Genomic DNA, 72,089 nt, shown 5'->3' with positions numbered 1-72,089 from the left:
TTCACCCCTAGTTCACCTCACAATTCACTCGTAGTTCACTTGGGAATCCAACGGTGTTGATCAAACCCTGATCGCAATGCCTCTTTCCAACCATAGATCCCTCCTGATTCATGATGTGTCACTTAGTCAATGAGGGCAGCCAACCAAGGAGTGGGGCATAGTGGTTAGTGGTTGGGACCTGTCCACACTAGAGGCAGAGCAAACCAAGCAGAGGCGGGAGGCTACCCACTAGAGATGTCGGCTGGGTAGAGCAATCCATCAAGTGCTCTCACCAAAACGCAACACATCCCATACGCAATGTACATCAACACAAATCTGAACTACAATTACACAATCTTAACCAAAAAAAAACATAAGTTTCCAATAAATCAATCACAAATATAAATTTGTCAAATCATAATACATAGCATAATCATTGATTTTTAGCGAGTTAAACACCTACTATCATGAATGTCAAATATAAAGTCATCAAATCATCGTCTGATTTGCAAGTACACAATCTTAACTAAAAAATACATAGTTTTCCAATACATGCATCTTAAACATAAAGTATCAAAATCATCAACAGATAGCATAATCATAAATTTTCAACATCTAGCAATCATCTACGAACTTCCAAACCATCTATATCATTCCCTCCCCATACATTCTGGAACAAACATGTAAGATGAATCATGCCGATTACATAAGGTTATCACACTTTGCATGATGCTAAAATAAATGTAGCTACATTAGTCAAAGCATATAAACATCAAGAATGTTTTCAATACCTTCATCTAATGACAGCTTGTTGTGCATTTTGAAGGGTGTAGTGGTGAAAAACATTGTGCATTTTGAAGGGTGTAATGGTGAAAAGGCGCTACTCTAATTCTCAATGCCAACTCATGCCGTTCAGCACTACCTCCACAATTACGTAGAGGCTTTGCCCCATTTGGATGCGGATCACACTGTTCTTGTGGTTCAGCCTCCCCTCTTAATTGCACAAAGTTATGCAAGACACAACAGGCTCCTACGAGAGTTGGAGCAAACGCAAGATTAACATTCACCTCCCGAAGAACTCGCCACCTATTCTTCAAGAGATCGAATGCATTCTCGTCCTTGACTCTTCCTTTTGACAACTGCTTGTCAAAAGCTTGCTTCTCATGTAAATGTCGACCCCCCTTCACTCATCAAAGGGCTTCACAATGAATGTGGTTACTTTATAAGCTAGGTCTGCGAGTAGGAAAGGAATAATTCTCTCACCTTGAATATCTATTGTGGGTGTGGAAAGAACCTCTCCTCACTTCAATGGCTTATAGAGATCTGACGCCTTTAAGTGAGTAGAGCCATGAACACCGCTAGGTGCCTTGCAAACTACACTCCAAAAAAGCTTTTGTGGATCTACAATACCCTATGGCAATATGCTTGGAAACCCATGTCGACACATATATTGTGTTGGGAAATACTATTTGGCTGGCTTTCTTTGCAATTTTATGTGTGTACCATCAAAACAGCCCCTGCAATCTGTGGTAAGCCTGTGAGAGTGATATTCTCATGCATAATCCTCACCAACCTTTCACCAGTGGGAACACTGATTCGATAGCGCTGAAACATTGTTAGATGGCATAAAATACAACAAATAATACTTGTATATTTACGAATTGTGGATTCACCCACACCATATAGTATCGCTATAGTCGACGAGCGACCTTATGCGAGTCTCCATAGTACACACCCTAGAGCTAACTCTGACAATATAAGAGTGGTGATGTCTTTGTCAGAGCACTTATATTGTCCGCTAACTCTGACAATATAAGTGCTCTGACAAAGACATCACCTCCAAAGGACGGAAAGAGTGGCTTAACCACTACCAACAACACATGAAGTGACTTGTATGACATCCTATACACCATCATGTGATACTTATGTTGGTTCTCAAGGCGTGCTTCTGACCATAGACCGTGATGTATTGAACACTAAAAAGTCGTTTACCTTGGAAAGCACCACCATAAGCGTGGAGAGTATCTACATGGGTTGCAAGGCTTGAAGGACTGCTTCGCACAGGAAAAGAAAAGCATACAGGACCATGTAGAAGCTTTGCTTATCATTCAATGCACGGAGCGAGATTACCACCTCCATCGATTCTTCATTTATTCAACATGCTTGTGATGCGGCTGGAATCAACATGAAAGGGTACCAAGCAATCAGTCGGGTTGTAAAAGATGCATTTCTAAGACAAGGAATCACTGGCACTTTATTTTCTACACTCAAGGTGATTCACAATGTCAAGCATATCAATAATGATGATGTGCAGCGAGCTATAGGATAGTTTTATCACATTGAGGACACACTAACATTAGACACAGGGTCAAGTAGAAAGAAAATCAAGACAACAAGTACAGAATTTCAATATGATATTTACAATAACATCTTTGTTCATATTGAGAGACTACAACAAGCTATGGTGAAGTTCTATGGTCTTTCACCAGAAGGTGAGAACTTGCAATTGCTACTATTCATGTTTTTCAGTAGAAAATGAAGACGATTATTTTGTTTTGAATATTGTAAATTACCATTTATTTACAGTTTTGGGGAGCACACTTTCATTTGTGCTCAAGCTAGATGAGTGCCAAATTGTGAAAGGTCAGAAGCTAGAACGTATGAGCATTACGCTCATGAATGAGGCCATGATTTGTGCATGGGAAAAGACTACCAAACCAAGTTTTAGTGTGCAATCTTAGAAAGAGGTCCGGTGGCTTGGTGCATTCGAGGTACTGAAGGAGACACATGAGGTATTGACATGGATGTTTGAAAGGACTCCCTGGATAACAGATGTAATCAAAAAGAAAATTGATGGTCAACTTTTAGATGTAGAAAACATAGGAAAGTTCAAGGTGGATTGGCATCTTGGGGGAGATTTGAAGACAATTAAATGCATGATGGGTTGTGCTCAAGGCGCGACATCAAGATGGCCTTGTCCATATTGCAATGCTCAGATTGATATTCCTAGGCAGAAAAAGACAAATAGAAAAGGTATACAGAAGGTTGGTTCTGTTGGGAAGGATGCCTCAAAAGGTCCCAAGAAAGGGAAGAAGCAACAAGAAGATGCAGTAGATCCAACCGAGTCAACTGATGAGATGAAGATGAGGAACAACCAAATGCAAGATGGGTGGAAGATGTCATGTCTCGTGATATGCTAGGAGAACCAAACAGGAATTCAAATTGGAGCCCCATCATTAATTTTCCACTAAAGAATATTCACTTTTGCACACTTCATGCATTCATGAGAATCTTTGATCGATTGCTTAAGTACCATATCCATTATGCATTCACAATGCCTACACAAGAGAGGAAAGTTGCAGCCTAAATTAGAGCATCTTCTAAATTCTCTGGGCTGCCATGGCAAAAACGTGAAAATTGGAGTGAATAAGTAGGCCTCTGGTATGTCATACGAGGTTGCTCAAAAGGTCTCCATGACTGGATCAAAGGCAAGGAGATTTTTGGAGAAGCCAGCAAACATAGAGAATTCAAAGAAGACTTGGGGACTCTGGAGAGACCTGTGTGCAATCACCACAAATGTAGATTGTCCAATGCCAGCTCTTGTAAATATGCGCAAACAGCTTTGGATAAATTTCAATAACATGGTTCGCATTATGAATCAAAGTAGCACAACTGCCCAAGAACGAGAATCATTCCAACAACATATCATAGAATTCACCAAAAGTGTGCTAGGTGCTTGGGGAGAGAGTAAAGTAACACCCTATATGATAAGTTGTACAGTAAAAAATAAACTGGTGTTTTAAACTTGACTTTTTCTAATTAAATTCTATTGTCATGTGTACAGCACATAGTTTATGCGCATGGTGCGTATTTCATGAACAAGTATGGATCGCTCGACATGTGGAGTACCCAAGGGATGGAGAAATAACATTATAAAGCAAGAGGGGTTTATTTCAAAAATACAAGACATGGAGGTGGAGCTTCTGTAGGAGGAACACGTACAAACTATCTACAAGAGATGTTCGATTGGTTTTATCGCACAACCTTTGGAAGGGTATTGGTGGTTAGGGAGCGGGCCCAACAATCTAAGCTTGCGCAAGAGGCATGCAAGGCTGCAAAAAGTCATGCTCAGCTTGAATGGTTACAGACCAATGCTCCCCATAGGCATGGTGCTTGGCGTGCACCAATGAGGAGACAAGGGAGGCGTTGGGTTGTGCTCGCACCAGCATAAATCTAGATGTAATAAGGCTAAGAAAATAAGTTTAGTCAGGTTTTTTTTTTCCTTAAAAAAACTATTAATAGTTCCTTCTCTCACTTCATTTTCATTTCACTTTTTTAGAGAGCTTGAGCTCAAGATCTACGTAGACACCCACGTAAGGACACTAGCACATCACCACGTTAGCATAGTCATACATGGATATGGCACGCACCAAGAACACCGCACGTGTTACCATGCCTTCACAAAATACAGTGCAAGGCACCCAACAACCACATGGCGACACCAAAGAAGAGAGTGACCTCTTGGATTCTAGGACACGCCCAATGGGATCACCAGAGTCCAACCCTCCTCCCACAGCAACACCAGCGCACACACATGCAAGCCCTTCTAGTGGGAGGAAGCGTGTGAAGAAGACCCCACAATGCAGCCACCCCAGAGATCAAGACAGAGAGACCAATGATGAGCAGTTCGACTGGGTTGGTGAAAACATTCCTACATTGCGCAGCACCATAGGTGGCAAGACCCTACTACCAGGACAGGGTCCCCTACCTACTTGGAAGGAACTTGATACACAGGTACCACAGCAACAGGAGGAGGAGGATTCAGACTATGAGAGAGACCAAGAGGAGGTTCCTGCAAGTGCGCGCAAGCGTAGAAAGGTCAAGCTCTTCAAGCCAAGGAAGTCCCAACCTCGCCAATGCACTAACACAACGCAGAGAGCTCCAAGGAGAAGGATGCGCCAAGGGCATAGGGCTCTGCAAGAAATCAAGTTTTATCAGAGGAACACTGAGTTGCTCATTAAGAAGAGCCCCTTTTGCTCGCACAGTGAAGGAGATTCTCCAACGATATAGAACAAAGTTTCATGTGCAGGGGATTGCCCTTGAAGCATTGCAAGAAGCCTCCGAGGCTTACCTTGTTGGGCTTCTTGAAGACACCAACCTCCTTGCAATACATGCAAAGAGGATTACCATATTTGCCAAGGACATGCAACTAGCTCGGCGCATTCGAGGCGAGCGAGACACGATCTAGAGATCTTAGATGTTAACCTTTTTTTTAAGCAACTCTTTTGTTTCAACCCCCCCTTTGTAACAAGCCTATCTGGCTTTCATTTGTAACCTTTTGATAGTTAAAATTTTAAGTTTCTCTTACAATGTCTCGGTGTCATCATATCTGTTTAACATGGAGTGTCTATCATGTGCTAGTTTGTCACCCAAGGCATCAGAAATACTCTTGGAGGGCTGAGGAAGCTGTCCCAGAACAGTGCGAATTTAGCCTCTGCAATGACGATGTAGGCTCAAAATTTGCACTATTCTGGCACTTCACCCCTAAGAACTCAAGATCATTTCTGATGTATTTATAATGAAGTTGAGCACACTAATTGTGAGAAACAGTAGTTTCTAAGATAAAAACACCTTTAATCATGTGTAAAAATATAGTGTTTATCATCCAATGCATCAAAATTGCTCCTGGAGGACTGGGGAAGCTATGCCAGAACAATGCGAATTTAGGCTCTGCAACGGCGGTGCAAGCTCAAAATTCGCACTGTTCTTCCCCAGCCACTCAGGATCATTTTTGATGCATTTATAATGAAGTTGAGCACACTAATTGTGAGAAATAGCAGTTTATAAGATAAAAACATCTTAAATTATGTGTAAAAATATAGTATTTATCATCTAATGCATCAGAATTGCTCCTGGAGGACTGGGGAAGCTATGCCAGAACAATGCAAATTTAGGCTCTACAGCGGGCGGTGCAGGCTAAAAATTCGCACTGTTTTGGCAATGCTCCCCCAGCCACTTAGGATCATTTTTGATGCATTTATAATGAAGTTGAGCACACTAATTGTGAGAAACATTAGTTTATAAGATAAAAACACCTTTAATCATGTGTAAAAATATAGTGTTTATCATCCAATGCATCAGAATTGCTCCTGGAGGACTGAGGAAGCTGTGCCAGAACACTGCGAATTTAGGCTCTACATCGGCGGTGCCAGGCTCAAAATTCGCACTGTTCTGGCACTGCTACCCCAGCCACTCAGGATCATTTCTGATGCATTTATTATGAAGTTGAGTACATTAATTGTGAGAAATAATAGTTTATAAGATAAAAACAGCTTTAATCATGTGTAAAATTATATTGTTTATCATCCAATGCATCAAAATTGCTCCTGGAGGACTGGGGAAGCTATGCCAGAACAGTGCAAATTTAGGCTCTGCAAAGCGGGGGTGCAGGCTCAAAATTCGCACTGTTCTGGCACTGCTCCCCCAGCCACTCAGGATCATTTCTGATGCATTTGTAATAAAGATGAGTACAGTAATTGTGAGAAACAATAGTTTATATGGCTGCATGTAGACCCAAGCCCCAACCCTGAATCTTGTTGGAGCCCAAATTCCATTCTCATCTCTTGTGTTATGCAGCACAAGCTCTTCCACCTTCTCCCTAGGTCTTCTCACATTACTGGAAGAGGCCATGGTGGTAAGAAAAGAGAAGAAGGGAAAAGAAAAGCTTGTTTTACAACAGAAGAGTGGAGAGGAGAGAAAGTTAAGGGTTTTTAGTGCAGCAATGGAAAGCTTAAAAGAGGGTTAGAGTTTAAGAACAGGCTTCCTGAACCTAGGGTAGACTAAAGAGGGATAGAGTTTTCAGTGCAGCAATGGAAAGCTTAAAAGAGGGTTAGAGTTTGAGAATAGGCTTCCTGAACCTAGGGTAGACTAAAGAGGGATAGAGTTTCTGCAGCAATGGAGAGGGAGGGAGCTTGAGAGAGAGAGAGAGAGAGAGAGAGGGAGGGAGATTGAGAGGGAGGGAGCTTGAGAAGGAGGGAGAGCTTGAGAGGGATGGAGTTTCTGCAGCAATGAAGAGCTTAGAAAAGGAAGAAAGAGGGAGAGGGAGCTTGAGACTGAGGGAGCTTGACAAGGAGGGAGAGCTTGAGAGGTATGGAGTTTCTGCATGCAGCAATGGAGAGCTTAGAAGAAAAAGAAAGAGGTTCAAAATGAGCTTTCCAAACCTAGAGTATGTGTTGAAATTAGGGCATTGTGATGAGCTATGGTAGATCAAACACTAGAATCAACATCATTAACAACGTGATTAGTACATAATTAAGACATAATTAGTGGATAATTAACAAATAGATTAATGTAGGCATGGATACTCAAAAACCAATTCTCATTAGGGCAATGCCTCAATTTATAGAGTTTACATCAAGCATCTAATCCCACTAATTTCTCCTTGATTCACTCCACCTCTTTTCCCTGATTCTCTCCACCTCTTCACTTTTCCCAGAATATCTCCCAGAATATCTCCACACTTCCCATAATATCTCCACACTTCCTAAATCCTCTCATGTTATCCTTTATTCTCTCCCAGTAGATTCTTCTCACCTTTTCACAGGTTCTTTCACATTTACTCATTCTCTTTTACAGCCTCTAACCAAGGGCTTGTTCCCGCACACACCCTATTCACTTGTATTTTCAACACCTCCCCTCAAGTAAATACTCCTAGTACACCTAGACCCTATACCAAGTTTGCCTCCCCTTACTTGATAGTCCGCGAGACTAGTGTCTACACCTCCCCTCAAGTTAACTTAGCACACCTGGACCCTGTACCAAGTTTCTCTCTTAAACCCAGTGCCTCGAGTCCCTAAACTCATAGTCCTTGACACTCTCTCTCTCTATGTGTCCAAGGCTTACTATAGTTGCCCGCGACCTTGACTAAAGTGCTCACACATATATCTACCACGTGGCCTACATCATCGGTGGCTCAGAGGTGGTTTTACTTTGTTGGGGCAGGTTACATTGGGTTGTGGGGTCTCTCTCTCTCTCTCTCTCTCTCTCTCTCTCTCTCTCTCTCTCTCTCACAGAGATTTTCACATGGCTCCTCACTCTTTGAAGCCTCACATCTTCTCTTGTCTTCAGTCTTCTTGTCGTGGCAGCTTCTCTCCACCCGTCCATGTCTTTCTCTTCTTTCAGTCATCTTGTGGCAGCTTCTCTTCTCATGTCCATGTCTTCGTTTAATGCTTCCTTTAGATTTTCTTGGTGTGGATCTTCCTCTTGGAAAGAGATATTCTTCTTCTTTCATGGTGGCTGGGGCCATGAGCTCGTCTGTCAGGTCTTCTTCTTTCACGGTGGCTGGGGCCATGAGCTCGTCTGTCAGGTCTTCTTGCTCCATGTGAGCAACATGTTTAAACATTTTGTTGACAGTTCTTTTGGGATTTTTCTGTTTATCTTGTGTCATTATGCAATGCAAACCCAAATCTATGCGGGAGGTCTTACCTCTTGCCTTATTCTGGACAAGGGCAGTGTCTGATCCCATATTTACACTGATGTAATGTGCCCAATACATAATGCATATGGCATTCATTCTTATGCACATTCCCAAATGCAACTCTGGCTGTGAATAATCTTGAATTTGAGTGAGATTTATAGGCATTAATCAAGGGTTAAATGCAAAATGATGATTATCACAAATTTATTAGCACAATTTTTCCAGAAATTACATTAAATCAAGGGTAACCAATTTGTACGGAATGGTTGGAGTATCAAACCAACTCCGAATTGCAATCTGAAGTTATAGGGATCTGTATTAGATACCTAATGGTTAATTTGAACCCTCAAATGCACTAAAATACAGTGATTAGTACTGATTAATCATTGATTAGCAAATTAATCCACTGTTTTGTGTGCAGAAAATAGAGTATGCGGGGAGTCCAAAATCTGGTGCCTTAGACTTCAAATGAGATCAAATGCTTTCAAAGCCATCAATACCAATGAGTATAGTAGAGGATTAAGCCAAGAAACACAAGGTTTGACCAAATATTGAAAGCTTAATCTCTGTTTTACCAAAGTCACCTGCAGATTTGATGAAGAGCTTGGATCTCACTGTAAACTTGATGAAACTGAATTCTATCTTCACCAGCTTGTAGAGCATGCTTGAAAACACCTTGGGCTAAGAGGAATTAGAGATATTTGAACTGAGCAAGAAGAAATCTCAAATCCCCTTCAGAAAAACGGCGCCTGGTAAATTCGTGATTTTTGCTACATCCGCGCCGACGGTTTGCTGCGTTGAGTTAATGAGCTTCAAGAGCATTGAGATGGCTAGCTATGGTTAGAAGCACTAGTGCTAATTTTAACTGTGCAAGAAGAATGAACTCCTCCATTGCTTGGGGTACAGAGGTGAGTTGGAAACTAACTAAAATTTTGATTAATTTTTAATTATCTATTAATCTTAATTAATTAGATAATGGGCTCATAAACCTGATGGATTCTAGGCATGGCTCTGATACCATGTTGAAATTAGAGCATTGTGATGAGCTATGGTGGATCAAACACTAGAATCAACATCATTAACAAAGTGATTAGTAAATAATTAAGACGGGTAATTAACAAATAGATTAATGTAGGCATGGATACTCATAAACCAGCCAATAGAGCCATGCATGAAGAGAGGAAATGAAGCATGAGGGTCAATATAAAAACTTGCCTCTAGCCATCAAGATGTACAACCCCCTCTTATAGGGAAGTTAGGTTGCCTCACTTGCATCACACCAAAGGTGTCACTCCATTGGTGCCTTACAAGAGTGGGTAGGGAACAGTGGGAAGGAGCTAGGGAAGAGCTTACCTCAACCTCACACCTCAACTCCAATGGTGCTTGTGTTGCAAGGTGGAGTTGATAGATTTTAGCACGTGGTTTCAACTCTACCAAGGGACTCTGATCCCCCAAGTTGGTTGGGTGGTAATTCTCAAGCAGATACTATTTTTAGGATTTATATTTTTTACTTTGTTTGATTATTTGGAGCTTATAATTTGTTTGGATATTTTGGGTTTTGTAATTTGTTTAGATTTTTTAAGATTTTAGATGCTTTTGATGTTTTTTTGTTGTCTTGGTGGGACAGGAGAGAATAATTTGTGTGCAAATAACCTCTTAAAGTGAAGTGGAAATGTTTATCCAATCCAATTTAGGTCTCAAAGTTGCCCATAAGTGAGCATAAATGCTTCAAAATACACACAGGTTGAGTTTGAGACAATTTATCTTTGTTTTTACATATATACATGTAAAGAGGGATCTTTGTTTCTACATATATACATGTAAAGAGGGATCTTGCATGAGTTATGGAGTCCCTAAGTTAGGAATAAGTATGGCCAATTATCCTAGCTTACGTTTCTCCCAACAACTCAAACTATGTGTATAGTCGAAATGTTCCAAAAGTAGCTCCCAAGAGGTCAACCATCCCAGTTGTGTTCTTAAACATGCACATTTAAGCTTGGAGTTTCTAAAAATGGTGTAACCACAAAATGTGATATTTTCTTGTGAATACTTTGTGCAAGAATCTGAGTTTTTTTAAAGACAAACTCCTCCACTTTTTTTGAGAAAAAAGCCCCTCCACCTTTTTGAGAGACTCCCCAACTCCACTTTGAGGGGGTGTCTTCTTAAGTCTCAAAATTTTTCCTCTCCACATCTTCTAGGCTTCTAGAGAGTATTTTCCTACTTCTCCAAGGCTTCTTTCGCTCTGTTGACCCAAGCTAGGGAGATGTAGCTGCTGAACTAGGGTTTGGCACAGCACCACACACACAATAAAGCGCACACACAGAGTGAAGAGATGAGTGATGCAAAAAGATTGCAACTGAATGTGTGGAGCTGGAGAGTCAACTCCATAATATCAAAATACAATAAATGTGGTGGTTTCCTTTCACACCAGATATCCAAGGGAAAAAACCCAAAGGGAGAAAAGTGCCCTTGGTTAGCCCATGTTCACATGTGACACTACTCATAGCATATATGCCAATAAATCCCCCCTATAGTGGCAATGTGAACCTATACAAGGTCGGTAGAAAATCACTCTTTGTAAGAGAGAGCCTAAAACTTTGCAGAAAGATTCAAATTTCTCTCAAGGCAACGCCTTCATGAACATATCTACAACATTGTCCTGTGTAGAGCAATAAGATAACGAGATCTTCCCCGTAGGTATCCTTTCCCTAACATAATGATAATGAATCTCTATGTGCTTAGTACGTGCATGAAACACTGGGTTTCGACCACATGCTGACGCTCACGAAGATCAGCCATACACAATCTACTGTGGCTGTAAAGGTTGCCCTATACTCAGCCTCATAAGTAGATGTGGCTAGAGTGGGTTGTTTTTTGCTCGACCATGATATGCATGAATGCCCCAAAAAGAAACAATTACCACTGGTGGATTGTCATGTATCGTAATCACCTGCCCAGACTGAATCACTATAAGCATGTAACTGCAAGCTGCCCCCCTGGGATATATTAAAGCAAGATCCGGGGAGCCCTAAAGATAGCAGAAGATCCGCTGCACTGCTTGCCAATGCTTTATACATGGGCTGTGCATAAATTTTCTACACTGGGAAACCCCAAATTGAATATTCGAGTGTGTGTTGCATAAGTATATGAGGCAACACACTACTTGGTTGTAACCAACATCATACATGTTCAATTTGAGCCTTGGCTCCATCAGAGTAGATGGGCTTACAATCTTGAAACCCAAATTTGTGCAGCAGCTTTTGAATGTACTTTGTTTGCTATACATAAATCCTAACATCTGTCTGCACAAATTGTATGCACCCAAATAATAATGCAACAATCCCAAATCTGTCATCTCAAATGACGTTTGCAATTTAGCTTTGAATGCTGAAATTTTCTCCACATCATGCCCAGTTAGCAACATGTCATCCACATAAAGAAAGAGCATAATCAAAGTGCCATGATCCTCTTTCACATAGAGGGTGCTCTCTATTGGACAAAGGTGAAAACCTTGGCTGGTCAAATAAGTATGTATTTTCTCATACCAAGCTCGAGGAGCTTGCTTAAGACCATAAAGTGCTTTTTGAGGTCTACACTTTGTAACCTGTTTGATTTTTAGCTTGTGCCATAAAATGTTGAAAATATGCAAATACATCAGATTTTTCTTTCAAGGGATACAGATTTTTCTTTCAAGGGATACACCCAAGCAAATATAGAGCAGTCATCAATAAAAGTTACAAAGAATAAATGCTTTCCAATAGATAGTGTCCACATAGGACCACACTCATCACTATGCACAAGTTGTAATTTTCGGACAGCCCTTGTTATCACCATGCACAAGTTGGACAGCCCTTGTTGATCCCATTTTTTGGGGGAGCACAAGCACGCCAACAGGCTGGTGACAGTCGAGCAAGCAAGGTGATGCGATGGAGCACAAGGACGGCAACAGGTTGGTGACAGCCGAGCAAGCAAATGGTGGGCGTGAAAGGAGACGATGATGGGCAAGAAGACAGCAGGTAGGCACCAAACAGTGACGGCGGTGAACTGAGCGGTGATGGCGAACTACAATGGGGATGGCGAACGAGGGAAGCGATTGTCGGCGACGGCGACACTGGAAGTCCCGAGACGAAGCGACGGATGACAACCTGCCGGATTGGAGGCTAATAGACGGTGGAAGTGCCGGACGGAAGGGAGCCCAAAATGCTCAAAAATCGGGCATAAATTCACCCACTGTGATGCAAGTGCCGCCATGTGGCTAGGCAAAGGGCACTAGTGCTACCGCGAGCGACTGAAGGCAAAAACAGGCAGGAGCGGCTGTTGTGCGCCAGGGAAGGCGGCGGAGGCGCAGGAATCGGCACGGAACCCACATACCGATGTAGCGAATCGACAAGTCCGACAACGTCGGCACCAGACAAAAACAGCGCGTGTGAATGGTCAGAGGAGCCACCTGCGCAAGTGGGCAGCAAGGCTCTGACACCAGTGTTGGAGATGTAGCTGTTAAACTAGGGTTTGGCAGAGCACCCCCCACACACAGAAGAGATGAGTGATGAAAAAAAAACAAACAAGATTGCGTGGAGCTGGAGAGTCAACTCCACAATATCAAAATACAATAAAAGTGGTGGTGTCCTTTCACACCAGATATCCAAGGGGAAAACACCCAAAGGCAGCAAAGTGCCCTTGGTTAGCCCATGTTCACATGTGGCATAACTCATAGCATATATGCCAATTCTCCCCAAGGCTTCTACTCACTTCTCCAAGGTCTTTTGTTTCCCTTTCTTGACCTTTACTTACTACATTAAAAACTACAGTTTTTAGGGCCATGAAAAACTCTTACTGGGTGTACCATGAAAACCTCTGACATGAAACTCTTTCTCACGGACAAGAAATACTTTTAATGGCCATGAAAAACTTATCCTTGCCGTATATGCTGCAAAAATTGTAACCATGAAAAACTTGTACATTGGTCGTAGTAAAGTCTAACATGAAAATCTCTTTTTCACAACAGTGAAAATCTTTGGTTTCTCATGGCATGAAAGACTCTCAATATTGGATAAGGTTATCTATTTATTTTACCCCTTATTCTCGTCCATATAATCCTACAAGATGTGATTGTAAGGAATATTCCTAAAATCACATCGATGAATATTTTATCGACGATGTAATCCTTTCTCACAGAATGAAAACTCTCAATTTTGGATAAGGTTATCGATTTAGTTTATCCCTTATTCTTGCACATGTAATCCTTACAATCACAATGTGATTTTAGAACTATTTTATCGACGTGAAAATTGTCTTTTACAGGCATGAAAAACTAACAATATGAAAAACCAATCGGCATGAAAAATTAAGCAGCTTATAGATTTGATCTTTTTTGGTGTTTTTGATGATTTTCCATGTTCTAAACTTCTAGACTTGAGTTCTCCGAATCATGGGAGATTATGATTCTAAAATCAATGAGGCCCAATTACATCAGTTTTTTATTTTCATCTCTTAACTACTATTAAGCGTGAAAACTAGCGAATTAGTGAAACTAACAAAAATCAAGAGTTTCTTTATCATTTTTTAAGGTTTTTTTTACTTGATTAATAATGCCTTGCTAACCTACCTATCTACTCTATTGTAAGAAAAACAACAACAATCAAACGAAAAAGTAGATCTAAGATGTAGGCTTATCCAAAAGTTTCCAATAGAAATGCAAATTTTCTTAGATTTGCAACTAATTTATGCAAGTATGCATTCTATATGCGTTAAGCTAGTTTCTAGCATGCTCTAATTATAAAGCACGAATAAATAACGAGATTCACAATAGATCCAAGCACAATGAGGTAAAACACACCAAAAAAAATAGTTTTCGTTTCCCTCTTCTTCTTGGTCTCACAAACCCTTTCCAACCGTATGAGGGAAGTGACTGTTATGGCTCATTCCTAGCGTCACCAGAGCTCTACTATTCTAGCAAATGTGGAATAAACAACAGGGGACTTACCTGCGATTGTTCCTTCACCATCCTTCAAGTCCTTCAATGATGGCAATTGTTACATCCATCTAGGGCGTCTAATGGCGATTGTTCCTCCATGCCTCCTCTCAGTCTTCCATCCATGTAAGCTTTCAAGTCCTTCCATGCGCTCTTACTACTTTGAAGCAAGGAGCCAATGGGTGTCTGGACTTGTCAAGAAAGGAAAGCGAAGAGATCAGCAATATCGTTCGAGTGGAAGTCTTAGGCTATGGCCGTGGAAATGACATAGTCAAAGCTTACATCTGATCATAGTTCAGACCCCTCTACTACTACCAACGCTTGCATAGCCTCAAAGAGAATGGGCTCTCTTCTGGGTCTTCTCTCTTCAATATGGTTAGGTTGGTCTCTGGGATAAGAGCCTCTCCCCTACAAATGAATCACGTTCTCCTTCACTTTGTGTTTGCAAAGCTTTCACCAACTCTTGAGCAGCTTCCGGCTTCTCCTCTATGGGATTCGGGTACTATGCTAACTTCTTTAGTAGGTTGTTGGGGTCAATAATAACAACTTCCTATAACTCCATGGTGGGCTTTAGAATCATCTCCTCCTCAGAGGACGATGATGAGAGGCGATATCCTTGACTTGAGCAGCTTCCAGCTTCTCCCCTATGGGATTTGGGTACTATGCTAACTTCTTTAGTAGGCTGTGTGTCATGTGCACAGTGGGTATCTACCGTGTGCTATACGCATGCAAGACTAGTTCGAGGCTTGGGGAAGCTTGGAACTAGGCAGGCTGATTGACGAGCTGAGTTAGGGGCATTATTTGAATGTGCATGTCTCTTACACCTCACCTTACACTCATCAAGTTGAGGCTTGCTAATGACTTTTGCTCCTGGGTTGGGCCTGATGAGGATGCTCGCAAGGGGAACTCCTTATGCATGTGATCTATGCCATAACCCGTGCAAAGACGCGTTAATGGTGGTTGGGTTTGTGTTGCAGTAGCTATTCCTTTCTTAATGGGACACTCAGCCAAACGGTGAGGTTCCTTGTAATAATAGCATTGCAATCGCTACCTAGTCCTAGTGGCTTAGTAGACCGGGTACATGTTGTCTCACCATCCGCCCGGTGATATAAGGCTTAAGATTTGAGCTAGCACGCTCTGAGCTTCTAGGGTCTTGATGTAAACACTTTCTTTCCTTTCACCCTCCTTGTCTCCCTTGGGAATCTCAGTCAAGGTCAATTGGTTCATGGGAGTCACATATGGTTGAGGTGGTAACACTAAGGGTACATGTTATCTTGCCATCCGATGACATGATGGTTTAATATTTGAGCTAGCGGGCTCTGAGCTTCTAGGGTCTTGATGTAAACAATCTCTTTCTCTTCACTCTCCTTGTCTCCTTTGGGAATCTCAATTGGTTCATGGGAGTCACATTTGGTTGAAGTGGTAACACTAGGGTGGCAAGGGCATTTTTAGTACTGCAGTAGAGGTGTATTGGTGATCAAAGTCCTTGTCAATGGTGTTCGTAAAGCTCAAAGGTTGCCCTACAGTAGTAGGTAAGGCAAGTGATTGTTGCCTTACTGGCTGGTTTTTGTAACAATGAGTCGTGGCATGATTCCTGACTCATGTGCACCAAAGACCTCCTTATCTTGGTCTCAAGTTTGGACAATCTTTGCTAGTATGATTAGCGTGGCAAACAGGGCACAAAACACGGAGTACATATGTGGTAGGCCCATGTTATCTCTTCCTATCCCTCCCAATTCTCCATTTTGGGTCATCTGCTCACCAATGGCTTTTTTCTTTTTGTGTTATCTTTATAGAAGGAACAGTGCCGAAGCTAATGGTGTCCCTTCAGCGATCTTGCATGCATGGGTTCCCATGAAGCTGTCATCAAAGTTCAACAGCACTGCTCAAAGGACCTATGTCCTTGGGCATATAGAACTTTGTGCAATTTGACGTCTTGGAGACCTTCCAAGAATATCCCAATCGACATCTCATTAGAGAACTTGCTCAAAGGACCTATGTCCTTGGGCATATGGAACATTGTGCAATTTGACGTCTTGGAGTCCTTCCAAAAATCTCCCAATCGGCGTCTCACTAGAGTACTTGTCTCCATAATTCTGCAACATGAGTGTAGCTATCACATTTGATTAATGTAATTCCAGATTGATTCCTTGTCCAATTGCTTCACGTGATACAGTGATCCATGAGGCTCAAGCGGATTCCTTATTGGGAATACCTGAACATGAAGCACTCTTCAAGGCATTGAAATCCCCCTTGTCTTTGGATTTCAATGAATGAGACCATTGCCCCCGCTTTGCTCTCCATCATGAGACCAAAGGCACTAACCTTCAGACGTGATTGCATGTTTTTCACACATGACCAAACATCTCCAAATGTGAAATGGGATCCCGAGTCCCATTGAATTTGGACATCAATTTGGATATGTTGTCTAGCTTGACCTTATCTCAATGGTGCTACAGGTGTTGTTGCAAGTGCTATCCCCATCGCTAACCCCTTCCTATTTAGATCGCTAATCTAAGCACATCTACAGTCACCAACCTCTCGCAACAAGGCTGGTGCAAGTTGAGGGTAACCGTAGGGATGGGAATATAGATATGGATATGGTGTTAGAGCATATGGTGGAATTGGATAGAGATATCGATATGATGTTGGGGCATTAGACGTACCCATGAATGGTAAGATCATAGTAACCTCCCCTTGAGAAAAATTCTGCTTCAGAGTCTCGTGCTCCAAGCTGTGATGCCAAGTGGAATACTACTGAGCTTCCCACTCCAAAGATGATATGAAGCCCAACACTCTAAGATGTGCTTGTTGCTATCCAAAGTTGAGTCCTCATGAACTTCTTGATCTTGGAATGAACCTCCTAGGAGAAGAGAAGCTTCTCTATGCATTGGTGGACAAATCGTGAGGAGCTTGTCGTCCATACATAGAGAAGCTTCTCTATGCATTGGTTGGACAAATCTCAAGTCCATACATAGAGAAGTTTCTCTGGGGCTGGAGAGTCAGGTGCACGTCTCAAGGAGCTCGTCATCCATACAAGCTTTGGCTGTTAGGTTCCGCTAATCAAAGGCTTCTCCTCTACTAGTGTCCTTGCTGGCACTCGTGTCGTCTACCACAGTGTGACTTCTATAGATCCCTATGGATGGAACTCGGATGGTTGACTCTTCGCTAGAGGGAGCTATTTGACGTCGTTTGAAGCACTCTGCTCTACAGGCAGATAGTATCCTACAAACCTTCTTGATCGTGTGTACATCCCAAATTGAATGCATAGAAACTAGCCCATTCACATTATTCTTGCCATGAGCATTACAGCAACTGCCTCCGATGTCCATTCAAAATACATATACTCCAAGGCACTGCAAGCTGTCTTTGCTGAAAGGAGGGAATTAACTTTTTCATTTTCTTTTTGGGGGCATGAATGTATTTGCAGCTTCTTCTCTATTTACTAATAGTAGGACCTTGTACGCGCAGGCATGGTACTAAATCCAAGCTCCTGAAAGATTTAAAAGAAATGCAAGTTATAAACTTCATGGCAATACATGCTGTTGTAATACATCTAAAAATCATCATGGTCGTTGGACATGACAGATACCAAATTAAGTGTCCAACCAGTCTACCTTGTATCCAAAATCAGTACAGAGTTGACTAGCCTATCAACATTCTAAGTTTTTCTGTACATAATTCATAAGCCAGCCATTACCTCAGACACACCGATTTCCTAGCACAGCTCCTTAGTCCAGTTATCACGAGTGCACTATGCTAATGAGGTGAACTTGCCTGTGAAGGCTACACTAACATTCCAAAACTATTCAAAAGGAGTGCATCTTGTTCAAATTATAATCATTAAAGACATTTCCTGGATTCAGAAGCCTATAAAATGGATAGCAGGAGTTGACAGATGTGAACCATTTATGGCATCATATTATCTGAGTTTAAAAAAGCGCCTGCAGCCAAGGAGTGAGCCTTCTAGAGTCAATGCCCACTTATCTTACAGTTAAAGACAATTGAGAGAGATTTGGCAACAGGTATTGTTAGGTCAAATTGACCAACTGGAGTGCCCTCAAGATCTTAAGCCTTTCTTACAAATTACACTTGGAGGAGGGGCATCCCATACTCCAACCTGTTTTCTGAATGCTTCATTAGCTTCAATACAGTCGGGTAAATTTTGGTTCAAAATATCTCGCCTCACATTCGCATTTTCAGGCCCTGCTACCCTATCAAAAATGTCCCCCCAATTTGGCTCCCAGTCACCAGTAGGATTACATAACTCTGGCCCCTCAATACCACCAGGCCATGCCCAAGACCTCTCCTCAGCCCCTATGATTGACTTAGCTGCGGCTCCAGTACTGACAGGGGTACAAGGCCTGCACTTTGCTCCATTTAAATGTCCCTTACTTGATATTGAGAACACAGGAACTCCCCACCGTCCAGGGGGCCAGCCATATTTCCGATGGCTTAAAATACAAAACGGAAACTCATTTAGCCTATGGGTGACATTTCTGACTTTCAGTTGTTGCTTGAAAGAACTCTCAGAATTGCATCCTCTTGCACCATGTGAATGCAGAACTGGAACGAGTGAGAGCCTAGATAACGCAACCTCACTAGTCTTCCAGTTGCCTATGCCCAGCCTGTCATTTAGCCCTCCAAACTGAGATCCTAAAGGAACAGTGTAAGCTGTATGATCCATCGTGTCCAGTGGTGGAAGATAACCATTCCAGTATCCATCAAGCCGTGTTCTAATTATCCATTCATACTTGAATTTATGCTGCAATTGGTACTGCTTTATCATACCTACGCACCCCTCAACAAGATTGAAATATTGCAAGAGCCCCTGAAATTATTCCTTCATTATCAGTTAATCTCTCTCTCTCTCTCTCTCTCTCTCTCTCTCTCTCTCTCTCTCAGCCCGTTGAAATCATGAAAGGGTAGACCAACAGAGCGCAGCAGCTGCCGCCCGTTGCAGAGCCAAGCGTCACCGCAGCCGCCGTTTAGAGCCAGCGCCTCCCATTGCCGTTCCCTGTTGCCCACCGCAAACTTTTCCGCCTTCCTCCCGCTACTTCGGGCCCGAACTAGTGGAGAGGGTCCGCTACCGTGGGCGGCGCGAGTGCAAAGGGTCCGCCCATTTTTGGCAGCATCGCTCCCAATGAGCTGTCTCAGCCACACCGGCCAGTTTGCCACTTCTGGTGACTGCGTTAGGTCGAGTACTTCATCAGCAGCTATGCGTGTGTCTGCATCATAGTTACCGCGGAACGGGAACGTTCCGGGAACGTCGGATGCTAGAACAGGAGCGGGAACGGGAACGGGAACGTCGCGGAACGCCACATCATATGACATGTCAGCATATGACACAAAAAAATGTAACTTTCTGTATACGGATAGCCAAATATGCTTCATAATATTTGCTCCCCCAAGACATGAACATACATTTCTGCAAGCCAAAAAAAAAAAATCCGGAACGTTTCGGGACGTTCCGGGAACGTGCCTTCGCCCGGAACGGCGTTCCGGCATTCCAGGAAGGCGGAACGACGTTCCGTGGTAACTATGGTCTGCACAAGCCTTCTGAAGCCTAAGGGGCTGCTGCTTAGAAGTCTACGTCATCGCAGACGTGATATCGACAACCATGATACCATCCACACAACTGCCTGAATAGTTCACGCACTATCTAGCTTTCAAGGCAGAGGTGTACGCCTGTTGTCTCGAGACCCTGCAATCTGCTGGTCAGCCTGGGGGTCTTTTTGTCGCCTGCATACAACACATTTGTGACTTTGCGGGGTGCATCAAGAAGAGAAAAGAGGAAGATCAGTACACGTTTTACAGAGAATTTCCGCCTGCTGCTGCAACAACACAGCATTGCCAGTTCCAGTTCCATTTCTCAGTTTTGGCCTGTTTCCAGTTCCAGTTCTCAGTTTTGGCCTGTTTTCCCACCCACCCTTGCTCAAGCCCCCAAGGCAACAACTAGTAGGGGAAAACATGTCTCAACCCCTAGAGGGGGAACAGGATGGTGAGACGACCTTTCACACCCCCACGAAGGCACCAAATGCCTACCGCAGAAGACTAAGGGAAGGAATCATGTCCCCTGGCTAACGAAGGATTACGAAGATGGCCCGACGAGACTATTGGGTTTAATGCTGTGTATGCACCCAGAGGAGTGCTAGTGATCATCAGTAGATTACTGGGGCACTTTTTACTTCAGTTAGTGGAGGTTTTTTCCCCCAGTTTAGCTTAGTTTCACTTATAAACAGTTTATAAGTGTTTTGGTCCACCCGGCACATTTTATGGCCGGACATGTGAACACATCTTTTAGGTCACTTTATTATGTGGCTATTGTACTTCACATTATCAACTGAATACAAAACAAGAGTCGTGTTCTCTCTCTGCTTCCCCACGTTTGTGTTTGCAGTACCTCCAAACCCTAACCCTAACAGCTGAAAGCCTTCATTTGGTATCAGAGCTACCAGGTTGGCCTGCCCTTGCCCTGCCCGTACTGTTCCTCACCACCATTCGTACTGCGTGCAACTGCCGTTACCCTACAGCTGCTCGTACAAGTTCGCCAATAGCTACAAAGCACCGTACAGGCTACAGTACATGTTCCGTACACTGTACCTGTTCCGTACACTGTGCCTGCAACGTGCCAGTCCATGCCATCACCTGCAAGTGTACCTGTTCATTCCACCATCACCTGCAGCGCAGAAAGCAGTACTGTCCTGCGCAGACAACCGTACAGGCGACCTGTTGTGTACCTGTTCATTCCGTACAGGCGACCTGCTGTGTACTTGTTCAGTACCACGACTGTACCTGCTGCGCAGATCTGAAGTCTACAGTCGACTGCAGTTTCGCTTCTTGCTTCCGTACTGTACCTGCTCGCCCTGCTTACGTACTTGCTTCCGTGCAGTACCACGACTGTAGCTACTGTGTACCTGCACAGTACAATCAACTGTACTTGTTCATTACAGATACCAGAACCTGCTCCGTACAGTTGTGGTAAGCATAACAACTTTTGAATTTTGGGCATTTTTTCTCTGTGAAAATCTTCTGGCAGATACAGGCAGACTTTCTTGCAAAGAAATCTCTACAAGTTTCTTGCAAGGTTTTGGGTGCAGTAACTTTGGGCAATTTTTGGGCATTTTGGCACTGTGTAAGCCATTTTTGCTGCTCTACTCAGTCAGTGGTGCATTGTGTTGCACATTCAGAGGATTGAGAGTGCAGGCATATTTGGGTTAACTGTATTCAGTGGAGTACAGTTGCTTTCAGGGTTCTTGCTATTGGGTTTTTTGATACACAGGTACAACATTGTGCATTGGCATAATGGCAAATCAACAGCAGAGTGATGTATTCACGTATTTGTCTAAGGAAGACAAATTGGACGGCACGAACTACTCCTTGTGGAGTTTTATGCTGAAAAATGTGCTCGTGGCAAAAGGTCTTTGGGATTTTGTTAGTGGTGATGAACCACGTCCAGGTCCATTGGCTCCAGAGACTCCTCCCCAAGGGAGTGCTCGTGGACGAGGACAACAGGTACAGGCTCCAGGTCAGCCATTGCCTGTTCAAAGAACAAATGCTCAGAAGACATGGGATGCCAGAGATGCACAAGCCTTGTCACTCATTGCATTGTCAGTACAGAGGTCTATTATACCTCATATTCGTTCAGCTGGCTCTTCACAGAATGCATGGGTGACTTTGGAGCAGATGTATGCTGCTCGTAATGAGGCTCGGATCTCGTTTTTGAAAAGAGAGCTGGAAAATCAGAAAATGCATGAAGGAGATGATATGTCTAGCCACTTAAACAAGCTGCAGGATTTGAGAGAGCAACTCATCAATGTGGATGAGATTATTCCTGAGACACAGCTTGTGTCCACCATCTTGCACTCTTTGCCAAGATCTTACTTGGCTTTTCATACCTCTTTGAACCTCAGCATGAGGAATGCTGTTGAACCCCTCAAGTATCAGGAACTTGTTGCTCTCTTGCTACAAGAAGAGCAAATGAGGAAGAATATGAATTTGAACACAAGTGCTGAACAAGCATTTACTACAGGTCAAAAGGGGAAAGGCAAATCTCAGCCAAAGAGTTCAAATCAGAATTCAGGTGATGGTGGTTCATCTCAGGATACCAAGAAAGATGATGGACAGCCCAAGAAGAAGGGCAAATGTCATTACTGTAAGAAGCCAGGTCACTACATCACAGAGTGTAGAAAGAGGATTGCCAAAGAGAAGGCAAAAGAATCTGGGATGTCTGTAAATGATGCCTCTAAAGCTCCTCCAGAGACTGCTTCTTTTGTTGAGGACAGGGATTACTGTTTCTATACATGCAGCTATGATGCCTCATGGTCTTCACAGGCACTCAGTATGACAGAGAATGCATGTACTTGGTATTTTGATAGTGGTGCTTCAAAGCATATCACATCTCGCAGGGATTTGTTTTGTCATGTAGGCCCTGCCCCTGTTGGCAAAACTGTGCAGTGTGCCAACAATGCTTCATATCCAGTTCGTGGCATTGGGGAGATTCAGCTCACAGCCATTGATGGCTCTATTCTTCGCCTTACAGATGCCTTATATGTACCAGGGATAAAGAAGAATTTGTTGTCCATTTCTTCTTTAGCACATTGTGGTATGCAAGTCCACTTTGATGATGACAAATGCATGGTCAGAGACAAAGCTAATGCTTTGACCTTGATGCTTACTGGTACATTATGTCATGGATTTTATCAGTTGGATGCATTTCAGGCAATGGATCAGTTTGCTTATAATGCATTCCCTCTTACTCCAGCTATGGTTGATGCGGAGTTATGGCATGCTCGCATGGGGCATGTAAATTTTGGTAGTCTTATGCTTATGCAGCGACATAACATGTTTACAGACCTACCTCTTATGGAGAAGCCTCCAGATCACATTTGTGAAGGATGTATTTTGGAAAAAATGCATCGGTTTTCCTTCCCACGTGATCAGGCTCTACGAGCAACTGCAAAGTTGCAGCTTATACACAGTGATCTTTGTGGTCCCATGCAGACGAAGTCATTAGGACGTTGCTTCTATTTTGCTACATTTATTGATGACTTCTCTCGTATATGCTGGGTCTATCCTTTGACACAGAAATCACAGGTATATGATGCATTTTTGACCTTTGTAGCACTTGCTGAAACAGAGTCAGGATGCAAGGTTAAGACTCTCCGTTCTGACCAAGGGGGGGGGATATATGTCACACATGTTGAATTCCTTTCTTGAGAGTAGAGGTATAAAACATCAGTATACTACTCCTTATACTCCACAGCAGAATGGGGTTGCAGAAAGGAAGAATCGGTCACTCATGGAGATGGCCAGATGTATGCTAAAGGCAAAGAAGCTACCACATATCTTTTGGGTGGAAGCTGTCATGTGTGCTTGTCATATTTTGAATCGATGTCCCACAAAGGCATTGGTTTCCATTACTCCTTTTGAGGCTTGGCATGGCCGCAAGCCTTCGGTATCACATTTTCGTACTTTTGGGTGTCTTGCATATGCACATATACCCAAAGAGTTGAGGAGGAAGTTGGATGATAAAGCCACAAAATGCATTTTTGTTGGGTATAGCCGTGAGAGCAAAGGCTACCGGTTATATGACCCACTATCCAGGAAGATATTCACTAGTCGGGATGTGATTTTTGATGAAAAATCAAAAATATCCATGGCTGGTTATGATGCAAATCAGGCTGAAAATGATGTGTTTGAAGGTCTACTACCTATGGAGTTTCATTCCACAGTTGGTGATCCAACTCATGAGGGTATAGGACAGCCAGCAAATCATGAAGATGGTGCAGAAATTCAGCAACAAATTGAGCCAGAAGCTGAACCAAATATGGGGCAGCAAGCACCACAGGTCAGACACATACCTAGATGGTATTTGAGGACATTACAGGACAGCCATCTAGAGGGTCCTCTTGCTGGTCGTACTCGTAGGGAGACACCGACCAATGAGCATGCACACATCATGGATTTTTAATATGGTTATGGCAGCCAGTTTACAGGATGATGATAAGCCTGATTCATTTGTGGATGCACGAGACAATGTGCATTGGAACAAAGCCATGCAAGATGAGCTTGATTCTATTAAAAGGAATCAAACATGGGATTTGGTTGATCTGCCCAAAGGCAAGAAAGCAATTGGTACTAAGTGGGTCTGCAGATGGATCCATTGACAGGTACAAAGCCCGTCTAGTTGCAAAGGGCTATGCACAGAAGAAGGGCATTGATTATGAGGAGACATTTGCTCCTACATCCCGTATGTCAACACTTAGGTGTGTCATTGCATTGGCTGCACATCGTGGTTGGGTTGTTCACAAGTTGGACATAAAGACTGCTTTCCTACATGGGGACCTCGAGGAAGAAGTTTATGTATATCAGCCCATAGGCTTTGCAGAACATGGTCATGAAGGGAAAGTATGCTTCACAATTCTCCATCCTGACTTGGAGATTACCCTCCCCATCTTGGTGGCCAAAGCTTGCTTTTTAGGCTTCACTTCTCTCCAAAAGAATCAGGCCAAGACTTTCTTCTTCTCAACCCCTCTAATGCTTGAGAAGCTTTCAATTGAATGGTTTTTTCTTGAAATTAAGCTTTCTAAAGATTCATAATGTTTAATTAGATTAATACAAATCTTTATGCTTGATTAAAGTCTTTTTATTAAGTAAATCTGTGAGACCCCCGCCCCTCCGGGATGCCCCTTTGAGGGCACTGGCGGCGGAAGTAGTGTCAGCCTCTCGCGTGGGACATGGATTCTCACTCGGGGCCTTGCCCACAGATGTCCGGACAAGAGACTAGCCCGACGGTTCCTTTGAAACCGAACCCAGAAAAACTTCCCTCACCCAGAAGGCACATGCGATTCCACTAGGAAAATCATCTAACGGGAGAATTAATCTAACGAGTCAAGGTCTTAATTAACCAAACTGATCTGACCAAACTCGTGAGTCACATGGTCAGATCAAGGAAGAGACTTGCACTTGGTCCATAGAATCACCGCTTTTTTCCCTCTTTAGCGAGGCACATCCGTTGATTCCTTCCCACAGAACAAGGGTCTTCTTAGGACTTAATCTAACTAACATAACTTAATCGTATCTATCTATATCGCAGGAATCCCCCCGATCCAGCTTGGGTTAGCCAACCGCCCAACCATTGTATTGGTGGGATTCCTTTATAAAAATTTGTTTATGTTTTTCCCCGGGTACCAAGGAAAAGAGTTCCCAAGCCCCCTAGCCGGCGCTTAAAGCAAAATTCAAGGTAGTCACACCACTTACACACCCAATATGAGATTGCCTTTTTAACAGATTCGGCTGTCTTACACACCCAATATGAGATTGCCTTTTTAACAGATTCGGTTGTCTTTAAAACAATCTTTCAATGAAACAATAGTATTACTGATCATAATCCTCCAAAATATCTAGTTCATTGTTTTACAAAAAATATCATCCAGACTCTCCCTTGAAGACCAAGTAGTCAAGCAATGAGATCCAATATCAAATCCAGTCCACCAAAAATAATTCCTTTCCATTTCATCCATATCTTCCTTGACGTACGCATGGGTGTCCTAGCAACCGCGAGCCTGTGCATCACCTGGTCAGAACCCTCTAGGATCCTACTTAGGTGTCCTAGCACTTCACTCAGGGACTGCTTTGTCGTTCCTCGCCCATCGTACCAAAAGTGCACCATTTTAACCATACCGAGGCTGGTCAAGACCTCGGCACACTTTGCCGTGAGCGATGTCCCTCGACGACTCCCCGCCAGCTGTTGCAATGAATCTCTCCTTAGTCAAATCACAACCAAATGCTTCCTCTAGCATTCTGGCGTAAAACATTCTTTTAAAAAAATAGAGTTTCTATGCAAGTAGAATTCCCGGTTTGGGTTTGATCCCACAAAACTCTTTTTCCCACAATTCAGATTTTCTTAATGAGAATCACTAGTCTAGCATCAGGGTAATCTACCCATCAATTTCACTGAATTTCTAACTTAATTCTTGGTGATTTCGGTTAAAGGAAAACTTCTCTAATTCAGTGGTAGTCTATTCTTTGTATCGAAGATTTGAAATTGGCCACACGAGGTTTTTGCTTGATTCAGATTCGAGAGATGGGTAAGTAATTTACTGGCACCATTCTCATGGTCGTGGTCTAACAAAAAATTATTCGGTTTACTTCTAACTTTAGTTCCTAAGAATTTTCTTCAGATAAGTTAACGGTGGTGACTTCCAACCGTAAGGAAAATTCTAACTTTATGCAATTCATTCCTTCCTAGCCACAATAGAATTAAAGAAATAGTTATATACGAGAATAACGAGATTTTATAAAAATACTCCTTCCAATAATCCAATTTTGAGTATATATCATTTTGTTGATTTATCCACATATAAATATCTTAAATATTCTTTCCATCAATTTGATCTTCAACATTGGTATAACCTAATTTCCTACGTGAAATTATGGTGAAAACTCTTCTTTTGATATCAAAATTAATTTAGATCTTTTTCTACTTAAATACAATGAAAATTCCTCTTTTGAAATAAGTAAAAATAACCATATTTTGAAATATGCCACAAATTTCTCTTTTAACATTTAAATGTTTGAATCGCGAATGTCATGGGAATTCCTCTTTTTACATCTAAATTCTTATGCATAAAAATAAATTTATCAAAAATTCATATTTTCTCTTAATCAAATAATTATGCATAAATACTAAAAAGTATTTTTCATGAATATGATAAAAATCATCCTTGTTGTATAAAATATCTAAACCTAGAATATGATAGGAATTCCTCTTTTTGCTTTATCCAAATTATGCATAAAATTAAGATTTATCTTTTTTCTGAAAAATTTTGCCATAGCTTCACTGCAATTACTGATAATATTCAATTTTCTATTTGAATGAAAACTTGTAATGAAAATATGATAGAAACTCTTCTTTTAGACTTAAAATTAAATTATGTATGGTTTGAAACAAGCTCCACAAGCTTGGTATGCAAAGATAGATGCTTTCCTACTCACTCAAGGATTTGTGAACAGTCCATCAGAAGCCACCTTGTATGTAAAGAAAGAAGAGAAAGATCTGCTGGTCATCAGTCTTTATGTAAATGATCTCTTGCTCATGGAATCAAATGATGACAAAATTGCAGCTTTTAAAGAGATACTGCAAAAACAGACATTTGACATGTCTGATTTGGGGCTCGTACACTACTATTTCGGCATACGGTTTGTGCAAGTTAGCAGAGGCATTGGGTTGTTGCAATCTCGGTGTCACATGCACTCTGCACTCAGTGCATGGTGACAAGATGGCTCATCATCAGAAGTGCAGCAGTTGTACACTTTTAGAACCCAATAGGATGATAACTGTCGTACGCCGTGACCCCATTGTACATCCTCAGTCCAAGATAAGTCAGGCACGAGCTACGTAGGTCATTCCTCAGCCTTAGTGGGTCAGTCAGTCAGTTAAGTCCCTTAACCCACTTGGAGAGAATCATTCATGCATGTAGAGTCAGTAGAAGCCTTAGGGTTTGCATCAGAAAGCACTCTGCATCCTGCATAATATGCATTCATATGCCTGTGCATCATTTAGAACATCCCCGAAGCCTTAGGGAATTTACTGGGATTTATCTGGTATTTTTTTCATATTTATTAGTATTTATTTAGCATTATTTGCATTATTGGGCATTTATAAATATAAAACTTTATTAAATGACCAACCTCCCGTTAGTATAAATAGGCTTGCATAGAGCTTGTTTTCTCATTCAGTCTTCATTGTGCTAAGAGCTCTCCTCCTCAGCCCTAGGAGCATCATTGCCTTCAGCCCTAGACTAATCCAGCCCTTGGAGCTCATAAGCTTGCTTCTCCAACCCCTTGACAACCCCTTGCTTCAGTCAGCCCTAGGCACCTGCTATCAGCATCCAATCAGCCTGCATTCAGCATCACTTTAGGCTTTGATTCAGCATATAGATCAGCCCCAGTTCGACGCCAGGTTTCAGCCAGTGTTTTCTGCATCTGTTCAGCATCAGATCACCTGCGTTTCTGTCCAGCAGCATCAGATCCTCTGCGTTTCTGTCCAGCAGCCTCAGAACACCTGCGTTTTCAGTTCAGCAGCTTCCCTACAGGTCTGCGTTTCTGTCCACAGCAGTTTCCAGCCCTGAATCAACAGTCTACAGCAGTTTCCAGCCCTGAATCTGCAGTTTGCATCAGTATCCAGCCCTCTGTGCATCATCCATGCATGCAGCAGTCATCTGGTGAAGGTAACACAGCATTCATAAGTGTTTTCAGCATTCTAACATAGGGTAGAACAGTCCACCTTCTTCTTCTCTCAGCCTCAGGTGTGCAGCCCTTTCTCATGCCCTTGGGAAGAGTGCATAGGCTCGAGATCAGGTCATCGAGGTGTTTCTACAGCAGTGTACAGATCAGCCACTCTCCGATCCTCCGAGATCTTGCGTTTGGCTTATCTACAGTCCACAGTCATTCTCTCTAAAGAAATAAAGCAAATACTATCTCGTTATCGGGATAGGGGGCCCTTCAGTGGGTAATTCGGGACCCAATCTGGTGTACAGTTCTCATATCTCTCTCTCTCAACTCTTTAAAGTTTGAAGTATTGAAATGGATTGCTAAACTCACGAAACTCAGGATACAGAAGACGGTGTGAGCATTTGTGTGACAGGATCTTTCAATACAAAGACTTCCGCTGCATATCACATTGGTATCAGATTCAGATTGTCCCCACACACCGTATCCTAGCGTGGGGGCAACCTTGGATGGTTAGATTGCGTTTCGGCACGACCACCGACTTCAGCATCATGTCTACAGGAGAGAGTACTCATCAGCCGGAAGATGTCTCCCCCAAAGGAGACCTTGTTCTTCCGCCTAAAGCAGACACCATAGCTCTTCTTAGAGCTCAGAACCAGCTGCTCATGGAGCGTCTCCAACTCTTGGAGGTAGCAGCAGCACGTCCTTCTACACCTCCAGCAGCACCCGACAGTTCATAATCCTTTTTGACATGGGCAGTTCTGAGGACGCCATCTCTCCCCAGTTGGCTACCAACATGAGCTGTACCTTAGTGTCCTATCATTTGGAGGTAGACGGGTTTACACCTGGTCTCCGCACCCACATCTCTCAGAAGGCACAATAGTTTTCTTTTCAAGTTCAAAAGGCCTCATTCCAGCGAGATTTCATTCTCTCCTCTTTTGGGATGTGACATGATCTTAGGAATCCAGTGGTTTCGTCAGTATGAACCTATTCCCAATTGGGGGCAGGACACCTTTATCATCTCTAAAGGTTTTCCTGAGCCTGTCATGATTCGGGGGGATAGGAGCATTCTTGGCGTTCCTATGATTTCTCTTCTCCAGGCCCTACGAGCTATGTGCAAGGGAACAGCAGAAGGAGCATTAATTTATGCTCAGACAGCTTCTATCTCATCAATAACCGCTGTCTCATCATCTTCAGTCTCTCAGTTAGCAGATCTCCTTTCTCATTCAGACATTTTTAAGGATGATCTCCTACCCAGTATCCCACAGTTAGCAGAACCTCCTAGCAAGTTTCCCTCTTGTCTTTCCAAGACTTTCAAGGGCAAGCTAGAACAGCAGTCAGTCCTCAAACATTTGAAACATGTTCCTTATGGACACATTTTCACAGTCACCAAACCACAGACCACCAAGCACTTAAGTGGCTCTCAGTGCCCAGTGGAGTGCTCAGCACACTAGACAGGGTCAGCTCTTCCACCAGGTTGGAGGAATGATCAAGAACATCCCTGGTCAACATAACCTAGTAGCGGATATTCTTAGTAGAAAGACCAGCATCCCGACCAGTCAGGAGTCTACCATTCTCAACATCTCTGGAAAAGACTTAGAAGATCAGTATGTCGATTCCGTAGAGTTTGGTACTCAACCCAGTTTGGCCCTCAATTTTGAGCCTGGCCATCATTCAGTTCAGAGACAAGCATGTAAGTTTAGACGAGATATCCACTTCAAGGAAGGGGATTGGGTCTCTCAGTGCATCATGAAACAAAGATTGAAACAAGTGGGCAAACATTGTCCCAAGCTTTCATTCCATAGTTTTGGCCCTTTTCCAATAGTCAAAAAGTTAAGTGATGTCTCCATGAAGTTAAAATTGCCTACTAGTTGGACGATGCATGATGTTTTCCATGTTTCTTGGCTAAAACCATATATTGGTCCAGAAGTGTTTGATGTTTCATATGAATAGCAGCCAAACGTGGTAGACGAGGCAGAAGTTATTGAGCCTGAGCAGATCCTTCTTCATCGATGGAAGCATGGTTCCGGTCGACGGATTCGTCAGTTCTATACGAAATTCCGAGATCGAGGCACCCACGAAGCCGTATGGCTCGACGAGGAGTTCTTCCAGGAGTACCCCCAGTTATTGGCGGACTACTTGGAAGCCATGAACCTGCCGCCAAGCTAATCAGGAGGGAATGTCACATGCACTCTGCACTCAGTGCATGGTGACAAGATGGCTCATCATAAAAAATGCAGCAGTTGTACAATTTTAGAACCCAATAGGATGATAATTGTCGTACGCCGTGACCCCATTGTACATCCTCAGTCCAGGATAAGTCAAGCACGAGCTACGTAGGTCATTCCTCAGCCTTAATGGGTCAGTCAGTCAGTTAAGTCCCTTAACCCACTTGGAGAGAATCATTCATGCATGTAGAGTCAGTAGAAGCCTTAGGGTTTGCATCAGAAAGCACTCTGCATCTTGCATAATATGCATTCATATGCCTATGCATCATTTAGAACATCCCCGAAGCCTTAGGGAATTTACTGGGATTTATCTGGTATTTTTTCCATATTTATTAGTATTTATTTAGCATTATTTGCATTATTGGGCATTTATAAATATAAAACTTTATTAAATGACCAACCTCCCGTTAGTATAAATAGGCTTGCATAGAGCTTGTTTTCTCATTCAGTCTTCATTGTGCTAAGAGCTCTCCTCCTCAACCCTAGGAGCATCATTGCCTTCAGCCCTAGACTAATCCAGCCCTTGGAGCTCATAAGCTTGCTTCTCCAGCCCCTTGAGAACCCCTTGCTTCAATCAGCCCTAGGCACCTGCTATCAGCATCCAATCAACCTGCATTCAACATCACTTCAAGCCTTGATTCAGCATATAGATCAGCCCCAATTCAACGCCAGGTTTCAACCAGTGTTTTCTGCATCTGTCCAGCATCAGATCACCTACGTTTCTGTCCAGCAGCATCAGATCCTCTGCGTTTCTGTCCAGCAGCCTCAGAACACCTGCGTTTTCAGTTCAGCAGCTTCCCTACAGGTCTGCGTTTCTATCCACAGCAGTTTCCAACCCTGAATCAACAGTCTACAGCAGTTTCCAGCCCTGAATCTGCAGTTTGCATCAGTATCCAGCCTTCTATGCATCATCCATGCATGCAGCAGTCATCTGGTGAAGGTAACACAGCATTCATAAGTGTTTTCAGCATTCTAACATAGTGTAGAACAGTCCACCTTCTTCTTCTCTCAGCCTCAGGTGTGCAGCCCTTTCTCATGCCCTTGGTAAGAGTGCATAGGCTCGAGATCAGGTCATCGAGGTGTTTCTACAGCAGTGTACAGATCAGCCACTCTCCGATCCTCCGAGATCTTGCATTTGGCTTATCTACAGTCCACAGTCATTCTCTCTAAAGAAATAAAGCAAATACTATCTCGTTATCGGGATAGGGGGCCCTTCAGTGGGTAATTCGGGACCCAATCTGGTGTACAGTTCTCATATCTCTCTCTCTCAACTCTTTAAAGTTTGAAGTATTGAAATGGATTGCTAAACTCACGAAACTCAGGATACAGAAGACGGTGTGAGCATTTGTGTGACAGGATCTTCCAATACAAAGACTTCCGCTGCATATCACACTCGGTATGTTGCTAAACTTCTGGAGAAGTTTAAATTTCAGGATTGCAAGCCTATTAGCACTCCTATGGAGCCTGGGATGAAACTGTCACTACAAGATGACAGTATTTCCTTTGATGCCACTACATATGCTCAGGATGTTGGGTGCCTTATTTACTTGTGTACTACACGGCCAGATATTCAGTATGCTGTATCTCAATTGAGCAGATTCATGCACAGCCCGCGGTTGTCACATTGGCAAGCTGTGAAGCGTGTATTCCGATATTTGCAGGGTACCTTGTCTCTTGGATTGCTTTATCCTAAGGGGGGTGACATGCAGTTATACGCTTACAGTGATTCAGATTGGGCTGGTGATTTTGATACCAGACATTCCACTAGTGGAAATTGTTTCTTTCTTGGCTCTTCATGCATTTCTTGGCTAAGCAAGAAACAGACCACAGTGGCCACTTCGTCTTGTGAGGCAGAGTACAGAGCAGTCTACATTACTACTGTTGAGTGTGTTTGGCTGCGTCGTCTCATGACTGATATGGATATATTAGTGGAGGAGCCTACACCTATCTATACTGATAGTCAGAGTGCCATTGCTATGGCCAGGAATCCTGTGTTTCATGCTCGCACGAAACACATTGAGATTCACTATCATTTTGTTCGGGAGAGACTCCAAGCAGGTGATATCACTCTAATCTACTGTCCTACACATCAAAATGTGGCAAACATCTTCACCAAGGCATTACCACGTCCGAAATTCGAAGCATTCCGCACTGCTTTGAATTTGTTTCCTTTTGGTGGATGATGTATAGTGATCACATATCACTGCAGGGGAGTTTGTTGGGTTTTATGCTGTGTATGCACCCAGAGGAGTACTAGTGATCATCAGTAGATTACTGGGGCACTTTTTACTTCAGTTAGTGGAGGTTTTTTCCCCCAGTTTAGCTTAGTTTCACTTATAAACAGTTTATAAGTGTTTTGGTCCACCCGGCACATTTTATGGCCGGACATGTGAACACATCTTTTAGGTCACTTTATTATGTGGCTATTGTACTTCACATTATCAACTGAATACACAACAAGAGTCGTGTTCTCTCTCTATTTCCCCACGTTTGTGTTTGCAGTACCTCCAAACCCTAACCCTAACAGCTGAAAGCCTTCAGAGACGAGGCCCTTTATGAGGAGCTACAGCTTCACATAAGGACAGAGATGAACACCATGCGACAGGAGCTTGAAAAGGAATGGACTGAGCAGATGCATGCCCAAAGGAAAGTGATATACGAAACGCTGAAGGAAGAGATATATGTCCAATTTAAGGGAGAAATGCAAGCCCAAGTACGGGTTGAGATGAAATTAAGCCCAAGCCTTGATGCACACAAAAATGAAAAAAGAGATGCGAAAATGGAAGGATGACATGCTTCGAGAGATTGGCACAACAGTTGCATTGTATGAAGGCACTTTGAAGACATGTATGGCTGACCACGAAAAAGACATCACAGAAATGCAAAACACTTTGGAATCATGTAAGGCAAAAGTGGCTGCATGTGAGAAGGAAATGCAAAGAAACAAATTGAGGAAGTCAACCCATGGATTGAAGTAGTAAAAAAACAGAAGGATACACCAGTCAATAAAGTAGAGGTGTGTAATATGCGGAAGCTTCGGAGAAGAATCGGTAACTTCAATACTCAGAATTCAGCACTCTTTTTGCGACGGAAATTAACGCACAAACTGAAGCAGAAAATAGAGAAAAGAGAGAGAGAGGGAGAGGTGGAGAGGACACAGTATTGGGTCCCCATTACCCTCCGTAGGGCCCCCACCACGGATGGTGTATTTGCTTTATTAGAATGATGAGAAATCTGAAAGAAAATACAGCAATCTTGGACCTTTTCTTGGCTGGAAAATCCCTACCCTTGACCTTCAACCGACTGCACACAGATGAGTCGTGGGCATTTTTCTGCTGGCCGACTGCATTTATGCAGTCGTGGGCATCTTTTATGCTAGCCGACTGCTCTCCCAGGGGCATATATATAGGCCCCTTGCCCCCACCACTTATTCATTCAGTTTTCTCGGGATCTTGTGTATAGAGAAGAGTTTACACACCTATCTCTCTGTGTTTCTTGTGCTGTTTATTTTCTACAGTCTACTTGCTCTTGTCTACCCAAGTTTGGTTATCATTTCCGCTGCATATTCTGACATGGTATCAGAGCCCTAGGCTCGAGATAGATCTTGGGAGTTTTTCTGAGCAAGAGGGGGAGCGTTAGGCTGCTCATTGGTGGACTGTTTTGGACTGTACGGGAAGAGAAGGTGCAAGAGGAAGGCGGGCTAAGGTGCTGGACAGCCACTTGCAGGTTTTCAGATTTTTTTTTCCCACCCACCCACCCTTTCAGGTTACTCTCCGCGATGGCAGATTTACTAGAGATGGCTGAGAAGCACGTGAAGATTCCGACTCTCCCCACGTTCCCAGTGGATCGTCAGTTGGACAAGTCCAATTACGGCATCTGGAAGGTCATGATGGAGTCGGTGCTGGAGTCATATGACCTTGCTAATTTTATCATCATTGGAGTTCTGCGGCCGGAAGCAGAGGAAGGGGAGTTACTGTCGACGAGGAAGGACCGCGAGGCACAGGCACACATGTGGGATCGTGTCAACGCCAGGGTCCGGTCATTTATTTTCCTCAACTGCACACCACAAGTGATCAATCATGTGAAGCACATGATGCTGGCGAGAGGCATATGGGAGCACTTGGCTTCTTTGTATAACAGGGTATCACCCATGAAACGGATCTCCTTGGAAGTGCAGATGCGGGTTATGAACCCTGCAAAGTCTTCGACGATGCGAGAACACATTAACAAGCTGCAGGCCCTTCAGCAAGAAGTCCTACAAGCTGGGAAAGAGATATCATCTGAAGACATGGCCATCACTTTGCTGTCCCACTTGCCTAGTCAGTATTCTGCTTTCTATTCCTCGTTGATTACGAGTGGCAGGCTCAGCACCATTACTTGGGAGGAGCTTGTGCCAATGGTCTTGGACCAAGAGGAACGTTTCACGAACCCTCCTCACAGCGGAGGTTCGGAGGCCTTAACTGGCCAACGGTCGAAAGGCCGGAATAACAACAAGGACAAAGGGAAGGCTTCACCGGAGAAGTCTTCTGAGAAGAAGCCTGATTCAGAACGAAAGAAGCTGAAGGCCAAAAGATCTTGTAATGATTGTGGCGAGAAAGGCCACTACTGGAGGAAGTGCCCTAAGCGGACAGGAAAGAGTGCTGATTCCTCAGCCTCAGCTGCAAAGACTCCGGCATTTGTGCACTTAGAGATGGTGGACTCCGATGCTTCATCATCTTCGAGCGAGGAGACAGTTGGCTTCACCGCGAAGGATATCCGAGAATGGATTCTCGACAGTGGTGCTTCCAGGCACATGACTCCATCCCGTGACTTCTTTTTGGATCTGAAATGACAGTCAAGTCGCATCTTTATTGGCGATAACTCCACTATTCCGATACATAGTGAGGGCCGGATGGAGATTATTCCCGACGGCAAGGGGGGGCAAGCATGCTTCCCGTGTTCTTTATGTCCCTACTCTAGGTTTTCATCTTCTGTCAGTGCATGAGGTATGCAAGACTGGCTTTCGGGTGGAATTTGAGGAGCATTCAATTGCTCTAAGGGACCGTGAGACTGGCCAGGTTGTTTGGGAAGGCGGTGTGGACAATGGTATCTACAAGCTCTCTGCACTCCCCACATTGACAGGTTCTCAGGTCGGAGATTTGTGGCACTTTCGTTTTGGCCACTTAAATGTGGATGCATTAAGGCGAGCTTTCCGGGACCAGATGGTGGTTGGCTTGCCGGATGTTGGTAGTAGGCAAGGACGTTGCAGTTCTTGCATACGTGGTAAGCAGCACAGGGAATCCTTTCCGAAGCAGGCTTCCAGGCGGGCTTCGAAACCATTGGAGTTGATTCACACTAACTTGTGTGGACCTCAGCAGATACCATCTTTGGGAGGATCTCTCTACTTTATGCTGCTTGTTGATTGTACCAGATTCACGTGGGTCTACTTTCTTTCCCAGAAGGACCAAGCTTTCAGGTCAAGACTCTCAGGACTGATAAAGGAGGTGAATTCTCCTTGATTGTATTTCTCAGATTTTGTGCAGACCATGGCGTCAAAAGGGAACTAGCTACTGGATCGCCTTCGGAGAATGGAGTTGTTGAACGCAAGAACAGGACTGTGGTGGAGATGGCGAGGACCATGCTAGAGCATCGTGATCTTCCTCGTCCACTTTGGGGTGAGGCTGTGGCAATGGCTGTCCATACCATTAACCGATCTCCGACGACTTCACTACCCCATATGACTCCATTTGAGGCATACTTTGGCAGGAAACCCGATGTCTCGCACTTCCGTGTCTTTGGGAGTGACGCGTATGTACATATTCCGAAGAAGCAGAGGGGGAAGCTTGACTCCAAGTCCCGCAAGCTAGTATTTGTGGGGTATAACTCTCTTTCCAAGGGATACAGGTTGTATGATCCAGATAGGAACGAGATTGTTGTCAGTCGGGATGTGGTCTTTGACGAGCATGTTCCAGCATCCACTGTCGAGGGGCCGCCACTTCTTGGAGATCCAGAGGAGTCTGATAATGATTCCCAGTCTATCATTCCAGTTGATCCACCTCAGTCATCACAGGAGGTTGAGCCCGCAGCTAGAGTAGAGCCCCCGCGACCACAGGAGGCTCCACGATCTGTTCGAGTACCTAGGTGGTTGTTAGACACCCTTCGGGAGCCAGGTGTCACGGAGCTACCCTCCGAGTGGACCACAGAGGACGACCCTCGAAGATCACATCAAGTCCGAGATAAAAGCAACACAGCGGAGCTTCTTCAAGTGAACTATGCTTTGATGTCTCGTATCATGCGGGATAAAGAGCCCACTTCCATAAAGGGAGCCATTTCACAGGATACTTGGAGGAAAGCCACGCAGGTGGAACTTGATGCCATCGAGAAGAACCACACTTGGGAGTTGGTACCGAGGCCGTCGAAGCGGTCAGTCATTGGTGTCAAATGGGTCTTTAAGACCAAATATGCGTCTGATGGGTCGGTGGACAAACACAAAGCCACGCTTGTGGCTAAAGTTTATGCTCAGCAGCCAGGCATCGACTACGAGGATACCTTTGCACCGACAGCGCGGATGTCCACGATTCGGACCGTTCTTGCCCTTGCTTCTTCTCAGAGGTGGCCCGTGTATCAAATGGATGTAAAATCTGCGTTCCTTAATGGTGACCTGCAGGAGGAGGTGTACGTTGAGTAGCCTCCCGACTTTATTGTTCCAGGATCTGAAGGGATGGTTTACAGGTTACGTAAGGCCTTGTATGGTCTTAAGCAGGCTCCCAGGGCTTGGAATCAGAAGATTGATTCCTTCTTTATTCGGACTGGATTTCAGAGATCGGTTGCAGATCCGAACTTGTATCTCTTTCGGGAACGCGGCATGGTCACGCTTATCATCCTTTATGTGGATGATCTCATTCTCACCGGCGGTCATGTGGAGCACATTGGAGTGACGAAGGCTGCCTTGTCAAAGGAGTTTGAGATGACCGATTTAGGCTTACTCCACTTCTTCTTGGGATTGGAGATCTGGCAGACCCAGAGGGGGTTTTTCGTCTCTCAGCAGCCGTATGTTCATGAGTTGCTTGAGGCCTTTGGGATGGAAAACTGCAAGCCTATTACTTCGCCGATGGACCCGAACACAAAGTTAACCGTTACAGATCCTTGTGAGCCAGTTGATGCCTCGCAGTACCGGAAGTTGGTTGGTTCATTGATCTGGTTGCTGAACACCAGATTGGACTTGAGCTTCTCCGTGGGGCTATTGAGCTCTTTTATGCAGACGCCATTGAAGTCTCATTGGGACGCAGGATTGCGGATCTTGTGGTATCTGCAGAGTACGAAGGATCTGGGACTCTTTTACACAGGAGGGAATGGAGTCAAGCTCCAAGGTTGGAGTGACTCAGATTGGGGAGGAGATCCAGACACGAGGAGATCTACTTCAGGATACAGTTTTACCCTCAGCTCAGAAGCAATTTCTTGGAGCAGCAAGAGGCAGCCAACTATTGCCCTTTCTTCGACAAAGGCAGAGTATCGGGCTGCTTGTGGTGCTGCTTGTGAGGTTGTATGGCTGCGGAGGCTGCTAGGTGAGATTGGGTTTCCACAGAGGGAGCCCACAATCATCCAGTGCGATAACCAGAGTTGTATAGCTATTGCTCAGAATCCGGTTTTCCATGCCCGGACCAAGCATATGGCCTCTATTGTGGGTGTGCCCGCCCTGTATAAGGTGTTTTATCCACACTCCCCGTATAAGGTGTTTTATCATTTTTCCACACTCCCCGTATTTTTTCCTATTTTTTCCCATTTTTTCTAGTGGTGGGGAGGGTTGCCAGAGGGTGGCAGGAGCACTCCAGAGCTGGCCGACTATCCCAACAGCAATCCTATGGCTGGCCGACTGCACACAGGTGATGCGTGGGCTTCAGACTGCTGGCCGACTGCACACAGATGAGTCGTGGGCATTTTTCTGCTAGCCGACTGCATTTATGCAGTCGTGGGCATCTTTTATGCTGGCCGACTACTCTCCCAGGGGCATATATATAGGCCCCTTGCCCCCACCACTTATTCATTCAGTTTTCTCGGGATCTTGTGTATAGAGAAGAGTTTACACACCTATCTCTCTGTGTTTCTTGTGCTCTTTATTTTCTGCAGTCTACTTGCTCTTGTCTACCCAAGTTTGGTTATCATTTCCGCTGCATATTCTAACAGAATTGTCATAGTCTTCGGCCTGAGCCATGCTTGAAACGGTGCAGAAGGATCTATTCTGGAACCATAACTTCTGCTTCATACAAAATGTCTGGTTCCGCTTCGTCTTTGACCTCTGAAGGGGGTGGACCTGCATATGGCTTTAACCAACTAACATGAAATACATCGTGCATAGTCCAACTCAGAGGTAGCTTTAACTGCATAGACACCTCATTAATCTTTTTCCGGATGGGAAAGGTCCGAAGCTCCTGAAAGACAACTTTGGGTATCGCTTGCCCACCTGCTTCAATCTTTGCTTCATAATCCAAAGATAAACCCAATCCCCTTCGGAAAACTTCATATCCCTTCGGTCTTTATTGGCCTGTCGAGTGTAGGCCTCTTGCGCTTTAGCCAATCTGTCTTTTACTGACTCTAAGATCGCCTGGTAAGACTCCGTCGGCCCGATCTCCAATCCACTCTGATGAAGATCTATGCATCTATTCCATCCAGTCCCCATTCCGTTCTTGCCCTGTCCCTGGACACACTCTCTGGTCTTCTTTACTAAGAAATAAATCGCACTCTCACTCCACCCCTTGGAGGATCATCCTCCCTTGGAACCGTTGCCTGAAAGCCTTTCTTGGTGTGCCCCAAGTGGCACCCAACTCACACGACTTCCATCATCCCCTTGGATTTTGTGGAACACCACCAACCAACCTCCTGGGAATTCTTCCATGTCTTGTGTTCCTTGCCTTGAGCCTCGTACTTGTAGACTTTCATGTGCCTTGGATCTGTGCACCTTCATCTGGGACTAAATCAATGTTTAGCCTTGCCGAGTCTGATGCTTTGATACCAATGTTACATGCGGAAGCTTTGGGAGTCTTCTTTCAACCCTAAACACCATCTGGGAACATGCTAATGCAAAACGCATGTAGAAGAGAAAGAAGAGAGAGATAGCTGAGTATTCAGTATATTCATATGGTACAAAGAGGTACATCAATCTTTGCAACCATAGGCTGCCTCGTTGAAAAGATATAAACCCTAGTCTATATTCCTAATCTATGACCCAACTCCAAGCAAGTACTGAATGAAGCCAATCGTTGGGCCTAGTTGCCTTTTATAGACAGGAAAAGACATATTGAACTCACCGACTGCTGGTCGGCCAGCTCCTAGACAAACATTATTCACTTTGTTGCAACCGACTAGATATATACTTGTATATGCTGGCCGACAACCCTCCGTGTCCACCATCAATCAAATCCCATACCACAATAGCAACTCATGCTCCAAAACTCTTGTTTTGATCTGTCTTTATCCTTGTTGCCTCTTCAGAATTAGCCTGGGATTAGCCAGTGCATGTCTTGCACATGACACATAATGACCATTATTAATGAGAAGGAAAAGATTAGACCCAAGAAGAAGATCCACAAATCACATTCCAAGCCTCATTACTACTATTATGCTAAAGCCATGAATTTCTTTGAATTTCTATGTACTCACATGCACTTGTATGGTGAGAAGAAATTAAGCTCATTGCATTTATATTTGTATCAAGCATTAGGCACTGCTTGGGAGAGTCTCCTAAGTAAGACCTTGCTATTCATTATCATGGCTACTTCAATGCATATTGAAAGGTTTAATGGAATAGGCTTTTACACATGGCAAGTAAGAGTAAAATTCATCCTTGTGAAAAAGGGATTATGGCCATTACAAATGGGAAAGAAAAAAAACCAAAAACAAGGGAAGCATAGATTACATGGAAAGCTAAGAATGAGAAGGCTTTTGCCATCATTGCTTTAGGACTTAGTGATGATTACATTCATCACATCTCAAATGCAAAGTCCTCTTTTGAGACATAAGAGACTATGTAAAATTTATTTGGAGAAAATTAGCCTTAAAACACAATTTTTCAAACTTGAAATGAAAGCGTCTTACTCATTTTCAACTCATCTAAATCACACAAAGAGTCTAATGTCCCAACTAGCAACTGCCAGAGTACTAATAGATGATGAAGATATAGTTGCTAGTTGCTGACTTATTAAAAAGTATGTTCAATGAAGAGTATGGACATTTAGTCTCTACTCTAACAAATCTTCCAAAACCTTCTTTAGAGAACATTAAAACTGTACTCCTTGAAGAGCGAGAGAAGACTAGTACCTCCCCTGGTGTCTATGAAGGAGCATACTATACCAAGAACAAGTTCCCTACCAACAGGAACTTCATCAACAAGAAGAGATTCACAAACTCAAAAGTAAAGAAGTCTTGTGGATTTTGTGGCAAAGATAATCAGATTGGGCTTTTTGAGTAGCCTAAGATTTTTGCTCCTACCATGTTAAAACCTCACTTTACTAAACATAACTATCTAACCTTGAAGCTTTGTAAACATCGTTATGTTCACTCACATGACTATCTAGCATTGTCATCATAACCAGTAAGACCTATGAGCATGGCATTGTAAACATAACCAGTAAGTCTAATGAGCCCTATAAGTGTCATCATAGCTAGGAAGGGATGTAGCATTGTCATGAATAATTGGTTGAGGGGGGATTTTGTTACATACGAAAGCTCTGGGAGTTTTCTTTCAGCCCTAAACACCATCTAGGAACATGCTGATGCAAAACGCATGTGGAATAGAGAGAGGAGAGAGAGAGATAGCTGAGTATTCAGTATATTCATAATGTACAAAAAGGTACAAGTGTTCTTGCAGCCATAGGCTGCCTTCTAGAAAAGGTAGAATACCTAGTCTTTAATCCTAGTCTATGATCCAGCCAAGCCAAGGGCTGAATGAATAAAACGATGAGCCATGATTGCCTTTTATAGGCTGGAAAAGACCTAGTGAACTGGCCGACGGCTGGTCGCCAGCTTCCTGGACAAAAGCCAAAGTTATGATGCAATCAATTGCTGTCTTGCAGCCGACAGGCTCCCTTGCAGCCGATAGGAGTCTCTTGTCCACCACCAGTCAATTGATTGCCAAGTCCAGCAAATCCATGCTCCAAAATCTGGTCTTGATCTGTCTTTTATCTTGGTTGCTCTCCTAAGGATTAGCTCTGAGCTCAGCCAATGCATGTCTTGCACATGACAGATTTGTTGGGATATTGTCACCATTTGGCCACCCGAATGGTTCACTCTTGCTTTCACACTATGTACATATTGGATTGGTGTCCATGGTTTATGGAATATGCCTATGCAGGTGATTGACACGTGTCATGCTGTATAGTTGGATATGATATTCCGCTGGGACTTGATGTTATCATGTCCGGAACATCTGGAGGACTTGGCTTTCCGCTGGGACTTGTGCCTTTATGTACATGCCCGGAAACGCCTGGAGAATTTGGCTTTCCGCTGGGACTTGTGCCTTTGTGTACATGCCCGGAAACGCCTGGAGGATTGGCTTTCCACTGGGTCTGGTATTGCGTATACTTGCCTGGAAACGCCTGGTCTTATATGGTTTCATGAACGGAAATTGCTCATGCCAATGCTGCATTGCATAGCATCTTTATGTGCTTGCCTGCAAATGAAATTGCATGCTGTTTTCATGCCTGCATGACCTATGTGTAGTTCCGGGTAAGGGGACGCCCGCCCGTGAATCGTGCGTGTGAAACTGTCTGCTGACATGGTTGTGTGGCATGTGAACAGGTGGTAAGTATTACCCAATCTAGGCTCAAATAGCCCTTAGGACTTAGCCAATATTTATAAGTGAGTGCGTTCCCACTTCATTAAAGTTTGGGCGCCCAAAAGTCACTTATAAATTATGACCTCTTCCAAGTTCACACTCACTGAAGTCCCGAGGCGGACAAGACTCAATGTCCAGGACCTGATCCTCCCTTTTTACTCATAAATGGGCATCTCCCCATGTCCCTTCACCTGATTGGACCCCAATTCACTTACTTATTAAGAGAAATTCGTGTTTTCTCTTCATGAGGATTTTTGGAGGCTGAAAACTCTGTTTTTCCACCATTTCTCTCCATTTCCAAGCTCTCCATAGCCATACCCAACTTGCTAGGGTGTTTTCCAAGCTTCCAAGAGTGTTTCCAAGTGCTAATCACTCTCCTACTCACTCCCAATGACTGAAATTCAGCAAAACAGCTCTCATTTTTGTTGTAATTTCTGGTCTTTTTGCTGAAAACCCTAATTTCAGCCTTCCTTTCTCAAGTTGAACCATAGGGGAAGCTTTCCCAAGGTTCCCTTCATCCTCTTGAAGACTTTTGTCGCGAAGGATTGCGGCAAATCGAAGATATCAACACTTCTAAAGCTTCCAACGCGAAGGCTTCCGCTTGCAACAACTTCTATGAAGACTGGTAAGGTAATTGGACAATTTATTGTCATTACTTACTCAGTAGAAGGGCAGGACTCCTTGTTTAGCCGCCCTGTGTTGTATTTCTCTTGTCCTATGTGCTCTTGAAGATGTTGCTACCTTGCTTGGTAGAACATAGAGCCAATGGTAGAGAATATGGGCACTGAAGTCGGGCCGGGCATCAAGGCAGCTCCTTGGTGATCTAGATCGACATACCATTGTTTTCTAAATGCTGAATTTCATATGCATTGGCATGGAGGATTTGGCAATGGATGCCCGTGAAACTATGTATTGAATTTCTCCAATAGTAATACAATTTACTCAAGGGAGGGGTCGGCCGTTCCAGCTCATTGTGTGCCTCTTGTCAAATTCAGCAATTTACTTCTTGTATTTGAGCAAGTGTCCTTCAAATCTTAGTGTATTTAAGTGTATTGATTAGCATTGTGTTCAACCAAGTTACAAATATGCACCCAATATTCATGCCCATATTCTAAGGTCATTTGGGGCACCTAAAATCTTGGCTTTGCTCTTGTAAAAGGGCCTCATTTCTACCTCGAAGAAGGCGCCTATTTCCAGAGCATTTAGGAGACCACCAATGTTGACTTTGATAAGAGATTCTAGGAGAGCATCTAGAGAGAATGTAGGAGATGATTGAGGAGGGCCCTAACATCATCCATGACACATTTCATGCCTTGTGCTGAGCCTATTTAAGAGACACATCATCATGAATGATACACGAATGATTACTCCTTCATTGATGTTGTGATTATGCTAATCCTAATGCTAATTATGTGTGTTTAACATAGTGCTCTTGATTTACTCATAATCTCCTTTCATTATGTTCAACAATGAGCTTTCTTGTTGTCTATGAGACTCCGTGATTATCAACAAGCAGTTGTACAACTGTCTTTTTGTACCATATCAATATACTGAAATTACTGCTGTACAACTGCTCTACGGCCTTTGGCCTTCCCAAAATGGTAAACAAAGACCCTACCTAGACTGACTATGACCTGTTCCTTAGGTAGGGATCAGATGACTGTGACTAAACACTTGCTTGCTATTTATAGGCTTATGGTTTGTTGCTACTGCAGCCATCCGACTGCTGTCGGCCAGTAGAGGACTGAATTATTCTTCTAATACTGCCGATTGCACCTTGTCTAATGCTGAAGACCTGGTCGACTGTCACACTGACCTTGGGGCTGCTTCTTTGCTTGCCATCACCTATAGCTGACCTAAGTATACTGCCTTATTAGGGATTAGCTAGGACTGGCCACGTCCATGTGTGTGCACGTGACAATTTGGGTAGATTTTATACACAACCAACACATGGGCTCATCTCCACAGAACCTCCTAAGATTTTATACACAACCAACACATGCGCTCATCTCCACAGAACCTCCAAATCTACACGGGATTTCTTCTCATACTTCCTCAGGACCCTCTGGGAACCATCAGCTCCCTGATTGCTTGTGCATGCTGATATGAGTTTTTTCTTCCAGTCTACGGTCATGGGTTTGTATTGGTTTGTTTATAGTTGATAGATGATACCTGAATGCCATGAGGAGAGTTGCTAGCCGTGAGAACATCTGTGAAGGCCCAAGTCTCCGGCAGGATTTTGGGGGCGAAGATGCGGACGTGCACCAGGTTGGGACGATCTCTGAGGAGGGAGAGCTTGTAGGAATCTCTGTCCAAGGGGGCATGCACGAACACATCTGTGTTAGGTACCGATTGCAGCAGATACTTCTTGATGGAAGACCCTGTAAGCTCAAAAGCCCTCGCGCCCCCAACGATGCATATGGCAACGCGAGGCCCCCTCTCGGCAGACGAATTCTTGACGTCCACGTCTTCTGAAGAACTCCATAATGGTGGTCGTGGCGGTGGTAGTAGTGGGGATGATGGTGAGGGTGGTGGGGGTAACGATGATGGCGATGAGCCTATCCTGTGCAGATAGCGTGACACCTGAAACTGCAAATCTCTGATCTGTGGCGAATCAAACTGGGGTATCAGGTCCAGTTGGAAGAGCAAAAAGAAGCACAGTAAACAGAAGATGGAGAGAAAGAGCGATGTGCGGTTGAAGGAAGGGCCGCGACGGAGCGAAGAAGAAGACGATGATTCGATGGTTGAAAAAGTTGAAGACGGTAAGGCATCTCCCATCGCCATAGCCAGAAATTTGCAAGATCAAAAAAGGGAGAACTTCAGACATTGCCGTCAGAATGCTGGGAAAATATACCAGCCGTCAGAATGCTGGGAAAATCTACCAGGTCGAAGAGATACGGGCAGCATCAGACGGCGCCATAGCCCACCATGGTGTTTCCTTGGTTGGGGGAGGGGAGAAATTAGAACCTTCTTCTGAACAACGTTGGGACCTGCACTTTCGAACCGTGTGAAAATCGGGTTGATATTTTGAACAGATCGTGGTTTACAGCCACGGTCGAAAACAGAAGAAGGCGAAAACAACATAACATTTTGCCGCCCTAACATTTTGATTCGTGATATTCTATATCTTGTAATACCACAAATCAATTAATTTTATAAAAAAAAGAAGGCGAAAACAACATTTTAGCACATATATATTAACGTTTGTAAAAATTAGTTTAGGTGGGCAAGACCTCTAAAAACCTTTATGAATGAAGGGTATGAAACCTTAGCCGATAAAATTACATGCTTTCAACATAACTACACGATCTCTAGACACTACCACCACATTCTTGCACGATAATTTGTTGAAGATCCTATTTGATAATCTGTTGATGCGAGCATGAAGGCCCTTTTGTTGATATCCATGCATCTCTCTTTCAACCTTTGGAACCTTTATGATTTAAGGGTACATAACCTAATCCTATGAAACACCATGTTATATGATCTCTCGCCATCTCCTCACCAACACCAATTCCTGCATGATAATCTACCGATGTTACTCAATGGATTCATTTTGGTTTTGTAGACCCTTTGGACTTCTGTAAAAGTTAATATGTATCCCTTCCCTCCCTCTTTCTCTTCTTTTTTTAGTCCCAAGCACACAACTTTTGAGTTGATTGATTTACAGGACCTTCATACTCATATTTTGTCTATTTTTTGAGTAGTAACCTAGCAACAACCATTTGAAAGCATGCATCTACTAGTGACTTTCTTATTTCATAAGTTGAAGGACTTTTCCCCTCTTCGATAAATTCAACCTACCATCCTATGCTCGAATTTTTAAAGAGATGCTCTCTCTCTCTCTCTCTCTCTCTCTCTCTCTCTCACACACACACACACACACACACAACGCACACATTGTGTGCGTGTGTGCGCACTCAAGCATGTGTGTCAAATAATGAATAGACGAAAGAAACTCAATGCAACATTTTCCTCTTTTCTCCCTATTCTCTTCTTCTTCTTCATTTTTGGGGGGGGGATCTTTCGTGCTCGTGTGCGTGTGTGCTTCCGTGCCGCCGTTAACAGCTAGAAGGTTTTAAATCCAACACCTTTGGCATGGGACTTCAACAACTTACCGCTAGGCTGTATCTATGGCATCACATTGTGGTAATGTTACTCACAATATAAAGTTGAATTTTTTATGGATCTTCGCTTTTTTAACACACAATCACCATCAAACCGTCAAATTATGCACACATTCATCAAAATGTTGACCTTTGGTTTCATAATAGCCCATCGCGATTAACTTACCAATCTCTACTCAAATCTAACTTGCTTTTCTTTTCCATAAGTCTAAGCAATTTTCAAAGTTTAACTATTTAGCTTATAACTTAAATTTATTGTGAGAAGTAGCATGTCCTATTCAACACAAGTACACCTACCACTGTCCTTTACATAATAGAATTTGTTTTACATCTTCAAGTATCGAAGGATGCTAAGACCTTGAGAAGAGGAGAATCTATATTTGTGATAAAAGGTTGGCTTCCTTTCGTACAATAAAAGGTTATATAACAAGTAGGTAAAAGCTATCTTATATACAACTATTCTAGAAAAGAGCCTTGAAGATGAAAAAATGAGAGGTGTGGTGAGATAAATGAGAGTAATAATGTGATGTGATCCAAGGTGGATAGAAACGTTAGGTATTGTACATTTCGAACGTGCTCAATATGAGTACGGAAAATACACATCAAGATAAGGTACATTAAATACATTCAAGTTTTTTCTTTAAATATATACATAAAATTTTATGAAACATTGAAAATTGAGGAAAATTGGGGGAAATTGATGAGACCTAGGAAAAATTGGGGAGATTGGAAGAATTGAGGGAAATTGGGAATATTAGAAAAACTTGGAAATTTTTGTGGGAATTTGGAGAATGCAACATTAATGTGATTTAATATAAGCTGGAGAGGTTCCTAACTCACAACCAATACCACCGAGAGGTAGAGTGAACTCTTACTAGGAGATTATTGCAAGAGTTACATATTATCAAATTTGGAGGGCACGTATGCATAGAGGTTATGGGTGACCTTCTACACTCAATTGATATGCATCATTTGGGTAGATTTTACACACACTCAACAACACATATGCTTATATCTACATAACTTCCAAATAGCAAAGTGTAATGGGAAACACGATATTTCTTTTCCCATACTCCCTCAAGACCCTCCAGGAACCATTAGTTTTGGAATTGTTTGTGTATGCCTTGCATTCTAAAAGGCTCATGGATTTGTATTGGTTTGTTCATTCTTTTTTTTTTAGGGTAATGCAAGGAGATATGTTTTTCTCACCCTCCTACCCCCTTTATGGATTGAGACAAGAGGGGGTCAAGTATTGACCCCCTCTCCCATGTGGGTTCTATTCATACCAATTAGATGTCCTTTTTGTGTTCCTAAAAAAGGATTACACAAAATTCACAAGGAGAGAAACAAGAGGATACCTAAATGCCATGAGGAGAGTTGCTAGCTGTCTATAAAAAGGCTTTAGTCTTTGGGGGGGTTTCGGGGGTGAAGGTGCAGTGTGCACTAGGTTGGGGCACAAACACATATGTGTTAGGTATCACTTGCACAAGTACTTCTTCATGGAAGGCCCTATTAGCTCAAAAGCCGTGGCACCAATGATGCATATGGCAATGCCAGGCTCCCTCTCTATAATGCTTGTGCCGTCCACATCTTATGAAATCAAAGAAGAATTACTGGTAGTGGGTAAAGGGCAGAGAACAATGGCAATGATGACGACGATGATGATGAGCCTATCCTATGTGGATAGCATGACACTTGAAACCGTAAATTTTTGCAAAACGAATCAAACTCGGGTATTAGGTCTAGTTGGAAGAGGAGCAAGAAGAATGGTAAACAAAAGATGGAGAGAAAGAGCAATGTGCATGTAAAGGAAGAGCGACGATGGAGGGAAGAAGAAGGCGATGAATCGATGGTTGATGATGTAGAAGATGGTACAACATCCCCCATTACCATAGCCAAAAATTTACAAGATCAACAAAAGGGGGGCATTCAAACATCACCGTTATAATGTTGGGAAAAATTAGCACGTCAAAGGGATATAGGAAACATAAGACAACACCATAGCCAGACTGCAAAAGAGAAGGCTATTATTTGTTGCTGCTCTTGGATGGAGGTGCAGAAAGAAAGGAGTTCACCGTGCTGTTTTCTTCAACTTATTATAAAGTGAGTGTGTATGGTGACACGAGACTTAAGAAGGCTAAAACCACCCGCTCGATACCAAGCCTTAAATTTGAAGCCCATTTTGGGCTTAAAAAATATTCGAGGTTTCATTTGATACTTGAAAATGTTGGCAAGGTTCCAAAGGTGACACCTTTCAAAAATGCTAAAGTGTCAAAATGAAGCCAAGGTTGAGGTACATGGTTTTACAAGATATAGGGCCCAAAAGGTATACATATGTCTGTGTTCCTATCATGGGTGTGTTTTGAATCTAGAAAATAACAATGTACTTTACACATTAACATCTACAACTTACAAGTTAAGAGTCACACATGTTACTTGTTAAAATGATATAAACTAGATAGTGTGTAGACCATAAATATATACCCCATCGATTAACCAAGTAATCTCTACTCAAATCTAACTTGCTTTTCTTTTCCATGAGTCAAAGGAATTTTTCAAAGTTTAACTTTTTAGATAATATCTTAAACTGATTGTGCAAGATAGCATGTCATATTCAACGGGAACCGAAAAGTACACCTACCACCACCCTTTACACAATAGAATATTGTTTCTAGCTTCAAGTATCTAAGGATGTCAAGTGGAAGAACTTGAGAAGAAGAGTATCTAGATGTGTGATATAAGTTATTTTCCCTTTTGTATGGTAAAAGGTTATATAACAAGTAGGGAAAGGCTATCTTACATACAATTTGGCTAGAAAAGATCCTTAAAAATGAAAAGCTATCTTACATACAACTTGGCTAGAAAAGATTCTAAAAAATGAAAAAATGAGAAGTGTGGTGAGGTAAACAAGAGCTATCATGTGATTTGATTGAATACAAGATTAAGAGGTATTTTATTTGAATGGCTAGCATTGAAATCAAGTGTGTGTTAATTAAGATAATATAGTCTTGAATAAACATGGATATGGTTTTGAGATTTGTTTGTTTTAATGTGTTTTTTTATATCTAAGTATCTAGTTTTTTTTCTTTTTTTTCATGATTTGTTACTCCATGGATTTGTTTTGGTCTCATATACCCTTTGGTCTTTTGTAAATGTTAATATTCCTGTGTGTGTGTGTGTGTGTGTGTGTGTAAAGCTAAGGACACATCTTTTGATGCTGATTGATTTTGTCTATTTTTTGAGTAGTAATCTAGTAACAACCATTTGAAATTATGCATCTACTAGTGACTTTTTTATTCCATAAGTTGAATTATTTTATCATGACTTTGCTTCATATCCTCCTTTAATAAATTGAGCTAATAAACTAACGGATGATATTTTAACCTAGCCTCTCTCTCTCTCTCTCTCTCTCTCTCTCTCTCTATGAGTCGACCTCACTGGCTAGACATGCAAGACCTATGCTCTACACTGCCTACCATACTCACCACCACCTAGCACCGCAGTATCCCTACAAGCCTCTCACTCACACCACACCCACCACTGACCACTCACTTACCTCGCTCAGAGAGAGAGAGAGAGAGAGAGAGAGAGAGAGAGAGAGAGAGAGAGAGAACACCACAAAAGCGCAACATTGTATACCAAACTATAGACAAGAATGATACAAGAGAGTCTCCTTTGTGAGAATGTGCTACAATGAATGTTTTACAAGAGAGAGTCTATCCTCCACTTCGAGAGAGTGCCCCCCTTATCTCCTCCTTGGGTGTCCTCCTCCTCGAAGTCCCAACCCTCATCATGTAGTGTAGAGGGAAGATCTTCCATCGAGAAAAGGAAGATGGTGCTCAAGAGGATCTCGCCATTCCTCGAGAAAGGTAGAGGGGTGTTGCCTCCATGAGTGCCATCGGAGTTGGCTATGCACGTTAGAGAAGTCGGAGGGCACGCACCGACTATGATGACGGTCGAAGATGTCGGAATGACTTGGCAAAGCATCAAACAATCTTTACCATGTAATGTGAGCAACACAAGGTGAAAATATATACTTAGCAAAGCATCAAACAATCTTTACCAATGTAATGTGAGCAACACAAGGTGAAAATATATACTTAGCAAAGCATCAAACAATCTTTACCAATGTAATGTGAGCAACACAAGGTGAAAATATATATTAGTTGGGTCACATTATGGTGTTGATGTTCTTTCTCCATATACCATATACTAATAGAGACACATAGTGTAGATGTAGATTGTGTTGGATCATCACATAGTTATGCTACTATGAGAACTACATGATATAGCTATGTCATCGACTGAAAGTCAATGTTCTTGCTCATTAATTTTTTTGTTGTGACCACCATCAATATCTCTTTTAACATGATGGGCAATGGAGGGCTTCATATTGTTTGTTAAACGAGGATATGTCTTTATCTTTAATGAATTTGATGCTAACATCCAGGATTTAAAGGTTCTCTATGGTAGAATCTAGAATTTAATTGGATATTTTTTTTGAGAAAATTGTATAAATCATGATATTGAATCTTATCCACTAATTGCTTAATCACTTATTTTGTTCGCTCAGTTGGCCTTTCTAAAATTTTCGGAGGAAAAGCAGCCATTGGCCTACCAGGGCATCCCGTATTACGTGCATGTTCATGTGCAACCTTCACGAATATAATATATTTATAAAAGACGAGGAACAGAAAACAGTTGTTAACGTGTACCATTGAATCAGTCCTCTTCAAAATGATAACATTAATCTGTGTTTGATATTTTATTTAATTTGTATTTGTTGTTTTTATATTCATTTTATTATTGATGAAATCTTCTTCTTTTTTGTTGTTGTTCTTTCGTTTCTCTACTTCTAATTTTTATCAGTTATTTATTTCTCCCAGGTTCGAGTTTCTTGGATCTTTTGCGCATCTTTGATTTATATACCATAATAATTCGTAAATTTGTCCCTTTCGCAAACGTTTTGAAGGAATCACCGACAACGTTCTTGGTAAGGCAAAGAAAGAAGGTAAATCAACTTGGTCCCGATCTTTGACTGCGCGTACGCGTAAACAACATGTGAACGGCAGATTTTTTGGAAAAACCACCCAAAAAAAAAACATAAAAACTTCGGGTTTTCTTTGATTATAGAAGTTCCTTTTTTGACCCTTTAATTAAATAAGGTAATTGGCTTCTTGTTGAATTCCAGCTAGATCGCTTGGGTGCGAGCCCTTTCGTTTTGCGCGACTGTCTCCTCCCTGATTTGACGTAAGCAGAAAACAATTTGTTACGTAAAATTATTGTATCACAGCTCTTTAATGTTACTATTTTTAATATAATTGTTAATTTGATTGATTGAGATTAAATGGCTTTAACGTTGGACCTCAATCCTCAACATTGAATCTTTTAGCCATGCAACGCACTTGAATTGACCAACTCTCAAGATCCATGCTGCAAGCGGGTCTCACAAATTACACTTGGAGGAGGAGCATCCCATAGTCCAACCTGTTTTCTCAATGCTTCATTAGCTTCAATACAATCGGATAGGCTATGGTTGGAAATATATCTCCTCGCCTTGGCAGCATCAGGTCCTGCGAGCCTATCAAAAACGCTCTCCCAATTGGCCTCCCAGTCAGCAGAAGGATTACATAACTCGGGCCACTCGATACTGCCAGGCCATTGCGCAGATCTCTCCTCCTCCTCTAAGATTGACTGAGCTGCAGGTCCAGTACTGGCAGGGGTACAAGCCCTACAGTAGGCTCCATTTAAATACCCCTTGCTTGATATTGCAAGGACAGGTAATCCCCTCCGTCCAGGGGGCCAGCGAAACTTCCGACGGCTCAGAACACAAAACGGGAATTCATGCTGCCTATGGGTGACGTTTCCGATTTTCAGTTGTTGCATGAAAGAACATTCAGAATTGAGTCTTCTTGCACCATGTGCATACAGCACTGGAACAAGTGAGAGCCTTGATAATGCCACCTCACTAGTTTCCCAGTTGCCTAAGCCCAGCCTGTCATTTACTCCTCCATAGTGAGAGCCCGACGGAACCGTGTAAGCCGCATGATCCATCTCGTCTAGTGGTGGGAAATTACCATTCCAGTATCCATCAAGCCGTGTTCTAATTATCCAATCATATTTGAATTTGTGCTGCAATTGGTACTGCTTAATCATACCTACACACCCCTCCACAAGATTGAAATTTTGCAACAGCCCCTGAAAAAATAATCATCCATTATCAGTTAGCCTCTCTCTCTCTCTACCCGACTCGGGTCCAGACTTGTGAGACACACCACGGGATCCAGCCACAGACGGCAAGAGATCCCTGACTTCTTCATGAGAGTAGTAGTAGCTGGGAGACGTGCTGGCTACCACCCTGATCTCTCTCACACAGGATATGAAACCCCGCCGGGACAGTTTTGAGGTCTTTACTGCGTATTGTGTGTATGGTGATGACACATGACTATCCCATGGGGACAGCTTCCTCAGCCTTCCAGGCCTTCTGTACCTTGGGAACATGAAGCCAGAAGGAGGTGCACTCGGCAGCCCCATTAGGGAGATAGATGTTGAGGAGACAGAGGTGAGTCTCCCCACTGGGCAAGGCTAGGAACAATCCCACCAGAATCAACTATCAATGGCACCCAGCTCTGGCTCGTTGAGATGCAAACTCCGTCTTGTTTCTTCACAGGGCCCATCGCCGAGGACCAAACGGCATGGCTCCTGCCAATGTGCAAAATCTTCCCGCAACCGTGGGTGCGCCTTGTAGTGAGGTGGTGCTCCTGGAACGTAAGAATGTCAAGGTCTCCCCCAACTAGTGCTAGAGCTCCACTCGAATCCTCTGGGTGCCTCATTGATAGTAGGCACTGCCAAGGCCCCTGATGTTCAACAAGGCGATCCTCATGGCTGAAAACTGAGATGGCGTGCGACGGCTAGAAACTCCATCGCTGCTGCAGCTTCGAGGGGCTGGCCGCTGTCCACCCGTGATCTGCTCCAAGTATCGTCTGACCGTTGAGGCTAGATGACGCCACTGCACTAGGGCCTCCTCTCGGGTCTGCTGTGGTAGAATCTCGGGGCGATGAAGGTGCCGGTAAGTAAGATGGAAGTAGATGAATAGGTGGAGGCTTTTCCTCCTCATCATGAGACACAGTAGCTCCATCCGCAGGACATAGGCCAGGCCACTCCAATGGCATCACTGATGCAAAGATCCGCACCATAATGTGAGAGTGGAATATCACACGTCCGTGGAGGATGGCGTCCACCCCCTTGTCCGTCCAGATGGTCCCACACTGCACTCTCAAGGTTCATGTGTGGGTGGCGTCAGGCGGAAAGTGGATGATGTAGATTCCTCCATGAGGGATGGGCGAGGCATGAGACCACGAAGGAGAGGTGAAGCCAGAGAGCTGTGAGGCAAGAGGGGCTATCGAGCGAAGGGACGGGAAAGGGACAGTAAGAAGGGAAGAGCCGAGGGTAGGGGAGCTAGGAGGAGAGCAAGCCATTGGGGGGGGGTCTCCACAGAGCACACCCAAGGATTATCTAACCAGAACCAAAACCCTAACGAATCGTACACATCGATGACCACGATGCTAGCGACTCACCACCCAACCGTAGGTTCAGTGCCTCAAACCACCCTCGAGCCTGTTGTCTAATTACCCCGAGCCTGCTTGGTACGATGACCCTAGCGTCTCATACCACTAGGCCAAACCACCCACCTTGCAGCTCCATGGCAACGAGATCCTACACGCTTCCTTGGTAGCCCCAAGCCATTGCATGACTAGTTGACCTCGTGTCTAACCCAAGGTCAATTATAGAGTACTAACCCTGCTATTATTGGCCCTTGTTTTCCTGCTAAATTTATAAGCTTTTAGACTTTACTGACCCCAAGGTCACTTATATAGTACTAACCCTGCTATTATTGGCCCTTGCTTTATTTATAAGCTTTCCTGCTAAATTTATAAGCTTTTAGCCAATCTAGACCTCTTTTCGCTAGCGCCCTTAGCTCGTGTCTGAACCCTCCAAGTCCCCACACCCCAACTAAGCCCCTAACCCTAATCTTGGGTTAACCCTGAACCTAGTATTGCGTTAGCACACATCCCTAGCATCACCAGCAGAACAGGATCCTTCACACATGCAAGCACTTTGAAGATGACTGCAAATCAGTCGTGCAGCACATGTTTCTAATCACCAACACCTGTACTGCTGTGTACGGCATGTACAACAGCAGTACGTGCAGGCACGGGTAACGGCTAGTTCAGCAAGAGCAGCAGGTGCAACGCAGGTACAACGGGCTGCAGTGGGTACTGTACGGACAGGACAGTGTACAGCATCCGCTTGTAGGTGTAATGATGGATCATTGGTGTGTAGGAAGCTGGCACGGGCAGATTCGTGAATAATGAAAGTGAGCTGAGCGTATAAAGAGATTGAGAAGTCAAGATTGATGTTGCCTCTGTACAAGTGATTGATGTGAATGGATTCCAAGTCGTGGTAAAAGTGGACGGGTATAAGCGAATATGGGGGGGTTTGTAGAAAAAGGACTAGAAATGTTAAAAGAAAGGTAAGTATGCTATGCTCCATCAGGTGGGGATTGAGTGATAAAGTTGTGGATGTGATCTGCAAAAGTGCAACTGTGGGGGAAACAAGTGAACCATCAGATAATGGCCATCTGGATATGCTATTGTAGATGATCAAGCCATGCATATCACCCACCTCCAAAAGGGGTCTGCCATATGAAGTGATGATTATAGTTGCCAAGGTCATTATAGATGAGCCCTACAAATACATTATTGAATGCCATGCTAGAACCATGATCTCTAATGCCTACAATTCCTTCACTTCTATCTTGATCTATAAGAGTTCTCTGTCCAAATGGATTACACAGAATCTACCAGGAGGATACCTGAATGCCATGAGGAGAGCCGTCAGGTGTTAGAGTATCTGTAAAAGCCCTGGTCTCCGGCAGGGTTTCGGGGGTGAAGATGCGGACGTGTACCAGATTGGAGCTATCTCTGAGGAGGGAGAGCTTGTAAGAGTCTCTGTCCAACGGGGTATGCACGAACACATCAGCGTTGGCTACCACTTGCAGCAGGTACTTCTTGATGGAAGGCCCTGTAAGCTCAAAAGCCCTGGCGCCACCAATGATGCATATGGCAACGCGAGGCTCTGCAGACGAGTTCTTGCCCTCCAAATCTTCGGGAGTTAGAGAAGAAGAAGGTGGGGATGCGGTTGATGACCAAGAGCCTATCCTGTGCAGATAGCGTGACACCTGAAACTGCAAACCTCTTATCTGCGGTGAATCAATCTGGGGTATCAGGTCAAGTTGGAAGAGCAGAAAGAACAACAATAAACAGGATAAGAAGAGAGAGCATGAAATGCGGGTGAAGCAAGGGAATCGATGGAGGGAAGAAGAAAACCCCATCGCCATTGAATCTACCAGGTTAAAGAAGGGGCCAGAATGAATGAGGTCAAAATAGCCAGATTGCAGAGAAAAACCAACCAGCTCGAAGAGATGAGAGGAGCATCGGCGGACTATGCCATAGCCAGATTGATCATTTTTTCTTCTCTTAGATGAAGGTGAAGAGTCAACGTGGAATGGCTCATTGAAATTTGAAACTGTTCTAGACAATGATGTATGTATATTTGACTATTCATATTAGAGACTTATTTCACGCGAATTTTTTGATTTAATCCGGACTAATTCCGTCGAATCTTTTGCAAACAACCTTAGAAAGTGCCGCTCCTGGGTAACCCCCCTCTCGTTGTTTTTTTTTGTTTTGAGCCGGCTCCCCTCTCGTTGTTCTCTCTCATTCAAGGAGCTGCAGTTCATATGCCTCGTCTGAGTGCTTCTATATGTCGCATCTGCATTTTCACAGCCCGTTAAAATACCCAACCGGTAGATCTATTCAATTTTGAAAAAAAAAACCCGGCAAAGGTAAATATAATATAATACCTCAACGTTTTTTTTTTCCTTTTTTTGGTGTGAAATCGTTTTCTGGGCACGATTTTTCTAGCAGGGCTGGGAAAAATATAATGGGCTCTCATGTACGCACGTAGAGACGCGCGCCACGCTACCTTTTTTTCCCTTTAATAAACATCTCTGCTGTTAAATCTCTTTTTTTGTCTTTAATAAACATCTCTGCTGTTAAATCTCTTCTTCTAAGGAGACCAGGTTGTAATTTAGTGCTCCAAAAAAATTTATATTTTTCAACCAAGGACAACTCTTAAATCTATTCGGAAATATGGCGGTTTTATAACTAAAATATATGAAAAATCTTTCTTTAAAATAAGGGCTACTTAATATCTCAATCGTTTTTTTCTTAATTATGCCGGTAACCTGGTACATTTTAGAATGCCATTTTTTTCGAGCATTGGGTTGTATGTGCACAGAGTGTAGGCATGTCTATACACATCTCTGTTTTTATACATGCTTCTAGTTAGAGCGGAGACACGCCTACTTCTTATTTGGCTATAACAATCAACATACCATCGTGGGTCCGCAATGTTGAAATTTGAAGCCTTGAGAAGGCCACAATTTTGACGCTTTCTCTAAATTTTATACATATAGACATATACTAGTGGGGACCTGTTGTTGCTCTTGCCATGGTGGTCTGCCCCACTCTTGTCACTTGGCAAAATGAGATGGCCACAAAGAGTGACACATAGGTGAATGTTGTGGCAAAGGCAAGAATAGTGAGAATAATAGTGCAGAGATATATTTTAAAAGTGAACCTAGTTTATGGCCTTCCAATTGAAGGTTAGGGTAGGCCTTCAAAATTCAACCCTCTCATGGAACCTTTACAGAAAGCGCAGTTGAAAGCTTGGTGGTCTTTTTTCCCGACTGGCCTTAGGCCCAAGATCCTCCCATAGTTACCATTTTTTTCACGCCACGAAGCTTTCTTTGACTGCACGACCATCCAGTCAAAAACCTTATTTTCCTCGCGTTTGGGCACAAATTCTAGAGTTCAACCTTGTTGTTTGCAGCCTGCTTATGTTGTTAGCCAACTCAATTTTGAAGCCTAAAGTGTTATGGGCTACCTCACCTCCAAGAGGGAACTCTAAACATTCACCTAATGGGTGAGCAATAGAACACAACCGTCGTTGGGTACTTACCAATGCTTCGATCTCGAGTCCCTTGAGGCCTCCAAACTCGCTTGTAAAGCTCCAAACTCCAAGCTCCACCTCCACATTGTCAGTGGAGTCGCTCATACCATCACATAGACCAATCACACTCTCTCTCACTCTCTAACACAAGCATGAAAGAGGCACAATGCTAGAATGCTCTCACTCTCTCACACAAGCATGAAAGAGGCACAATGCTAGAATGCTCTCACTCTCTCACAAAGCATAAGGGGAGAGAGTTCTCAATAGCATAAAGGAGATTGTGTCCTTTTCATTATGAGAAAATACCTTATATACAATTGGCCCTTATTCACACTTGGGCGCCCAAAACTTACTAACTAGGCCTTGGGTGGCCAATATCTCATAATGTACAACCTTTATAGTGCCTTTGCATGACACTTATTAATGTCCTCAATTGAGGATCATGTTGTTAATCCGAATGGGATTAACATTCCCCCCTTCCTGATATAGGTTATGTCCTTAGAACCTGTTACCGAGGTCGGAAGACCTGGTCGTCGAATTCATGTCGGTAGAAGTTACGTTTGGACTGGAGTTTCCAGAGTGTTTGATGGAATGCTGAGTGGGACTTCCAAAATCCAATGTCGATCATGTCTTCAAATGTCAGATGCATATAAGCTGGAAGACATCTTAAGCCGGAGTGTTCGACGGAATGCTAAGTGGGACTTCCAAAATCCAATGTCGATCATGTCTTCAAATGTCAGATGCATATAAGCTAGAAGACATCTTAAGCAGTGGTAATACAGCATCATCCCTCTGTCTGAAGGCCCTTGGTTCATGTTGTCGAGCTATAGATGCTGTGCTTCAAAGCCATCATAAGGTTCTTTAGGTTGATCTATAAGGACCACCAATAATTTCATGAACCTAACACTGGCCACAATAATTTCATGAACCTAACACTGGCCACAATTGCAGGATCAATTATTCTGCGCCAAGCCCTGATCCAGGTCAGCAGTTGCTGTCGTTGTTCTTGAATACTGCCAAATGTTGCTGGACTGAATATAGGAAAGTTATAGCAAACATGAGAGTCCCTGTTTTTGGCGTTTTAGAACTCCAGCGGCGTCCACCTTCTCATGATAGGCATGTACAGTGGATCCACTCGCAGCCTTGGTGGCACACACATGTAAACTCTGCTGTATTCAGGAATTGTTAGAAACTCATGTCTCCACGTAGGTTGGACTCCAAAATCTGGCAGCTGTGGCGCTTCTTCATTTGTGTGGATGGTGGTGTATCCACCTCTTGTATGCACAGGATGCCGCTTCCTCCATCTTTTATAACAATCGCTAATCATGAATGTGACCATGCGAATTTCCAGCAAGTCAGAGAGATGAGGGTTTGCTAACCTCGTGTGTTTTGCGACATTTGCCCACAATGTTCCTTCTCTCCTGCGCCAACGGAAGTAATTCCTCTAATTCTGGATGTGTGGCATGGAGAGGGTATAGCACATAGTGTTGCCTTATGGGTGTGATTGCAGAATATGCTTCTGGCAGAATCTGGCGGGGGTAGGATCGAATGGAGTAATCTGCATCAGCACTTTGAACATGAGCTTTGGCTTTAAGAGTGGATTGCCTTCTTGGATAAACATCTCATACTCTGCAGCTATCAAGGAATCCAAAACATTTTGTTCAGTGTAAGGCACAACATTATCATGTGGAGGCAGATTACGTACCTCTTGAGGTTGCCGTGGTGGAGATGGGATAGGTGCCAATACCTCCTCGCGAGGGCGAGATTGTTAGTGGGAAAATCTAATTCTGGCGGAGAGAAGGAAGAGTAAATACAGTCAGCTTGGGAAAATGAAGTAGGTGGCGCGCTAGGATAAGGATGAAGAAACCTACTGGCGATATTAGAATATACACAGTAAGTGTTTTTGGAAACTGAGGATGGACCCTCATCTTCGCTTGACCAGTTCTAGTAGGGGGTGGGTGGCTAGGCTTATGAGCTTTAAAAAAGTTTTGAATTTTAGGAATTTCTTCAGTATCAATATCCAAGTAATTTATGTGAGTGGCATCAAAATTATAGCTTACATTGGTGAGCATAGTCTCTAAATGTTTGTGTATATTGGTATAGAGCTTAAAGTATCCCAACCGGGTGATATAAGGTAGACTCACAAAGATTTAAATGTTGGTGAGTATTGTATACTTCTAGCCACCCATGACTAATTACCCATTGATAAGTATTAGCCCCACCACCTCGTAGTTGGCTGGCGTTGCATGCTGGTATGCCATCTGGAACAAACAGATCGAGTTTTTCCACATTGTTGTCCAGGATGTCAGAATTTTGTAACACAACACCAACTATGGAGGTTGAGGACTATAGGATGCAAGGGATAGAAGAAGATGTCTTGAGGGTTAGTTAATATAAGGTCCCCTCTCAAAATGCCCATAATGATCGTTGGGTCAACATCCCTTTCAGTATTTTGTTTAATTAGGGTTAATTCTCCTAAGCCTATATCTCAGCTAAGTTGATATCATACTGAAGTAACGAGAGTGTCAGTGTAGTTAAAAACAAGGTTAGAGTTTGAGGAGGGGCCCGAGGAGTTACTGGCAACTATCCCAATTCCGAGGCACGCTCTTGTGCGGCTAATTGGCAAGCTAGATCCTGCATGCGGATGTCAGCATTGCTGAGTTGGTTGGAGATGGCTGTTTCTCGGATCATTCTCTCAGCATCCATTTCCTCAAACCTTCTTGTTGTAGCTTCCTGTGCTCTCCTGGCAGTGGCTTCCCGTTGTTGTGCCTTAGTAGTTTGATTTAGCCATTGTGCTGCCAATCTTTGTGAATCTTGTAATTGTACTTCCAGTTGTGATATGATCTCTTGACTCCTTTGCGGCGCTGCTGCTTGGTTGGTGACGATGGTTTCGTTGAGGGCCTTGATTTTTTCTGCATGTGCTTTGTAAGCCTGTTCTCTTTCCTGTTTTTGTAGACTTTGCACTCATTCTTGTTCTTCATTTAGTTGGGCCGTTAGGAGCTCTAATTGTTGTTGAAGCATATCTTCATTATACTTTGCACTATCTTGGAACTCCTTTATTTCCCTGGCATGTATAGTTGAGAGGCTCTGTGTGTGTGCAATCTCTTTTTGAAGCTACTCTTTTGCCTGCTCTAGCCTTGCATTCAAGTCAGCGTTTTCGTTGATTTTCTGTACATTGTACAATGGTCTGACTTAAAACCAGATTATTGCTTTCCAAGGCACTGTGTCTGGTTTCTTGTTTTTCTGCAGCCTTTAAGCTCTTCATGATCACTTTTGCCGCCAGACGTTTTGTATTTGTGCATTGGCAATTTCTAGCTGTTTCCATAGGTCGGCGTTCCTGTCATGTAACATGTGTGTTGTCAATAAATGGCAACACCACACCTTTTGCTCTTGTTTCGAGAGTTGGTACTAGTGTCAGCACCTATTTCTGTAAGGGGATCATGGAGTAGTGCCTCTAATCCTTCCAATGTATCCTGGATGAAACGTTGTGAATCCATGTCCTTGAAAGATTCAAGTTGCGGCAGTGGCTCCTTATTATCATCCAACCTTCTCCTTTTGCTTGGACTCGAAGGAGCTGGCAAGCGTTGGCGCTTACTAGATTCTACTGGATCCTTCAATACTTGTGTTGCGAGGACTGGTACTTCTTCGATTATTGGTCCTTCCACAGCATGGTCCTTTTGTGCTTGTTCCGCAGCCTCTGTTGGCGTATCTGTTAGTTGTGAATCTTTGAGAGGAGAGAGGTCTTTGAAGATGAGCTGTACGGAGCTTGTTGGGGGGGTGAGCTGTTGTTGTTGTTCCTGTACAGTGGGGCTTAGTAGCTTTTCCTGCAGGGCCTCTTGATATGTTCTAATTTCAGTTGCCACTGCCTCTTCTAGTTGTTGTGATTTTGTTGTGACGTCTACAAGTAGTCCTCTCATCCTCTTGTCTGTCTTCTTTCGTCGGTTCTTTTTTATTGCCTTGATGAGCTCCTGTGTTTCCATTAACATTGCTTGCCCCTCTTCTATCCTTCCGCTAGCTTCTATAGGTTGTTCAGGGATGATAGCTAGCTGCAGGCTCTCCTCTGGTTCTGGCTCTTTTAAAGGCCTCTTTGCCACATGGTTAAGTACTTGCGTTAGGAGGTAAGGATTGCTGATCTTTGATTGATGTGCTTTTAAATAATTCTCCATCTCTTTATGCAGATAATAGGCCTAGTCCTCCTCCTCCTCCTTATAAGCTTTAGCTATCCTGTTCAAGCCCACCCTGTTGTACCTGTCAATCGGCTTTATTTACATCATTAATGACATTGCTCTGCATGCTTTTTCGGTGGCTTCATCTCTGATGTTTTCGTATTCCGCCCCATTTGAGTTGTAAGAATCTCTCTTTAGCATTTATTTGATTGGCATTGTATTAAAGGTGTGCCTGTGTGCCTTCACTGTAGCTGGGAGTTGTAAAGATTCTCTGATTAAATCTTCTGTGATGAGTAGCTCTTCTGTGGTACCATCCACCTTTGTAATCCTGCCTCTTTTTGTCTGCTTGTTGTATGTCCTTAGGTACTCGGCAAAGAGGTTGGTGTCAACTCCTAGGGGTAGTACCCCTGCCATTCTACCGAGGCCGACTTTGTCGAACTTTAGCATCTTCTAATAGATGGAGGCACTCTTTGCTGTGGCATTAGAGAGTTACCTTTCCATGTGGTGCGGTGACATCCTTCCTGAGATGAGTGTTCCCTGGAATGACTCTCCAATGTGGTGCGGTGACATCCTTCCTGAGATGAGTGTTCCCTAGAATGACTGGGCATAAGGGCCCAAGAAGTTGGTCTTTAATTTGCTGGCGCTCTGTAGTCTTTGACTGGATGTGGTGACCTTGTAGCACTACTTGCTTTTGTGTTGTTAAGGGTTTCTCTCGTGCCTCGGATTTAGAAATCGACATCTTGATGAGTTTGGGTAGGCGGTTGGAGGAGACTGGGAGTAAGCAGACGATTGTATGAAGGCGATCGAAGAAGAAAAACATGAAATCACATAAGCAAAGTGATAAAGACTTAATAGCGTAGCAAACGTATAAGGCGGCTACGTTTAATGAAGGCGGTTGGAGGAGACTGGGAGTAAGCAGACGATTGTATGAAGGTGATCGAAGAAGAAAAACATGAAATCACAGAAGTAAAGTGACAAAGACTTAATAGTGTAGCCGTCGGATAGGGCGGCTACGTTTAATGAAGGAGCCATGTGTCGTTTTATAATTGGCTATCGTAGTTTTTACCGTTTCACAGCGTGAACTTCTTCACACTCTTTCACAGCGTGAAACACTACAAAATGGTACACGTCGTGAATGACTGTAGGGTGGTTCACGGCGTGAACCATTTTCCTGCAGTTTCACGTGGAAGTTATAAGATCGAATTTTTATCTTTCGTGCTTAAACACTCACACATGCAATGATAATGCATTGCTTACCTTGTCCCTTTAATTTTACCATGAAAACCTAGGGTTCTCCTTGGCACTTTTTGGCATTTTTTGATGTAAAATTTTTAATTCTATTTGGGAGTTTCTTATTGTTCCTTCCACCCAACTGAATATTTTTGTTGTTGTGTCTGCTTGTGTATTGCTTCCATTTGGAACACCTTTGCTTGTACCTTCACATATCTTGTTCCATTTTGTATTCAGAGTAGGTATTGTTGTTGCCTCGGTCATTCTCCACTTAGTTGGCTGAATTTTCTTTATCCTCCACACAAGTGCAGGTGTGTTGTTGGCTCTCTCGGGGAGTTGATGCTACAAGCCCTCACATTTCTTTGTAATAGAACTTGTTGTGGTTTTAGCCATGGACGTTGGTTTGGGTACCCATATTGCTGTATTGCCTTGATAGTAGCCTTGTGCTTGTAGTAGGTCTTTTTGAAGACCCATTGTTGATGACAATCATGAGACCTTTGCAAGTGCTTGAAGTTCTGCCACTTAGTAGATGCTGGCAATGGTCGACTTTTGAACTGGGCTTTCCCCTGAATACGTTTATTACTCATTGTCACCTTTTTCTTTGGTTGATCCTCGAGTTGATTCTTGGGCACCCATTTATATGTGCCCTTGTATGTTGGGTATTATGTAGGCGATTTCAACACAGTGGGTGCATATTCTATTTTTCGAGGTGTTGCCTCTACAATGATTTATTTTTCTTGATTTGCTGAGGTCCATAATGGTATGGACCTGACCTTCTCACCGATGCTCAATGATGCTGTTCTTTCTTCCCATTGGATATTGCACTTGTTAGAATAGATCCAGGATTGTCCTAAGATCATCTCTTCTTCCATTGTACCTATAGGCATCACAAAGACCTTTTCACCAAGGGATTATTACTGATGGAAATATTAAAATTTAAATACCCCTCGGCTTTTTTGTGGTTGTTAGGTGCACACTACAAACTTGCGCATTTGTGTGTTCAAGGTGTGGTCTCCCTAAGGCTATCCAAGTATCATATGAGATTAAGTTATGGTTGGATCCTGTATCTATTAATGCAACATTTGTTGCAATGCCCTTAGCTGTTGTTGTGAGTCCCAACTTGATCGTGCTGGCTCAATGTTTGGTACCCTTCATCCACAAGGGTTACGGATGCCATGTTGACATGAATCAGTCCTTTTTGCATTTTAGCTTTTGCTTGCCGAGCCTTAGCCTTGTCTTGTGCTTGCTGGATATTTTCTTTTGCCGGATGTTTAAGAGGTGTTCTTGCAAGAGCATCTCTTGGGTCAATGGTCCCAAAAAAAAAATTCAGTTTACTCCCATTGACATAGCCCTCCATTAGGATGCCGTCAATTGTCTCTATTCGGACAAAACCTTAAGGTGTGATTTTCGATACTCGGAATGGTCCTAGGCCTCGATAGTTAAGTTTCTTTTTCGTGGTGTTTCCAACACCATACATGAGGACAAGATCTCCCATTTTTAATTCTTTTTCCTTGAGGTTCCTATCAAACCAGTGTTTCCTACATAACTTCTCGACCATGAGCGCATGTGATGCTATCAACCAGGTCTCATCCAGTTTTTCCAAGTCAATTAGCCTTCAACTAATGCATTCTCAGTTAGACGCTCTTGTACAACAATCCTTAAGCTTGGGACTAGGTATTCCATGGGCATAACCGCTTCCACACCATGACGAAAAGGAGTATATCCTATTGCTACCTTATATGATGTGCAATAGGCCCAAAGAGCTGCTGTTAGCTTATTCTCCCAATCTGTTCAATGTTTTTGTCAAGATGGTACACAAAATCTTATTGGTACTTTCTGTTTGACCATTGGCCTAGTAAGGTGATGATTTTCGATGGATTACTAAGAATCCTGCAAGCAAATGATTAATCACCTCATTAATGAAATGTGAGCATCACTAATTCTAAGGGGCAGCCGAATCTTGATATGATTTGCTCATATACAAATTTTGCAGTTGTTCGCGCATCAGCTTTCTTTGAAGCTCTGACTTCTGCCCACTTCATGAAATAGTCCGTGGCTACTACAGGCTTGGGATGGATGTGCTGCTGGACTAATCGGCCCCACAAAATCTATCCCCCATTTCTCAAATGGTTGCCTTATGAGATGATGGGGGTTAGTAACATCTTGTCTCTTTGTTGGAGAAACAGCAAAACGTTGGCATTCCTCACATCTTTTGATGAACTCTATGGCGCCCCCGAATAACATGGGCCACCAGAGTCCAGCTTGAAGCACTTTCCAAGCTATAAGTTCTCCAGCAAAATTCTCACCTGCTATCCCTGAATGAGATTCTTCCAGTATGGTCATGAATTCATCCTCTCTTACGCACTGTCTGAGCACATTGTCTTTGCCTAGCCTATACAGTTCTCCAGCAATAAATTGATATGGTGCCGCAAGCTTGATAAGCTGCCGCATCTTATCCTTCTTCTCAAAGGCATGTCCTGCAGAAAACCATAAGCTAGATACTCTGAGATCTCTTCACTCCACTCAGGTACCATATCCATCTTGAATAAACAAGCATCGGGAAGGTCATCATCGACACCAGTTGTTGCTGGTTATCCATTTAGAATTCTGGATAGGTGGTCGGCCAACACGCGTGTTCCCTTCCTAACCATAACAGTAAAGTCAAATTCCAACAGCAATAACAGCCAACAGGTGATTCTTCCCATAGTGCAAGGTTTATTCACTAGATATAGCAAGGCTTGATGGTCTACAAAAAATATGAATTTGTTGGCCAAGAGATAATGTCGATATTTCTTGACTGCATAGACCATGGCCAATCCTTCTCTCTCTGTAGTGGTGTAGTTCACCTCTACATCATTCAACTGACGAGACGACTAGCGAAGCAAACTGGATAGTCCAATTTGAACTCACCAGGTTGGGCTAGCACACAACCAATAGCAAAATTTGATGCATCGATGTGTACATGAAATATGAGATCCCAACTGGGGGGTCGCAAAATAGGTGCGCTTGCCAAGGCTTGCTTTAGATGATCATAAGCCTCGACATTGCTCAGTCTAATTAAAGACAATGAGAAGTTTGTACAAGGGTCGAACTATCTCAGCATAAAATATGATGAAGCGTCGATAATACCCCACATGACCCATAAACCTTTGCACTCCTTTGTAGTTGGTAGGTGTGGTGGTAGCTCCAAGATCAGTTTGACCTTGCTATCATCAGTGGATGTACCATTTTTTGAAACTATGTGTCCCAGTATCACACCATGCTTGACCCAAAATTGGCACTTCAAGGGGTTTAATGAATCGACAACGTTCAAACACTTTCCTCAAGCAGGTCAAATGATCTTCCCATCGAGAATGTGCACATAGATCATCAATCTTCCAACCACTTTTGTATGTAGTCCTTAAAAGCTGTGCACATCAATCGTTTGTTGAAAGGTTTCTGGGGCATTTGTGAGACCGAATAGCATGACTTTGTAAGCAAATGTCCCCCAAGGCTATCTTATGTTGGTCTTTTGGTGCTATGGACACTTGATTGTACTCGGAACCCATCCAAGAAGCTGTACGCTTCCCTCAGCCACTCTTTCTAAGACATGTTCAGTATAAGGTAATGGGTAATGGTCCTTCCGAGTGGTCGCATTTACTTTTTAAAATCTACATATACTCTCAGTTTACCATTCTTTTTAGGCACTATCACAATAGGTGACAACCAATCCGTATGTTCAATCTCATAAATAAAGTCTGCAGCAATGAGCTTATCAATTTTCTCCTTTACAATTTGCTGCATATTTTAGATTCATTTGGTATAGTTTTTGCTTGGTTGGTCTTGAGCCTTCCATGAGCCTTCCATGATTAAAATCGTATGTTGTACCAACTCCGGCGGTACCCCTTTCATTTCCTTGTAATTCTAGGCGAAACAATCCTTATATTCCTTGAGGAGAGCAATGAGTTCTTCTTCCTCTATAGAAGTCAAATCCTTAGCAATGTATATGGGCCGTGCTTCTTCCCCTGGTCCTGCAACATCAACCTCCTTGACTTCTGCTGGACCATCGTATGATGCCGACAGTCCTTCCTCTTTTACCCTACTGGTTGTTAGCCGGCTAATCATCTACTGTATAGTTCTTGAAATGGTCAGGTAGTACTGAAAGCACATCTATTTTTTCCTCATTGTCCTTTTTGGCTTTTGCCATGATCTGCTTGGCCTCATGCGCTCGGCGTCCTGCTTTTGTAAGGTCGGGTGTATCGGTTTCTTGAAGGGTGATTTTCTCTTTGTGCCTCCCTTCCAATGATATTTTGCTCAACTCCTCGCCCCAATCCTTTGAGAATTCATCATGTACCTTTGTAGCCTCAAGGTATCTCAACCATTGGGGCATTTGTAGGTCTGCTTCGTATAGGGCATTTTGTGGGGCTAGGTACCATTTCTGTCTCCACCATCGTCTGAGACGTTGAACACTAGTACGGCTTCGTGTCACAGTACCTTCTGTACTTGATGTCTCCCCTTCTAATTCCTCATGCATGGTTTGCCAATTAACCATGCAGATAAAAGTTGTGGGGACGGTTCCAGATTCCAAATACTGGGTTCCCTTGGGTTGCATTACATCAATGGTAGCCAACACATGCATCCAATTTTCACTGAAGTCCAGGGGAGGTAGTGATGCATACATTCTCATTTCCTCCTCATCCTTGGTCTCCCCCTCTGTAGGTTGGCATATCTGAAGGGATGTGGTTCACTCCGTTGTGTGACCGAGTCATTACCAAACAATTGCCCTTCCATGGGGTGTGCTTTCCATGCTCTTACCTGCGTACATATACATGGTCCAAGGCCTAATCATGCACCAATTTGGATTCCCTCATGAAGGGTCGTCCCAATATTATGTCATATGTATCAGGTTGGCATAGGAAGTCTATGACCACAAATGTATGATGATAGTAAAACATAAAAAGTTTGAATTTAACATTTTCCAAAAGCCCAATGGGTCTCGAAGATGTTCCATCAGCTATCTTAACTATTAGATCTACTCTTTTTAGTTCAGGCTTCCCCCAGTTTTCCCAGCAATGTTTGGTAATGATGCTGACACACCTGCCCCACCATCCAGGATAGCCAATGCCTGGTATCCATTATGAATCGAGATGGTAGCGTTCGTGTGGTCACTTTCATAGTAGCATCCCAGCTGGTTAACTGGTATCTTAAACGACTCGCGTTTCCTTGGTATGCTTCAAGGGTCTTTCTGCCAAGGGTGGCAGAGTATTATCAATATTATTGGCTGGCCTTAGACCTCCCTTGACCCATTCTTTTACATCTGTCCCATAAGGTGGGTGAGTTGTGTAACAATTTTCCCAATGGCATTTGGACAGGTGTGGATAGTACAGCCGCGTGAGGCTTCCTATATCCCTGGGTTCCTTGGATATAGAGTGCTCTTCCCATCGAGATGTCTCGTATTCTTCCAAGGGGAAGGAATGAAAAGATCCCCCCAACTCATTTTCCTCAAACATTCTAGTCATTGTGTTTGTTTGGGACTCCTCTTTAGTTTCCTTCGGAATCGGGGTTGGCATGTTCAAGACCTTATTTCGAGGTAGTTCATCTCGTGGATAGATGGTATCCCTTACTCGACTAGCCCTTGGCTTAGTTTCATGAAGTTGTTGGTACTCTTTGACTAAGGCTTTGACTAAGGCTTTGGCATCTTCTGGCTTCCTCATTTCTTCGTCAGGCATTGGGATACTCACCAACCCCCTTTAGAAATTCTGTTTGTTCTCCTTGCTTTCCCAAGTCTAATCCTCCCACATTGATCCCTTGATTCCCTTCTTTATTTGATTGTGTGGATCCGGTATCAATTGTATCTTCTTCGGATCCGTCTTGGATTGTAACCTATGTGTCCCCCTTTCCTAATTTCTTCACTCTTCTCCTGCGGCCAGTTCTGGAAATAGTCGCATCCACCCGGTTCCTTTCCTTGTCTCCTAACTGAGCTTGAGCTTGTGTTAGGACATTGAGCGGTGTGATCTTCCCAAATTGTACACTAATGGTACAGATGGTGGCCTGATTAGCACCAGTAGTAGAAGCAGAACAACTTGCCCGATAGGTACAATCTTTGATCAAATGATCAATTCCACATTGGGCGTGGTCGCCACTTGTTGTGGTTGGTGTGTATGATTCATATTCTTGTTTTTTGGACACTCGGCTACTCGATGTGGTCCACCACAGCCATAGCATTGTAAAGGTCCTCTTCTCAGATTTGAGTTTATTTCCTTGCCCTTCCACTGTACCGTGGTTTGAAACACAGGTACTAGCATATTATTTTGCAGGACATAATATTTTGGCGTGACCTCACCCATTTCCTCGTAGTATTCCCCACTAAGTTCTAATTCCCACACCAGCTCAACATCTTCTGATGGCTCTGTAATCACTACTTAATTGATCTTAGCATGTGGTGGTTGTTGGCGGTAGAACTGGTGGTGTGGCAAAAGGGCAAAGCGTCTTGTATCCACGGAACATCCCCCTAGGTAAGTAGGAAGAGTTGGGTTGTCCAGCATTGGGCAGAGATCTGCATAGGTGGTGCTAGCAAAGCCAATGGGGCTCTATTTGCTAGTAGTTGTGCCACATTTTGAAACCTTGGAAATCTACACATTGACGTGTCATGATTTTTGAATTTTACACAGTGCGCATAATAGAGTAATGGTCTTGCCCTTAACTGTGGACATTTGGTGGTGATATGATTTAGTCGGCACATGGAGCACCACACCAATTCCCTGTGGGGGTAAAGGTGACTATGCCCCTACCCAAATGTCTCTCTTCCTTCCCTGACCTTTAATTTTTCTAATATGGCATTGCTGAGTTCTTCATCCATATGTCCGACTTGCTTACTTAGAGTTCCAATTTCTTGGTGACTCAACAACGCGAAGTTGTGGTTGCTGCAAATGTTTTAACATCTTCAGGTTGTGGCAATTCTAACATATCTTCATATTCGATTACCAATTTGCAGCATGCATCAAGAGTAGCTGGCCGGGCTAGTGCCAGGTAATCATGCATTTTATGGTCTCTAACCCCTTTCCTGAAACGAGGTAATAATTGATCATTTGTCAACCTTTCCCGAAGTGTTCATCTTGAATTTAAGTGCTTTAGAAGGCGAGAGACATAGTCTTTCATCGACTTATCTTCCTTTTGTTTGATGTTACGTAGTTGTGCCACAGGGCTCCATCGGTCTCACCACTCTGCATGCAAATCTGGGCACAAAAAAATTCTTTAATCTTGTAAAATTAACCTTATCCTCAGGCTTAAGGGTTCTGAAATACTGACGAGCTTTTCCTTCTAAGGTCAGCGAGAAGACATGTATCATTCATGGTCATGTCGTTGACCGGTCCACAGGTTTCACATGTAGATTCAAAAATCTCTACATGTTGGATAGGATTCCCATCCCCAGAGAACTTTTGGACAAGTTGTGAAATGATATGGGGTTTCATCTGGGAAGGTCGGGGTTCTAGAGTAGAGCCTAGTTCCCTGACCATCCCCCTACCCATCTCTGCTGCCATATTTAACAAGTCTACCCTTGTGGCCAAATTAAGGTCCATGGCTGGATCGTTTCTAGGTCTTTGGGGAATTGCTCCCCCACTTCCTAGACCTCGTCCCCTACCTGTATTGGCTCTTCTAGGTCTCGGGTTCATGGATTAGTCCAATTGTGATACCCTGGTTGGATTCCCTGATAGTAGCCTCTGTACGTCTTTGTGTAATTAAGAGCTCCATGTCTTGTAATAATGTAGGGTGATTGATCATTAACTCAATATCCTTCTTGGTATAGAGTTGGTCCTCTCCTTCTACAGCCAAGTTAGCTATGTTACCCTCTTCTTCTTCAGTTGTGTAAACCCTTCCTCCATCCTGGATTCCTCGTCGTTGATGGGTTCCAAGTTTGAAATTTCTTCATCACTTCTACCTGTAGCAATTTCAGGTTCTTTTCCTCGTGATTGGAGTGGGTTAACACTTCCTGTCTCCTTTCTCTCAACTCTTGACATACGAGTATCAAGATCTTATTTCCTTAAGCTCAATTCTCGGAGTTGTCGTTCTACCTCACTTTGTTTTGGAGGTCCAATTCCATTTCCTCAGTGGTGGGAAATAATATTTGACCCATCCTAACTGCACTTTCCACATCTCGTCTAATTCGAGGGGTGCTAGTATTTGATAGCCTAGAATTCAACACTTGGAATGGCACTTCTTGTCTTGGACCGAGTCCAGTGCTAGTTGACAGATCCATGCCCGCAGATTGCGCTTTTTCATCATGACTAGTTTGGAGACCGAAAAATCCCCGGGCGATATCAATGATCCCACTGGACTTGGTTGGGGAGTGTGGTTTATCTCCTTCCCCAAACCCAGTGTATCTCAGCCCTTCTTCCCCATGGATTCTTCACTACTGGTTTCCACGGTGGTCAAATATCTCAAAACACTCAAGTGTGTGCTTGTGGAATGTCCTGATCATCCCACACTTCTTTGGTAGGAAGTTCCTGGATGATTTGATGCACTATCGTCAGGCGTAAGATTGTCTCCGATGAGTTTTCCAGATCTTTAAGTGCATGTATGTATGATTTGATAAGCTATTAATCAACCCAATTTGAATCAATTTCTGATTCTATCGCTCTGTTCAGGAGGCGTGAATTAGCAGAGAGAATGTTTTACATCGCAAAATTGCAAGACTCGGTTCACGTCGTGAAACTGCAAGAAAATGGTTTAAGTTGTGAATGGTTTTCCTGCACTTTCACGTGCTCAACAATTTTCCTCCTTAGGGTTAAATTCCTTCTTTTAGTCAAATTCCC

General features: G+C 43.2%; 2 protein-coding genes and 1 pseudogene across 3 annotated transcripts; all 3 read right to left on the bottom strand.

Moving 5' to 3' along the window:
* Positions 1-1,593, bottom strand: part of LOC147631562 (uncharacterized) — a 6,547-nt pseudogene extending 4,954 nt beyond the window's left edge.
* A 16,728-nt stretch (positions 1,594-18,321) lies between these two features.
* On the bottom strand, positions 18,322-45,714 carry LOC147631561 (uncharacterized). The gene is made up of 2 exons (XM_086808072.1): positions 44,871-45,714; positions 18,322-19,257 (listed from the first exon to the last, which is right to left on the bottom strand). The coding sequence occupies exons 1-2, from the start codon at positions 45,480-45,482 to the stop codon at positions 18,487-18,489; spliced, it is 1,383 nt and encodes a 460-aa protein (XP_086664198.1). The 5' UTR covers positions 45,483-45,714; the 3' UTR covers positions 18,322-18,486.
* Positions 45,715-51,832: 6,118 nt separating this feature from the next.
* LOC147631560 (uncharacterized) lies at positions 51,833-56,389 on the bottom strand. Of its 2 annotated transcripts, none has more exons than XR_015267312.1 (3): positions 55,701-56,389; positions 52,191-53,023; positions 51,833-52,065 (listed from the first exon to the last, which is right to left on the bottom strand). XR_015267312.1 is itself a non-coding variant. In XM_086808071.1 (3 exons), the coding sequence occupies exons 1-2, from the start codon at positions 56,223-56,225 to the stop codon at positions 52,247-52,249; spliced, it is 1,302 nt and encodes a 433-aa protein (XP_086664197.1). In that variant the 5' UTR covers positions 56,226-56,389; the 3' UTR covers positions 51,833-52,065; positions 52,231-52,246. The 2 variants fall into 2 exon arrangements, 1 of the variants encoding a protein (XP_086664197.1); XM_086808071.1 differs by having other exon boundaries at positions 52,231-53,023.
* Between the last annotated feature and the right edge of the window lie 15,700 nt (positions 56,390-72,089).

The sequence above is a fragment of the Cibotium barometz genome, chromosome 14 (genome assembly GCF_041138505.1).
Source record: "Cibotium barometz isolate CiBa-2024 chromosome 14, ASM4113850v1, whole genome shotgun sequence".
Classification (NCBI taxonomy): domain Eukaryota; kingdom Viridiplantae; phylum Streptophyta; class Polypodiopsida; order Cyatheales; family Cibotiaceae; genus Cibotium; species Cibotium barometz.
Note: the sequence above shows the minus strand (reverse complement) of the source record. Positions and strands in the feature narration are given on the sequence as shown.

What these genes read in the sequence shown, in the direction of transcription:
- LOC147631561 (XM_086808072.1), bottom strand. Translation starts at nt 45,482, where the DNA reads ATGGCGATGGGAGATGCCTTACCGTCTTCAACTTTTTCAACCATCGAA. An exon ending in ACTCTCCTCATGGCATTCAG is followed by an intron (nt 19,258 to 44,870) that starts GTATCATCTATC and finishes GAATAATTTCAG; the next exon opens with GGGCTCTTGCAATATTTCAA.
- LOC147631560 (XM_086808071.1), bottom strand. Translation starts at nt 56,225, where the DNA reads ATGGCGATGGGGTTTTCTTCTTCCCTCCATCGATTCCCTTGCTTCACC. An exon ending in GCTCTCCTCATGGCATTCAG is followed by an intron (nt 53,024 to 55,700) that starts GTATCCTCCTGG and finishes TTATTTTTTCAG; the next exon opens with GGGCTGTTGCAAAATTTCAA.